General features: G+C 50.8%; 2 protein-coding genes across 4 annotated transcripts; both read right to left on the bottom strand.

Annotated features, from left to right (window-relative positions):
• Positions 1–321: 321 nt before the first annotated feature.
• On the bottom strand, positions 322–11,861 carry RABGGTB (Rab geranylgeranyltransferase subunit beta). The gene is made up of 9 exons (XM_073643922.1): positions 11,642–11,861; positions 6,989–7,096; positions 6,715–6,912; positions 6,508–6,613; positions 5,407–5,459; positions 2,502–2,612; positions 2,244–2,369; positions 1,530–1,679; positions 322–1,225 (listed from the first exon to the last, which is right to left on the bottom strand). Exons 1-9 carry the CDS (start codon positions 11,642–11,644, stop codon positions 1,085–1,087), a joined length of 996 nt encoding a protein of 331 aa, XP_073500023.1. The 5' UTR covers positions 11,645–11,861; the 3' UTR covers positions 322–1,084.
• Positions 11,862–16,434: 4,573 nt separating this feature from the next.
• On the bottom strand, positions 16,435–28,964 carry ACADM (acyl-CoA dehydrogenase medium chain). 3 transcript variants are annotated; one of them, XM_073643921.1, is made up of 12 exons: positions 28,928–28,964; positions 25,366–25,462; positions 23,558–23,655; positions 23,410–23,479; positions 22,943–23,043; positions 21,873–21,953; positions 20,592–20,722; positions 18,625–18,733; positions 18,300–18,440; positions 18,127–18,222; positions 17,603–17,851; positions 16,435–16,723 (listed from the first exon to the last, which is right to left on the bottom strand). In XM_073643921.1, the coding sequence occupies exons 1-12, from the start codon at positions 28,928–28,930 to the stop codon at positions 16,652–16,654; spliced, it is 1,248 nt and encodes a 415-aa protein (XP_073500022.1). In that variant the 5' UTR covers positions 28,931–28,964; the 3' UTR covers positions 16,435–16,651. The 3 variants fall into 3 exon arrangements, with proteins under 3 accessions (XP_073500022.1, XP_073500021.1, XP_073500020.1); XM_073643920.1 differs by lacking the exon at positions 28,928–28,964 and adding an exon at positions 28,504–28,651; XM_073643919.1 differs by lacking the exon at positions 28,928–28,964 and adding an exon at positions 28,495–28,649.
• Between the last annotated feature and the right edge of the window lie 31,984 nt (positions 28,965–60,948).

Here is a 60,948-nt window from a genome sequence, read left to right as displayed (position 1 = left end):
CAGCTGTAAATCATAAAAACCCGATATGAATCTAGTATCGCTGTAATCGCACCGACCCAAAGAATAAAGTCGTCTAATCACTTATATCGCACGAGGAACGGCGTAAAAAAATAAACTCTAGGGTTAGGGTTGGGGTTGTGCTAGGGTTAGGGTTGGGGTTGGGGTTGTGCTAGGGTTAGGGTTGTGCTAGGGATTTTTTCAAAAGTAAAGAAAAAAAAATGCCGATATGGCGACTAATGTCGAAAAAAAAATGATAGACCAGTGGTGATACCATGTTTATTTTTATTTATTTCGAATGGGGTAAAAGAAGGATGATTTTGATTTTCTTTTTTTTTTTCACCTTTTTAACTTAATCTTTGAATTCCCTTTAACTCACAATTGTTTGATCATTTAGTATTGTAGTATACAGTGAAAATCTCAGTCTCCCATGAAGCCCAACCAGTGGCCAAGCTTAACAAGAGGACCAAGATGGCAGCAGCGGCGCCTTCAGTAGACCCCCAGCTGCCACTGGAACCAATCGGTGCCCCAAAATTGCACAATCGCATGTTCTAGTTAAACGCCACGGTTTGTACCAGGATGGCAGCGATGGGGGCTATAGCGAACCATCAGTACCCCTCATTGATCACAACACTTAGCATCTAAGTGGTTAAACAGCAGTTCTGGGAACCAGCTCCGATCTCTGCTGCTAGAGGCAGATGCTGGCTGTATAACACAGCTGGGTTCCCTGCTCCACACACCGGCACCTTTACTCCCTCGATGCAAGGGTCTACATAAGAAAGCGGCATTATGAAAGACTCGGAAGCATGGCGTCTCGGTTTCCAGTCTCACGTTCTTCTGCACGTTCACCTTTATTGCGCTCCCTTTGCACAGTAAGTAATAGGCTTAGATACAGAACGTTCAGCCACTGAAGTCAACAATGTGGCAGCTCGTAAAAACATAAGAAAAAAAAAAAACAATTTAAATTAAAGGCTTTACAATGAGCAGAGACCCTACGTTCCCAACCCCGTCCCCTCGCTCTATCTACAGTGTTGGAGAGTGGAGACAATGGCAGCTGATCCTGGCGACGCTTCTGCTCCTGCAGGTCCTAGCTCAGTAGCTCCGGCTGTACGCCGACCCTGCGGAGGACCTCCTCCGGCATACACAACACTGGGTTCACCGGCTTGATTCCTTCTTCTCCCAGGAGAGATAATCCAGCAATTCCGAAGAGGGTGTGAAATGGATCCACCTGGAAAAAAAAAGGGAAATACTGGAAAAACATGTACCTTGGTAGTATTGAAAACATCTTCTACTCTGAGGAAGCTCAAACAACAGGCATGCTTTAACAAGCAGAGCTGCAGTGTAAAGTATTTGAGCAGGACAGAACAGCAGCCTGAAACTCATGAACATTTCAGATTACTGCGATGTACAATGTACCTAAGCTGGAGTCACTGAGCAAGCAGCGATCTTGAAAATGGTGACTATTTAATACCAAGTGTATATAAAAAAAAAGCTGCAATCCGACATCTCTCTGGTTAAGTGGCGTCACTCACCATATCACCGGGCCGGTCTGCAAATCCCCCCGTCTCTTCATCCTGGCAGGCCAGAATAAACAGCCGCAGCTTCTCGCGGTCTATCCAGTGCAATCGTCCAATTATTTTCAGAGACGCCAAAACCCACCATGAATAGCAGACGTCCGGGAGCTGGAAGACAAGTAACCGCTTATAAATCAGTGTATGACTAGGAGGTTCAGGTTAAAGGGTTCTTTCCAAAATAACACGTTATCCAATCTCCAAAAGGATAGGAGGATAGCTTGCTGACCTCTGACTACTGGGAGACCCAGCGATCCTAAGATCAGAGCTTTGGAGCCCCAGGAACAGGAATCTGCAGCCTCGTCAGGAATAGAGGAGAGGTTCATTCATCATCAATAGGACTGCCTGTAGTAGCTGAGCTCGGCACTCAACAGTCCCATAGACAATGAATATGGCGGAGGCCGAGCACATGCACCTCTTCTCCATTCCCATTCCTGATGAGGGTGCAGAGTCTTGCTCTTGGGTCTCCAAAGCCCTAATCTCAGGATTGTTAGTGGTCCCAGTGGTCGAATCCTCAGCAATCAGGATGTAATTCCTCACACTATGGATAGGACATAACTTAAAATTTTGGTACAAATCCATTAACAGTGGCCACAAGAAATGCTGCCTTTTTCTCCTTTTTGTAATATGCAATAGAAAAAGATAATTCCATCGTCTCCTTTGAGCCATTCGCACCTTTTCTGGGCGTCCGTTGAGTCCTCCTGATGGGAGCTGCCGTTCACAAAGCCACCAGCCCAGTAAATCCGCATTTATTTGGTGCAGTTGGTTCGTGACAGACAGAAATCCTGAGCAACAATAGATCTAAAATTACAAACACAAAGTTTCAATGTAAACATCTGACACATGGAGCATTCATAGACAAGAAAAGTACAAGGAAAGTCATAAAGGAAAGGGAAAGCATCGGTGGCCCCCAGAGATATCGATGCGTCTCACCTGCCCGGCGTGAGACTCAGAGCCCGGCCTGCAGCCGAAACCGCCGTCAAAGTTCATGCAGGATAAAACAAACTCTACAGCCTTCTCTATATTAATGGCATCGAGCTTCCCCTGCAAGAGCAAAAATGAGAATTATGAAAAAAATACTATATATTACAAACAAAGATAGATACAGTACAGACCAAAAGTTTGGACACGCCTTCTCATTTAAAGATTTTTCTGTATTTTCATGACTATGAAAATTGTACATTCACACTGAAGGCATCAAAACTATGAATTAACACATGTGGAATTATATACTTAACAAAAAAGTGTGAAACAACTGAAAATATGTCTTATATTCTAGGTTCTTCACAGTAGCCACTTTTTGCTTTGATGACTGCTTGGCACACTCTTGGCATTCTCTTGATGAGCTTCAAGAGGTAGTCACCGGAAATGGTCTTCCAACAATCTTTAAGGAGTTCCCAGAGATGCTTAGCACTTGTTGGCCCTTTTGCCTTCACTCTGCGGTCCAGCTCACCCCAAACCATCTCGATTGGGTTCAGTTCTGGTGACTGTGGAGGCCAGGTCATCTGGCGTAGCACCCCATCACTCTCCTTCTTGGTCAAATAGCCCTTACACAGCCTGGAGGTGTGTTTGGGGTCATTGTCCTGTTGAAAAATAAATGATGGTCCAACTAAACGCAAACCGGATGGAATAGCATGCCGCTGCGAGATGCTGTGGTAGCCATGCTGGTTCAGTATGCCTTCAATTGTGAATAAATCCCCAACAGTGTCACCAGCAAAGCACCCCCCACACCATCACACCTCCTCCTCCATGCTTCACGGTGGGAACCAGGCATGTAGAGTCCATCCGTTCACCTTTTCTGCGTCGCACAAAGACACGGTGGTTGGAACTAAAGATCTCAAATTTGGACTCATCAGACCAAAGCACAGATTTCCACTGGTCTAATGTCCATTCCTTGTGTTCTTTAGCCCAAACAAGTCTCTTCTGCTTGTTGCCTGTCCTTAGCAGTGGTTTCCTAGCAGCTATTTTACCATGAAGGCTGCTGCACAAAGTCTCCTCTTAACAGTTGTTGAAGAGATGTGTCTGCTGCTAGAACTCTGTGTGGCATTGACCTGGTCTATAATCTGAGCTGCTGTTAACCTGCGATTTCTGAGGCTGGTGACTCGGATAAACTTATCCTCAGAAGCAGAGGTGACTCTTGGTCTTCCTTTCCTGGGGCGGTCCTCATGTGAGCCAGTTTCTTCGTAGCGCTTGATGGTTTTTGCAACTGCACTTGGGGACACTTTCAAAGTTTGCCCAATTTTTCGCACTGACTGACCTTCATTTCCTAAAGTAATGATGGCCACTCGTTTTTCTTTACTTAGCTGCTTTTTTCTTGCCATAATACAAATTCTAACAGTCTATTCAGTAGGACTATCAGCTGTGTATCCACCTGACTTCTGCACAACACAACTGATGGTCCCAACCCCATTTATAAGGCAAGAAACCCCACTTATTAAACCTGACAGGGCACACCTGGGAAGTGAAAACCATTTCCGGTGACTACCTCTTGAAGCTCATCAAGAGAATGCCAAGAGTGTGCAAAGCAGTCATCAAAGCAAAAGGTGGCTACTGTGAAGAACCGAGAATATAAGACATATTTTCAGTTGTTTCACACTTTTTTGTTAAGTATATAATTCCACATGTGTTAATTCATAGTTTTGATGCCTTCAGTGTGAATGTACAATTTTCATAGTCATGAAAATACAGAAAAATCTTTAAATGAGAAGGTGCGTCCAAACTTTTGGTCTGTACTATATATATATATATATATATATATATATATATATATATATATATATATATATATATATATATATATATACATATACATACACACACACTGCTGGTCAAATGTGTGGACTCCCCTGTCTCTGCAGTGGTTTTCCTTGTTCTTATTGGATTGTGCACATTGTAGATTCAGACTAAACGCAGCAAAGCCACAAAAGGCAGACCACATAGAAACGAGTAAAGAAACCCGTGTGACTCAAATCTGCAGCCGGTTGTCAGTCCCAGACCTAAGAATACAGCTTAAGCATCCTAGTTCTGGAAAACCCCTTTAAAGGGAATCTGTCACCAGATTTCACAATGCAGACTGTAAATATTGACAAATCTGTTAGACCTGATGAGGCTGGTGCACTTACATGTCAGAATGGTTGTATAGTCCCAATATGAACACAAGAAATGTATCAGTCCGACTATAGAGTGACAGCGTCCAGGAGCGTTCAGTCTCTGCCTGCCGAGCCTGACTGACCGCTGCAACTTGTCCGGAGCAGTGTGAGATCTCAGGAGCAACAGCAAGGCAGAGGGACACAGAAGAGCTGTCAGTCAGGCTACCCTACGCAGCAGCAGGGAGGAGGGAAACTGAGGAGCCATCAAGAAGGCTTTAAGGGCTACACAGCCATTTTGGTGTGGATTTTTTTTTTTTTTTTTATAACTAAGTACACCAGCATTGTGTGGTCTAAAATATCTAACTATGAATGCACACAGTTTGTATTGAGAAATCTGGTGACATCTTCAAAAATTAGTAAATCTAAAATTTTCTACACACATCATTCTTTGGCAGCATTTTTCTTTTAAATAAATGTGTTTGATCACCTGTGCTTTGTTTGAGGGAACAAATAGGGGGTTTAAAAAAATAAAATAAAAATCAGTGTGTATAAAGGGAGAGTGACACGGCCGTATAACTCAGATGGGAATCGCAACGCAATGCTGGGACAGAGAAACATGCTGTCACGCTTGGGTCTGAAGAGCTGACGGCCAGTCCGAGCATTGAGTTGTGATCCCTGTCCGAGTTATACAGTCATCTGACTCTTCCCAAAGACACAACATCCTCACACTGACAGTTCATCACACCTACCAGAAGAGCAAGCGTCGCAACGGCACAGAAGGAAAAGCGGGTGTCTATCTCTCCTGCAAGAACATAAAGAACAGAGGTCAGCCACATACAGCTCCAGCCCGCGCCCCTTTCCCCTGGTGATGACAGGGGGTATATTCTGCTTTATTTAGTACATGAGACTTTGAAAGTCATTGTGGTATTTTTCGTTTATTTTTTTTTTCTTCCTGTGATACAGGGGGCTTTACTTTATTATTGTATATTTGTTGAAATGGAAATATAGACACATTTGCTTTTTCTCTATTTTTTTTTTTTTTTTTTTTTAAATAAATTATTTTGCTTCCCGGTCATCTTTCTATAAGTGGTCTATAGTTTTAGGTCATTGGTGTTGGGGCTGTCGTTTGTGCCAGCGCTTGTTTTATTATATATATATATATATATATATATATATATATATATATATATATATATATATATACACTGTGCCTCACTACGGAGATTGGTGACTTTTGGGGCAAAATTTAACTTGAAATACTTTTCTCAGGCCAATTATTTTTTTTTTTTTTTTAAAGGCCAACCTCCCAAGTGCAAAAACCCTGTTTTTTTTCCCCTACAGGCATCTGCAGAAAAATAAGTAATAGCAATCTGTTCTGACTATTGCATTTTTGCTGAGTTTTATTTATTTTTTTTTAGGTGTTTTCTACTTTTTTGGATGCCATTTTAGTGCAGATTTGACAGATGGTTGGTTAATGCGTTTCTTTAGTACAGGAATACTGGGATTCTGCACTTAACAATGCAATTGCGTTATTAAGAGGGGGGAAAAAAATTGCACCAGCAGCAAGTATGGGAACGGACATATAGCGCAGATTTCACCCCCCGCTGAATCTCAATTCTATCTATGATTCAATGCACAGCCTGCATTATGCAGCAAACCTGCATGTTAAACATTCAGATTTTGCAAAATGTGGCAAAATTTGCAACAGATTTTTTTTTTTCCCCCAGTATGTGCACACACCTTATATCCATATACAGCCACTGACATTGATTTATCCAGGTCCGGCTACAACAAATCTGCACAAGCCACAAATATCCCCAGAAATGATGACTGGTACTTATAGGAATTACCCCACTTGTCTCCGGAGAAGGAGCCGTCTTCTTTCTGCAGAGACTTCACGTACTCCACTACTTTTTCTGTGTCGACTTCAGAGAGGCTGTCGAAAAGAGTCAAGATCTGCAAGAAAAACCATGAGTGGTCATACGCCTATAACACAGGAATTACTCCAATACAACAGCTATGAGAATTGTGGCCACAACGTCATCACTGCCGGTTACCTGCACGGCGCTCAGCGTGTACAGAACATGGGGGTCGTGTCCGATGCTGGCGCTGAAGCCGCCACATTCGTGCTGACAGGACTTGATAAACGCCAGGATCTCCTCTTTGTTCATACGCTGAAGTTCGCCCATCAGATCCATTACGGTCAGACCCCAGTACACCCCGCTCATCCGCAGGTACTCCGACATACAGTATTCCTGCAGAGACAGCCGTCAGATATGGCCCGGCCCCATGCACGCTGCACAGCTCCAGTGACACATATCCGCTACTCACATAATCGTCCTTCTTGGCTCCATACGACTCGATATAGTCAGAATGCTTTTCCAGCAGGAGGGTCTGGGGGGCATCAGCTTTAATACTAACATCCTTCTGCGGGGTCCCCTGTAACGAAACGGAAGGAAATGACTATAGTATATTCACAGGTTACTCCTGACCATGACGTTATATATCCAATCCTGCAGACAGAAGACATCACTATAGATGCAGAAATTATTCACGTTTTGCAGGAAAACAACAAGATGATCTGACAACATCCTACTTCTTTGTGGAAAATAATGAAATGATTGGATTTTTAGCACAGAAGGTTTGTTACTTTCATCCAAATAACCCATCTGTCACTTTGTCGTGCGCTTTCTGCACGTTATTTTGCTAACGTGGACTTCTATAGTGGCTGAATGTAGTGAGCGCCACCTTGTGGAGTGTACGGAGCAAGTCAATACAGCCCTGAAAGTGGGAGCAATTCCTTCCCATAGGCACCAAGTTAAACCAACTCCTAGCAAACATTATATGAAAGGAGACACCGGAGTTATGATGGCTAAAACATACATATTTTATTTATTAAATACAAAAGATTTCATATAGACAAACAAACACTAGCAACTGAAGGCAACAAAGTGCAGCCAAATCCTCCACGGCGACGGCCCAAAGGGGACGGGACCCTAATAAGAAATATCAAAATAAGCTGCAAAAAGTGTAAATGTAAAGTGCAGAACAGGTAGGGCATAGGAATAATCACCATCGTATAACAAATGGCAGTATAAGTGTATCTGGAGCATCCATCAGCGATTTACCACCGCACCGCACCCCTTGTGCAGCCTCTTCTGTCGACAGCCCACGGCCACTCATTATTGGTAAGATCATCATTGGATTAACTAGCCTGTCTATATGTAAATTGCTGATGGATGCTCCAGATACACTTATACTGGCATTTGTTATACGATGGTGATTATTCCTATGCCCTACCTGTTCTGCACTTTACATTTACACTTTTTGCAGCTTATTTTGATATTTCTTATTAGGGTCCCGTCCCCTTTGGGCCGTGGAGGATTTGGCTGCACTTTGTTGCCTTCAGTTGCTAGTGTTTGTTTGTCTATATGAAATCTTTTGTATTTAATAAATAAAATATGTATGTTTTAGCCATCATAACTCCGGTGTCTCCTTTCATATATTGTTATAACTTTTAAAGTATTTTTTCATTATCTTACTCTAAACTAATGGGTGCAAAGAAGCAACGGACAATATTTGGGAAGAATCTCAGTCATGTAGGTGGAGATGTGGAAAGTCTGAGCCACCTATGGGTGCCGCTCATGTCAGTATCCATGGAGGAAACCAAAGACTTCATGTAGGTAATACAGGGAATCACTTGGTGTTGTGACACTGTGATAGGGGCGCAGGACCCTCTACTTTTCCCCCAGCTTGGAGGAAAGGATGCAGAGTAACAGGCTGGCAACACACTGTAATAAGGAGGGAGCACAAAGACATGAGATTGTGATCGGAGGAGAGCTGTTCGGGAATTTTTTTTTTTATTTTTACCCACACAGCATTGCTCATGTATACTGGGCCGGCACCAGCGCCCGATGCCTTTGTGATCCCTGGGCTTGGAGGTGCCGCTATGGGCAAGCTTCAATTTGCAATATCCTGGGAATAACTACTGTGCTTGGAGCCAGCTCTGATCACAGCAGTTTAAGGCTGTGTTCCCACAATGAGCTTTTGATGTTGGAGAATTTCTGCAACATTTCTCCACCCATTAAGTAAAACAGGTTACTTGCATGTTTTCAAATATATGCAAAAACTCAAGGAAAACTCATAGTGGGAATGTAGACTAAAGGGGTTTTCTGTTTCAGAAATCCCTGTTCATGCAGTTACAAAAAAAAAACCCACACATCAAACTGTGCTTTACTTTCCCTCCCTGGGTCCAGAGCTGAGTGTCTACTGCTGCTCCCAATGTCTGTTATTGTCTGCAGCACTGACATGTCAACAACAGTGCAGCCAATCAGTGAGCTCAGCGGGCTCGGAGCAGGTTGTGCTGTCAACTCGGGCAAAGCGGCTGAACTCACTGATTAGCTGCAGCCAATAACACTGGGAGAAGCGACGGAGACCCAGGGCTGGATCCACGGTCAGTGTGTAAAGCTCAGTGTGTGAGGAGACCCAGGGCTGGATCCACGGTCAATGATTAAAGCTCAGTGTGTGCAGAGATCCAGGGCTGGATCCACGGTCAGTGATTGAAGCTCAGTGTGTGCAGAGACCCAGGGCTGGATCCACAGTCAGTGATTAAAGCTCAGCGTGTGCAGAGATCCAGGGCTGGATCCACGGTCAGTGATTAAAGCTCAGCGTGTGCAGAGAACCAGGGCTGGATCCACGGTCAGTGAATAAAGCTGTGTGTGTGGAGAGATCCAGGGCTGGATCCACAGTCAGTGAGTAAAGCTCAGTGTGTGCAGAGACCCAGGGCTGGATCCACGGTCAGTGATTAAAGCTCAGCGTGTGCAGAGAACCAGGGCTGGATCCATGGTCAGTGAGTAAAGCTCAGTGTGTGCAGAGAACCAGGGCTGGATCCACGGTCAGTGAGTAAAGCTCAGTGTGTGCAGAGAACCAGGGCTGGATCCACGGTCACTGAGTAAAGCTCAGTGTGTGCAGAGATCCAGGGCTGGATCCACGGTCAGTGAGTAAAGCTCAGTGTGTGCAGAGATCCAGGGCTGGATCCACGGTCAGTGAGTAAAGCTCAGTGTGTGCAGAGATCCAAGGCTGGATCCACGGTCAGTGAGTAAAGCTCAGTGTGTGCAGAGATCCAGGGCTGGATCCACAGTCAGTGAATAAAGCTCAGTAGGTGCAGAAACCCAGGGCTGGATCCACGGTCAGTGAGTAAAGCTCAGCGTGTGCAGAGATCCAGGGCTGGATCCACGGTCAGTGAGTAAAGCTCAGTGTGTGCAGAGATCCAGGGCTGGATCCACGATCAGTGAGTAAAGCTCAGTGTGTGCAGAGATCCAGGGCTGGATCCACGGTCACTGAGTAAAGCTCAGTGTGTGCAGAGATCCAGGGCTGGATCCACGGTCACTGAGTAAAGCTCAGTGTGTGCAGAGATCCAAGGCTGGATCCACGGTCACTGAGTAAAGCTCAGTGGGTGCAGAAACCCAGGGCTGGATCCACGGTCAGTGAGTAAAGCGCAGTTTGTTTGTTTTCTAAAACAAACTGCAGTCGGGGAACAGGGGTTATTTGAACCTGTAACAGCCCTACAATCTCTTAGATGATGATGTGATCATTTAAGAGGTTGGAGATGAGTCAAGTTGTTCCTTCTATTTTACATGTTCCTATAACCCCCCTCCCTGTAAGTAAATGAAATATGAAAACAAAACATCTGGCATCGCCATGAGCGGAGCTCCATAAGACCTAATGAAAAAAAAAAGGGAAATGGCAGAATCGCTGCGTTCTGGTAACCAAAAAATGAAATAAAAAGTTAGAAAGTCGTACGGACCCCAAAATGGTGATAACTACTACAGCGCAAAATACAAGTCCTAGAGCAGAAAAATAAAATTGTGATTGGTGCGGCAAGGTGAGGGGGGAAATCAGAAGCAAAGAGGGTCCCGGGACCCCTGTCACCCGAAGGCCCAGATAACCCCGGAGCCGCCTGGAAACGGACACTGGTCTCAGGAAGAGTCTGCCAAAAATCCTGTATGGAGAAGTCCCCAAATAGTGCAAAGGGGTGTGAGCCAGGGAGAGCAGACCACACCGAGGACTACAGGCAGGGCACTACCACTCCCAGCAACCCCAGACAGTGACAGCATGCTGGGAGGTGCAGGATCACACAGAGGACTACAACTCCCAGCATCCCCAGACAGTGACAGCATGCTGGGAGGTGCAGGATCACACTGAGGACTACAACTCCCAGCATCCCCAGACTGTGACAGCATGCTGGGAGGTGCAGGATCACACTGAGGACTACAACTCCCAGCATCCCCAGACTGTGACAGCATACTGGGAGGTGCAGGATCACACCGAGGACTACAACTCCCAGCATCCCCAGGCAGTGACAGCATGCTGGGAGGTGCAGGATCACACCGAGGACTACAACTCCCAGCATCCCCAGGCAGTGACAGCATGCTGGGAGGTGCAGGATCACACCGAGGACTACAACTCCCAGCATCCCCAGACAGTGACAGCATGCTGGGAGGTGCAGGATCACACCGAGGACTACAACTCCCAGCATCCAAAGACAGTGACAGCATGCTGGGAGGTGCAGGATCACACCGAGGACTACAACTCCCAGCATCCCCAGACAGTGACAGCATGCTGGGAGGTGCAGGATCACACCGAGGACTACAACTCCCAGCATCCCCAGACAGTGACAGCATGCTGGGAGGTGCAGGATCACACCGAGGACTACAACTCCCAGCATCCCCAGACTGTGACAGCATGCTGGGAGGTGCAGGATCACACCGAGGACTACAACTCCCAGCATCCCCAGACTGTGACAGCATGCTGGGAGGTGCAGGATCACACCGAGGACTACAACTCCCAGCATCCCCAGACTGTGACAGCATGCTGGGAGGTGCAGGATCACAGATACGGGACGTAATATGGAGGGAGAAAAGGCAGCGCTGCTGACAGCTGCAGCAGACACAACATGACACTCCACCTGCACACAGCACTCACCATCACCGGGCTGGGCGGAGCTGCTGACAGTCACTGCAGGACCCCGCTGCTGGACGTGGATTGGAGGAATGTGACATAGGCGTCCACCCCGCTGCCTGTCCGCACTCTGTGGTGCAGACTGGGGACGGCGCTGCCTGTTCTATGAGGCGCACATAGCGCTGTGTGATACTGATCAGCACCGGCTGAGAGGAGGACAGCTCTCCACAGGGAGGCCCCCGCTGTCATCACGTGACCAGTCCTAGCAGGGACTTATTATTAGGGCTGTCCGGTGTGATGCCTGTCCTGCTGTCATTCTGTCACCACCACACCCCGAAAATGATGATCCGGTCACAGGATGGTCAGCCAGAGTCAGAGTGCCCCTCCAGTAACCGAGCCTGCATAATGACAGCCGGGGTGCCCCCACAGTGACCGAGCCTGCATAATGACAGCTGGGGTGCCCCCACAGTGACCGAGCCTGCATAATGACAGCTGGGGTGCCCCCACAGTGACCGAGCCTGCATAATGACAGCCAGAGTGCCCCCACAGTGACCGAGCCTGCATAATGACAGCCGGGGTGCCCCCACATAGTGACAGCCAGGGTGCCCCCACAGTAACCGAGCCTGCATAATGACAGCCAGAGTGCCCCCACAGTGACCGAGCCTGCATAATGACAGCCGGGGTGCCCCCACATAGTGACAGCCAGGGTGCCCCCACAGTAACCGAGCCTGCGTAATGACAGCCAGAGTGCCCCCACAGTGACCGAGCCTGCATAATGACAGCCAGGGTGCCCCCACAGTGACCGAGCCTGCATAATGACAGCCAGGGTGCCCCCACAGTGACCGAGCCTGCGTAATGACAGCCAGAGTGCCCCCACAGTGACCGAGCCTGCATAATGACAGCCGGGGTGCCCCCACAGTGATCGAGCCTGCATAATGACAGCCAGAGTGCCCCCACAGTGACCGAGCCTGCGTAATGACAGCGGGGGTGCCCCCACAGTAACCGAGCCTGTATAATGACAGCCGGGGTGCCCCCACAGTGACCGAGCCTGCATAATGACAGCCAGAGTGCCCCCACAGTGACCGAGCCTGCGTAATGACAGCGGGGGTGCCCCCACAGTAACCGAGCCTGTATAATGACAGCCAGAGTGCCCCCACAGTGACTGAGCCTGCATAATGACAGCCAGAGTGCCCCCACAGTGACCGAGCCTGCATAATGACAGCCGGGGTGCCCCCACAGTGACCGAGCCTGCATAATGACAGCCAGAGTGCCCCCACAGTGACCGAGCCTGCGTAATGACAGCGGGGGTGCCCCCACAGTAACCGAGCCTGTATAATGACAGCCAGAGTGCCCCCACAGTGACCGAGCCTGCGTAATGACAGCCAAAGTGCCCCCACAGTGACCGAGCCTGCATAATGACAGCCGGGGTGCCCCCACAGTGACCGAGCCTGCATAATGACAGCCAGAGTGCCCCCACAGTGACCGAGCCTGCGTAATGACAGCCAAAGTGCCCCCACAGTGACCGAGCCTGCATAATGACAGCCGGGGTGCCCCCACAGTGACCGAGCCTGCATAATGACAGCCAGAGTGCCCCCACAGTGACCGAGCCTGCATAATGACAGCCGGGGTGCCCCCACAGTGACCGAGCCTGCATAATGACAGCCAGAGTGCCCCCACAGTGACCGAGCCTGCATAATGACAGCCGGGGTGCCCCCACAGTGACCGAGCCTGCATAATGACAGCCAGAGTGCCCCCACAGTGACCGAGCCTGCGTAATGACAGCGGGGGTGCCCCGACAGTAACCGAGCCTGTCTAATGACAGCCAGGGTGCCCCCACATAGTGACAGCCAGGGTGCCCCCACAGTAACCGAGCCTGCATAATGACAGCCAGAGTGCCCCCACAGTAACCGAGCCTGCATAATGACAGCCAGGGTGCCCCCACATAGTGACAGCCAGGGTGCCCCCACAGTAACCGAGCCTGCATAATGACAGCCAGAGTGCCCCCACAGTGACCGAGCCTGCGTAATGACAGCCAGGGTGCCCCCACAGTAACCGAGCCTGCATAATGACAGCCGGGGTGCCCCCACAGTGACCGAGCCTGCATAATGACAGCTGGGGTGCCCCCACAGTGACCGAGCCTGCATAATGACAGCCAGGGTGCCCCCACACTGACAGAGCCTGCATAATGACAGCCAGGGTGCCCCCACAGTGACCGAGCATACGTAATGACAGCCAGGGTGCCCCCACAGTGACCAAGCCTGCACAATGACAGCCGGGGTGCCCCCACATAATGACAGCCAGGGTGCACCCACCGTGACCGAGCCTGCCTAATGACAGCGGGGGTGCCCCCACATAATGACAGCCAGGGTGCCCCCACAGTGACCGAGCCTGCGTAATGACAGCCGGGGTGCCTCCACATAATGACAGCCAGGGTGCCTCCACAGTGACCGAGCCTGTCTAATGACAGCCGGGGTGCCTCCACATAATGACAACCAGGGTGCCCCCACAGTGACCGAGCATGCGTAATGACAGCCAGGGTGCCTCCACATAATGACAGCCAGGGTGCCCCCACAGTGACCGAGCCTGCATAATTACAGCCAGGGTGCCCCCACAGAGACCGAGCCCACATAATGACAGCCAGGGTGCCCCCACATAATGACAGCCAGGGTGCAACCACAGTGACCAAGCCTGCATAATGACAGCCGGGGTGCCTCCACATAATGACAGCCAGGGTGCCCGCACATAATGACAGCCGGGGTGCCTCCACATAATGACAGCGAGGGTGCACCCACAGTGACCGAGCCTGCAGAATGACACCCGGGGTGCCCCCACATAATGACAGCCAGGGTGCACCCACAGTGACCAAGCCTGCATAATGACAGCCGGGGTGCCCCCACAGTGACCAAGCCCACGACAGCCAGGGTGCCCCCACAGTGACCGAGCCCACGACAGCCGGGGTGCCCCCCATAGACATAGCGATTAGCCGGCGTCCTCTTTTTGGGCATGTGAGAAAGTGTCTAAGTTCATGGTGCAGTAATCACTCTCTTCTCACATTGTCACTTTCCCGCACAGACTCCAGGTGAGCTGATTTTTTCCTCCCGTGGCCCCTGTGGACATGATCCACTGGTCCTCCGCAATGTGCCAGAGCCGCGGGCTGTGTCTACACGTCTCACAGTCCTGCTCAGCAATCTGGAGCTTCTCCCGTCAGCTCACTGGAGTTTCCATCTTTTTCAGTAGGAATCCACGCCACAGTGATCCGGCTCCATTTACTCCCGGCGAGGATTTGAAACCACATTGCGGAGAAAATAAAGATCTGAGATAAGATCAGACGCTGCAGTGAGCGGCCACACGGAATGGATTTACTTCATTAGATGGTGCTACATCCGCGGCTGATCCAGGACGTGTCACGCTTTTATCCGTTGCACATAAGGGTTAATCCATCTTTACAAGTTATCACCTCTCCATATCTGATTTGAGGAGTTCCAAATACTAGGACCCCAACAATCCAGATATGAGCAGTCTAAGGCCACGGCCCCTCTATCAGTATCCGGTCAGTATTTTTTCTCAGGAGTGGGAGCCAAAACCAGGAGAGGAACAATCAGAGAAAAAGGTAGAATAGAAACAAGTCACCAATTCTGCATTTATCACCCACTCCTGAGAAAAAAATACTGATAGTGGGGCCATGGCCAGACTTGAGCACCAGCACTTCATTCATGGGATGGTAGGAGACGGAGGAGTACAGCGCTTGTGCTTTTCTAGCAGCCCCAGAGAATAAATAAAAGCGGTTGTGTGCATGTCTGGCTTCTCTCCATTGAGACAGGGCATTTCAGAACCCCAGTCTCAAGGCTGGTAAGGTACGTTCACATGTTGCGTTTCTGCCAGAAAAAAAATAACAGCGTTTTACTGTACCAGCAAAGTGAATGAGGTTTCTGAAGTCTTGTGCACACACTGCTCATTTTTTCCTTGCAGATCTGAAGCCGTTTCATATCTGCAGAATGTGAATATTTTTGCAGTGTTTTTCACCTCATCAAATGAATGGGGGGGGGGGGGGGGAACACACACAAAACCTGTGCCTGATTTATGCTTTGTATTTCTCCAGTATTTGCAACAGATTTTGCTGCAGCAAATGTTGACCCTCTGCACACACCCTTAGGTTTCCCAGTGGTCAGACCCCCACTGATCAACAAGTTATCACCTACTTCTATGGATGGGAATATCCTTTTATACCTTTGCCCATGTCAGCATCGTTTGCGCTTATATCCCACTTCCCCTGTGTTTTTTTTTTGGCCTATTGTACCTTTAGGAAAACCAATCAAAAGAAGATAAGTAAAAAATGCAATCATAAGAGAAGCCTAGTGCCCCCCTTACGTCCTTCTTCAGTGGTCAATACAGGGGAGACCCGCAGACACATGCACTCTGCTTACTACTGGTATTAGGGTGCGGAGGATACTGGTGGCTTTAGTTTACTGCTTCTTCCCATAAGCTGCAGTGTAAAGTAATGACTCTTCATATCTTTGTTAACTGCTCTGAACACAATGTTAAAGGGGAAATTCACCAAAATAAAAGCTCTGATCCATGATAGACACATATGATGAGGCCACATTGGAGGAGTCTGCGATCTCAGACCATCACGATGAACGGGATCTATGGAGATAAAGTCCCTTTCTTAATACAGGAGATCAAATATTTTGGGTTGTGCCGGCAGCCAGTCCAGGCAAATGCAATCTGCATCAGCGAGCGGTTATTACAAGCAGTTCACATGTATTTTTTTTTTTTTTTAACTTTTTTTCCTCCAAATAAAAAAGAAATCTTGAATATCAGTTTTTAGAAACTTTATTTTTACAATTTTTGGATGGATTAATATTAGCATTTTCATGTGCAGTTCTGATACGATGACACTCATTTGTGCAGAACATTATAAAACCTATAGCTACAAATCAAGAGTTCATCTGTCATAAAGTACAAAGTGCAGAAACTAAGCTTGTTATTAAGGCCGGGGGTGAAGAATAGTCCAGAGCGGAGACTGCAGATTCTTTATTCCTTGTATTTGCCAAAATGTTCCCGGGCGATGATGAGCCTCTGGATCTGGGCTGTGCCTTCATAGATCTGGAATACAAAGAGCCAAAATATAACATCCATGTGGAGTACAGCAGGATCGCCATGCTGGCTGGTGCCACTACCTGGACGTGTGCGATACAGCTCCATACAACCTCCGTGACATAAAAATGCCCTTACTGTGCCTCCAACCCTCTTAAAGGGGTTGTCCAATATTAGATTTTTTTTACAAAAAACAGCGCCACAACTCTCTACAGGTTGTGTGTGGTATTACATACCGACCTTATTCACTACAAGGAGCAAAGCTGTGAAATCAATCTGTAGGCAGGTGAGGCACTGGTTCTGGGAAAAGGCAGCCATGTTTTTCCAATCCTGGACAACCCCTATAAACATTTCCTAGGGTGCATTTTATATACATTGCAGATATCTGTCTGATGATCCAGCATTCATCAGGTCCCGCTGATCATCTCTGCCCTGGGTTCGGCATCCCACGATGCAGCAGTGCATGCACCCGGCGCTTCTGTCCGCCTGCAGCCACCAGGCTGAGATGTTACCTGCGTGCTCGCTCGGTCCTGCACTACCGCAGCATATTAAGGGGCTGTGTACAGATTCATTTAACACCAGTTTTCTTTTTTTGCACCTCTTCTCTGAGGAGTCAAAGCTTTCTTTATATTTCCGCTGACCTAGCCGTATGGGGGCTGTTTTTTTTTTTTTTTTTTTCTGCAACAGGCTGCAATTTTTATTGGTACCATTTTGGGATATGTACAATGGGTTGATCGCTTTTTATTGTATTTTTTGAGCCAGATCCTATACACCAGGACGTAATACTAAGTAAGGTGTTAAGCCGGTAACACATTACCAATCATTGTGAGCGACTCCATAGATTTTTAGATGTAACGGCATTCGTCCGTGCAGATCCATTCCTCTTACCTGGTAGATTTTGGCGTCTCTCATCAGCTTTTCCACAGGATATTCGCTGTTGAATCCATTTCCTCCAAATACCTGGACGGCGTCTGAAGCCACCTGATTGGCGATGTCTCCTGCAAACGCCTTGGCGATGGAGGCGTAGTAAGTGTTCCTCCTGCCCGAATCCACCTCCCAAGCTGCCCTCTGATACGCTAAGCGGGCCAGCTCCACCTTCATGGCCATCTCGGCCAGTAAGAAGGACACTGCTTGATGCTGGACAAAAAGAAAGAAAAGATGGATGATATGTGGAGATCCATGGAGTTAACTCTTGATGGTCTGTATCTCTTCCACTCCTACTCGCTTACAGACTAATTGTGCGATTTTCCAACCGGATCACGAGAACAAAAAAAAAAGCATCATGCACTAACGTGGTCCGGATTACAGAAAAAGGCTGGTGCATGCAAGGATGGCAAAACCCGGCCCCCCATCTATATCTCTGCTATTTCTAATCTAAAGGCTAGAATCCGGCCTCCGGTGCCTTCATTTACCTCGGCAAGGATTCTTCCAAAGGTCTTCCTCTCCAGCGAGTACTTCGTGGCTTCATCCAGCGCCCTCTGTGCCAATCCGACGGCACCCGCTGCCACCTGCAACAGAGCACGTTTTAGCCGAGCTGCTCGGATCGCAGAGGATGGGAATGCTCCATACTGAATGAGCATTTTACCGGTGGACGGGTCTTATCAAATGCCCCCATGGCAATTTTAAAACCGGCTCCTTCCCCGATTAGGACGTTCTCAGCGGGAACCCGGACATCTTCGAATACGATTCCCCTGGTGTCTGAGCAGCGCTGCCCCATATTCAGTTCCTGGAATCAGATGCAGCAAAGAGAACCAATAAATCCTCCCATACTTTGTAGTTGCAGTGCACTGAGGTGTAGCATTCAGACCCAAAGGGGACAGGACATAAAAAACAAGCGCCATACAACTACCTGCCCCAGTGAGGATACAAGAAATACAAAGACTTTCACAGTAACCTGTCAGAGTCCTCACCTTTCTCCCAATTTGTACTCCAGGACTATCGGCCTCTACGATAAACCCGGTAAAAGCTTTTCCTGTTGGAGCTTTGGGATCAGGATTAGTGCGAGCCAAAAGAAAGTACCTACAAAATATGCAAAAAAAAAAACCTCAGACAATTACGATGGCAGGAAATTAACCTTGTGATCAGATAATATTTCCAGAGAATGCTGCATTGGAAGTAGAGTACAAGGTGGCACCTGTAAATATAAATGGGCAACTATGTACCACAAGTGATTAGTAGGGGGGACACTTACATGGACAGGCATTGTCCCTGTGGGCTACAGAGGACTCCATATCCCACAGAACCTCTATCCGTAAAAATGTTAATTTTCCCCAATCACATGCTGCGAGCACCCATCATTCACTGGCTGTGCCTCCACTGAATCTGAGCTGCACCGTCAAGCCAAGAGGTTCTGCTTCATGTCCAAATCCCCCAATCACTGGCCCCCATCCCAATCACTCACTGCCGCCCCCCCCCCCATCCCAATCACTCACTGGCCCCCCCCATCCCAATCACTCACTGCCCCCCCCCCCCATCCCAATCACTCACTGCCCCCCCCCCCCATCCCAATCACTGACTGCCCCCCCCCCCATCCCAATCACTCACTGCCCCCCCCCATCCCAATCACTCACTGCCCCCCCCCATCCCAATCACTCACTGCCCCCCCCCCCCATCCCAATCACTCACTGCCCCCCCCCATCCCAATCACTCACTGCCCCCCCCCATCCCAATCACTCACTGCCCCCCCCCCCATCCCAATCACTCACTGCCCCCCCCCATCCCAATCACTCACTGGCCCCCCATCCCAATCACTCACTGCCCCCCCCCCCATCCCAATCACTCACTGCCCCCCCCCCATCCCAATCACTCACTGCCCCCCCCCCATCCCAATCACTCACTGCCCCCCCCCATCCCAATCACTCACGGCCCCCCCCCCATCCCAATCACTCACTGCCCCCCCATCCCAATCACTCACTGCCCCCCCCCATCCCAATCACTCACTGCCCCCCCCATCCCAATCACTCACTGCCCCCCCCCATCCCAATCACTCACTGGCCCCCCATCCCAATCGCTCACTGCCCCCCCCCATCCCAATCACTCACTGCCCCCCCCCCATCCCAATCACTCACTGCCCCCCCCATCCCAATCACTCACTGGCCCCCCCCATCCCAATCACTCACTGCCCCCCCCCATCCCAATCACTCACTGCCCCCCCCCCATCCCAATCACTCACTGGCCCCCCCATCCCAATCACTCACTGGCCCCCCATCCCAATCACTCACTGGCCCCCCATCCCAATCACTCACTGCCCCCCCCATCCCAATCACTCACTGCCCCCCCCATCCCAATCACTCACTGCCCCCCCCCATCCCAATCACTCACTGCCCCCCCCCCATCCCAATCACTCACTGCCCCCCCCCCCATCCCAATCACTCACTGGCCCCCCCCCATCCCAATCACTCACTGGCCCCCCCATCCCAATAGTTATAAAAAGTATGTAAAAATGTGAAACTTTATTATGAGTTTGTTTTTTAAAGTTGGGAAAGCTCCCCCAGCAGGTCCCAAATTACAAGTGAGAGGAAAGACGGGGAGCAGTGTGGGTTACTGCCTATGCAGAGCGCAGCAGTGTAGATGACTGTCACTGGCTGCTGTGCTCTGAATAGGCACTGACCGAGATTTCAGAACACTCAGTATAATGGAGCTTCGTCATCTTGGTTGCTGCCTATGCAGAGAGGTGTCAAACTCCTCCTGACTGCTGCGTTGTGCATAGAAGCCTACGGCACCAACCAAGATGTCACATCCGGCACTGCCTGCTTTACCCATCCACCTTTCCAGCTGTCAAGTGACCCTCCCTTTCCCCGCTCTCCACCAAAATAAAGGGGCGTCTGTTCCCACTTGAGAAGAACAACAATTAATACAGAAAACTCTCGCCTCTGACCAGTCAGCTTTGCCTCCGTTAGTGATCCACATCTTCTGGCCATTAATGATGTACTCGTTGCCCTTCTTCTCCGCTCGGGTCCTCAGACCGGCCACGTCAGAGCCGGCGCCGGGTTCAGTTACACAGTACGCCTACAGGACACGGCATAAAACAGTAAAACAGGTAAAATATAGTTAGAATAAATATGGTGCTGGATTAAAGGAATTTCACTGAACAAGTAGCGCACCGGTCAAAAGTTTGGACACCCCTGTTCATGCAATGGTTTTTCTTGTCCTTATTGGATTGTGCACTTTGTAGATTCAGACTGAAGGCAGCAAAACCACAAAAGAAGGAAAACATATGGAAACAAGGAGCAAAGAAACATGCGTGACACAAAACAGAACATGTTACTCTGTAGATTCCTCAGACTCCTGCCTTTTTGTTGTTCGGTCTATACAGGTCTCGTCTTCTTGTCTGGGGTCTTCAGTAGCGGGTTTTTTTTTACAGCAATTCCACCATAAAGACTGCTGCTCTGCACAGCTGATGTTGAGATGCGTCTGTACATCATTTATTATGGTCGTTCTCTCAGGTGCTGATGCCGTTTCTGAAGCCGGTAACTCTGATGAACTTATCCTCTGCAGCAGAGGTCATTCTTGGCCTGCCTTTCCTGGTGTGGGCCTTGTGAGAGCCAGTTTCATCATACCAATTGATATTTTCATGACTGCACTTGAGGATACCTTCAAGGCTCTAGCAATTTTCTGGCTTGAATGATCTTCATGTCTTACAGTAATGATGGACTGTGCTTTCTCTTTACTTGAATGGTTCTTGCCATAATATAGGCTCAGCCCTGTATGGAGCTGTTCATCAACTCTGCAAAATCCCTGGCACAAGCAAACACTTTTTGAAGATCGGTGATTTCACAAATAACCTCTTGAGAAGGCAGCCTGATGATTGGAAGCCGTACTGCCGATCTGATGAAGCTGCGAAGAGAATGCCACGAGGGTGCAATGCTGTCATCATAGTGGGGGGAGCGGGTAGTGGGAGGATTCTGAGGTGTAATGTATTCTGCTCTGTTTCACACGTGTTTCTTTATGCCTCGTCTCTATACATGTTTCTCCCTTCCTAGTTTTGATGCCTTCAGTCTGAATCTACAATATGCACATTCCAATAAGAACAGAGAAAACCATCCATTACATGATCGGGGCCCAAATTTGTGACCGATGCTGTAAATTCTCACACACAGACATTGAAGTCATCGAATATTCAGCAGAACCAATACACAAGATAAAAGACATCACTTACACACATCAGCGGCTCCTCAGTCATTCTTCCCAGGTACTTCTTTTGCTGGGCCTCATTCCCTGCAATGATCACTGGCATTTGCTGTAAAACAAAAAAAAAAATTGCAACAAACTACATTTGTAGAATTTAGTATTGTACATACATTACATTACTGATCCTGAGTTACATCCTGTATTATACTCCAGACCTGCGCTCACTATTCTGCTGGTGCCGTCACTGTGTATATACATTACATTACTGATCCTGAGTTACATCCAGTATTATACTCCAGAGCTGCACTCACTATTCTGCTGGTGCAGTCACTGTGTATATACATTACATTACTGATCCTGAGTTACATCCTGTATTATACTCCAGACCTGCGCTCACTATTCTGCTGGTGCAGTCACTGTGTGCATACATTACATTACTGATCCTGAGTTACATCCTGTATTATACTCCAGAGCTGCACTCACTATTCTGCTGGTGCAGTCACTGTGTACATACATTACATTACTGATCCTGAGTTACATCCTGTATTATACTCCAGAGCTACGTTCACTATTCTGCTGGTGCAGTCACTGTGTACATACATTACATTACTGATCCTGAGTTACATCCTGTATTACACTCCAGAGCTGCACTCACTATTCTGCTGGTGCAGTCACTGTGTACATACATTACATTACTGATCCTGAGTTACATCCTGTATTATACTCCAGAGCTGCACTCACTATTCTGCTGGTGCAGTCACTGTGTACATACATTACATTACTGATCCTGAGTTACATCCTGTATTATACTCCAGACCTGCACTCACTATTCTGCTGGTGCAGTCACTGTGTACATACATTACATTACTGATCCTGAGTTACATCCTGTATTATACTCCAGAGCTACGTTCACTATTCTGCTGGTGCAGTCACTGTGTACATACATTACATTACTGATCCTGAGTTACATCCTGTATTATACTCCAGAGCTGCACTCACTATTCCCCACATACTATGGTGGGGAGGGCAATGCTTCCTTCCTGTCTGCACCCTTGGCCTCCTTGGCTTCGGAGGTCCCGTACGTCTCTCTATACTCACCCCCAGTGAATTGGCCTCTATGGCGGTCTGGATACCGCTGCAGCCATACGCGATCTCCTCTGTTATCAGACAGGTGTCAAAGATGCTGAGGTTCAGGCCTCCTGTGGATGACAAATGAGTGCTGGTAGCGCCAGATACATGAACAGCAGTACAGAGGAGGCTGAATCCTCGACAGTATCACACACACACAAGCCCGGGGCCCCCTGGTACCAGCAGCGCAGAGAAGACCCCGTCACAGTGTGGAGGTAGGAAATGGTATCACCCAAATGACCATTTATTTCCAGGAGGAATAACAGAGAAATGACACAACCTAGTTCTAAGAAAAGGTGCTCCATAAACTGTATGAGAAATGCACAAATCACTAAGAACAGGTCAGGAGGGCAGAGCGGCTTGTGATCAGCCCCATCCCCAATTACCTCCTTATAGCCCATTACATTGCGGTGCCCGGACGAGAGGTGTGACCTTACCGCAGCTTTCTGGGATGTGCGCGTTCATCAGTCCCAGCTCCCAGGCTCGCTTAATGAGAGGTACCGGGTACTAAGGAGAGAAGAGATTCGTCATTAACTCTTTCACTACAATGCACTTACAGAAGGCGATGGTCGCTGCTCCGCTCACCTCCCCGGTCTTGTCATAATGGCTGGCTACAGGGATGACCTCTTCTCTGGCAAATTTGCGAGCTGTGGCCTGAAACTCTCTCTGCTGCTCGCTGAGCTCTGTACAGATGGAGAATATACAAGACGTAAGACGCTTCCCAGGTAACGCACAGTGTGAACATAGTCATACTATAGCAGTAGTAGACACGCGTTATGTATCATAAAGGGAGCCTCTGTAATATCAAGTGCAGAAAAAGTCCAATTATCCAGAACCCCAGTAGTGCAGGACCTCCACGAATACATAAAAAAAGATAAAAAGAGTCCCCTGCACCCCGGCAGAAAGCTACACCGTATGGAGAAAAGTCACGGGCCCCGTCTGGTAAATCAGTGAACTTTGGGTTCTCGTCCAGCCCCGTGGCTCCCTCCCCGGTGTATAACCTCCCGGCCCCGTAACCCCCTCCCCGGTGTATAACCTCCCGGCCCCGTAACCGCCTCCCCGGTGTATAACCTCCCGGCCCCGTAACCCCCTCCCCGGTGTATAACCTCCCGGCCCCGTAACCCCCTCCCCGGTGTATAACCTCCCGGCCCCGTAACCGCCTCCCCGGTGTATAACCTCCCGGCCCCGTAACCCCCTCCCCGGTGTATAACCTCCCGGCCCCGTAACCCCCTCCCCGGTGTATAACCTCCCGTCCAATCTTCTCCCTGCTTGTATAACCTCCGGCCCCGTCGTTGCATCCCCCCCCCCCCCCACAAACACCTGGTGTATAACCTCCGGCCCCATCATTGCATCGCCCCCCACAAACACCTGGTGTATAGCCTGCGGCCCCGTCGTTGACTCCCCATCACGGGTGTAGTGTATAGCCTGCGGCCCCATCGTTGACTCCCCATTACGGGTGTAGTGTATAGCCTGCGGCCCCGTCGTTGGCTCCCCATCACGGGTGTAGTGTATAGCCTGCGGCGCCGTCGTTGACTCCCCATCACCGGTGTAGTGTATAGCCTGCGGCCCCGTCATTGACTCCCCCATCACCGGTGTAGTGTATAACCTGCGGCCCCGTCGTTGACTCCCCATCACCGGTGTATAACCTGCGGCCCCGTCGTTGACTCCCCATCACCAGTGTAGTGTACAGCCTGCGGCGCCGTCGTTGACTCCCCATCACCGGTGTAGTGTATAACCTGCGGCCCCGTCGTTGACTCCCCATCACCGGTGTAGTGTATAACCTGCGGCCCCGTCGTTGACTCCCCATCACCGGTGTAGTGTATAACCTGCGGCCCCGTCGTTGACTCCCCATCACCGGTGTAGTGTATAACCTGCGGCCCCGTCATTGACTCCCCATCACCGGTGTAGTGTACAGCCTGCGGCGCCGTCGTTGACTCCCCATCACCGGTGTAGTGTATAACCTGCGGCCCCGTCGTTGACTCCCCCATCACCGGTGTAGTGTATAACCTGCGGCCCCGTCGTTAACTCCCCATCACCGGTGTAGTGTATAACCTGCGGCCCCGTCGTTGACTCCCCATCACCGGTGTATAACCTGCGGCGCCGTCATTGACTCCCCATCACCGGTGTAGTGTACAGCCTGCGGCGCCGTCGTTGACTCCCCATCACCGGTGTAGTGTATAACCTGCGGCCCCGTCGTTGACTCCCCATCACCGGTGTATAACCTGCGGCCCCGTCGTTGACTCCCCATCACCGGTGTATAACCTGCGGCCTCGTCGCTGCCAAAGAATTGTAATAACTGTACAGCATTGATTACATGCAGTGCATCCTCATCTTATCCAGCCAGTTCTGAACCAATATCTGTCATGTTACACGAGAGGCCATCTGACACTTACCGAAGTTGAAGCCCGGAGAGGAGGTGGACGAGGCGGCGGCGGCCTTAGGAGCCGTGGACTGGGCCCTCCAGCCGGTCTGAGCAACGCGCTGCAGCACCTGAAATAAAATAACCAATGAGAAGTTCTGATACTTTCTCATGTTTTTATCTTTTAAAGTTTTGTCACTATCAAGATCTCCGTTTGCTGTCAGAGAATAGAAACTTTTACTATCAGCTGAGGTTTGGCTACAATTGTATCTAGACTAGAACAGCAGCCTTGGGCACCGTCCACACAGACAGCATTGGTGCAGATTTCACCCGCGGTTCTCCAGTTATGGTCACAGGGAGGAGAAAGCGAGGAGCTTCTGTCCAGATCTGCAGGTAGAAAACCTACAGCTGTAGCTGCAAAGCGGATAACAGTTTACCAAATCTCATCTGCACACCGCCGAAAAATAGTCTGCAGAGCAAAACGAGCCGCGCAGCCGGATGCAAATCTGCAGCACGGGAAATGTTCTGCATTTTCACCATAAATTAAACCCTCTGCAATGGACGGGGTGAAATCCACTTGGTCCTTTGGGTTTAAATGAAAAGAAGGATTCTGCTGTGTTTCTATAAATCTATATGGAATGTACATTTTCTTTTATACATGTTATTTTTCTGCTTTGTAACGCCCAGTACACACATTCATAAAAAAAAAAACATGTGTGAACATTGCCACTACGCGTCTCTGCGCTCTAAGGCTGAGTCTTTGAAATTGCTGGATAAAGGGGTATTCCTCTTATCAGACATCACAGACACCAAGGATGCTGCGCACTGCGAAGCTAAAAGGGACACCAGTGCATTTACTGGTGCACCGATACCGCGTCTGTGCAGCTGGTGATGGGGACAGATATTCTGCACAATGGGTCACAAGATCTGATTGTTTCAGAGACGCCGGATTATTGGAAGTGGCCCCATCACTGAAAACCTTGGACAGCTACAGTTAAGATTTTCCTAGCAGCTGTGCAATACAAGCTTATACAGGATTCCAGGTGACATGTGACGTCCCTGGCATGTAGTGGGGGCCCAGGATGTGGATCCTGCACCCTTCACTCATCTGTTATAAGACAATATGAACTTAATCACATCCACGGCAGTTTGCAGCCTGGGAATGTGCGGATGTGACCTGCAAATCCCAGCGCGGGTGTGGGGGCTCGTCTGAAGACTTGTCAGGGCATCGGCACATGAATGTGGATTAAGCCTACAACGTCTTCATGCAAGTGTCAGGTGCACTTTACATAACTCCAAGGACCTGAATTTAAAGGGATCTTCACACTACGAAAAACCTCCGACATGTTAATATTAATATCGGTGCAGGAGCAGCTGATGAGGCGCCCACTGGTCAATGCAGTGGTCTCCCTTCAGCTGGGATCATCCGAGCAGAGGCTACGTACCCCGACCCCCTCCTCGGTACACACGGATATCAAGTTATATGAAAAGCTGGATTATGATCATCGTGGCTGCCATAAAATCACTTGGCACCCTGCTTTCCAGACACGTGTGCAGGTGCAGCGCCAGGGGGAGATGGGTTGGGGGGCAAGGGCAGCACCAAACAGGGGGAAGGGCACAGGTGCAGCACAGTGGGTGAGGTGGATTGAGGGCGGGTGAGGGGCGCAGGTGCAGTGCCGGACGGGGGGCGGGGGTGGAGGCAAGGGTGTAGGTGCAGCGCCAGCCAAGGAGGGAGGTGTAGGTGCAGCACCAGGGGAAGAAAGGGGTGCAGGTGCAGCACTGGAAGGTGCAGATGCAGCTGAGGAGGACGCAGGGCGCAAGTGCAGAGCTGAGAGGGGAAGAAGGGCGCAGGTACAGCGGGCAGGCGGCCGTGCACCAGCGCTACAATGTCAGTAGTGAAGTGCACAGCAGTGGTAACGTGATCTCTGATCAGGGCCGGGTGCTGAGGACTTGGCTGAGATGTTATTTAACCTTTGCTCTAGAAACGTGATGTGACGTTGGTCTCTGCACGACAGGTGCACGGGGCGGAAGGTCACAGGCATACACCTCACCGACCTCTGCACCATCACAAGGGGCAGACAGCAGAAACTATTATCGCAGTTTTATAAAAGAAACTGATTTATATTCATAAAACTAAAAGGAAAAATCCAACACACGTGAAAAAACATCCCAAAGTGACAACCTACAGGCTGATGAGTTTCTGGCTGCAGGACGCAAAGGGAATGTAGAATGTGAGCCCCGATGGGGACAGCGCCGATAATGTCTGTAAAGCGCAGTGGAATTAATGGTGCTATATAAGTGAGTAAAATAAATAAATAAAATGAACGCTGTAATAACAAAATCCAAAACACAATAGAGATTTTTTCAGCACATTTGGAATCATGAAGGATGAGCGTGGGGGGGTGGCCCCGGAAGTGATGAACGTGGAGGGTGGGGGGGAAGAAGGATGACCCCGGAAGTGATGAACGCGGAATGGGGGGGTGAGCACAGAGGTGGGGCAATGAGCCCTGAAGTGATGAACGCGGGGGTGGGGGGAGATGACGGCAGAGGGGAGGATGACCCTGGGGGGGGGGGGGGGGTGACCCCAGAAGTGATGAACGCGGAAGGGGGGGGGGGTGAGCACAGAGGTGGGGGAATGAGCCCTGAAGTGATGAACGCGGGGGTGGGGGGGTGAGGGCAGAGGGGAGGATGAGGGCAGAGGGGGAAGGATGACCCCTGGAGGGGGGGGGGGGGGGTAATGCCTCCTGCAGTCTCAGCTTCTTGGAAGAAAACAAGTGTCCATTCAGTGACAGCTGAGATCTGGAGACACCGAGCAGCAGCAGATGGGAGAGCTGGTCACTCTGCTCCGCTGCAGCTTTATGCTCAGCTGCAGGACAAACGGCTGCTGCTCCCGCCCCCTGCGGTATTTTTATGCATGCTGCTACTTGTAGTGCCACATCATATCAGCCTCTGTGTAACCCACTGATCACTGTGAGGGACAACATGAAGGCGCATGCGCACATGCAGCAGAAGCTAGGCATGCTGGGACTTATAGTCCTATACTACCAGCTTGTAAAGGGGCGACCCCACTAACGGTCGCAATGTCCAATCACTCCACACTGAGGCCTCACAGACCCCGGGGGGGGGGGGGGGGGGGGCACAAAGACCACCGCTCCCCGCTTACCCTGGTCACCTTGAGAGCAGACATGACAGCAGCCTCCGAGCTCCACCAACCACCAAAAAAAAAGTTTAATGACGTCGTAACCCCGGGACCGAATCCAGAAATATACCATGTGCCACATGACAACTTTGCGCCAATCAGGACAAAGGGGCGTGGTTTTCAGTCGTCTATACTTGTCATCAATCAAGGGACCAGGATTAGCGGAGCGGGGAGCGGGCGGTGTTACCCGCTGAGGTCGGGGCGGCTCCGCGGCCTCAGGATTCATACACGCCAGCCTGGAGCTGCTGTAGAGGCCGGTGTAGAGGCTGCACTGCTGAGCCCGCTGCAGACAATCACCGCACGTCTACTGCGCATGTCAGAGAGGAGTTTTTAATAATCCCTCTCCCCGGCTGCAGTGTGTTCTAGGGGAAAAAAAAGAAAATTGATATGTACTCACCATCCCCAGGTCCGCTGCGCCCACTATCAGTTATTGTCTGCAGCGCTGACATCACATTGACAGTGCTGCAGCCAATCACTGAGCTCAGTAATTGGCTGCAGCACTGTGGACTTTGGGCCAGCGCTGCAGCCAATAACAGACACCAGGAGCAGCGGCAGAGAATCAGTGCTGGACCTGGGGAGGGTGAGTTTGTTTTTTTGTTTGTTTTTTACTAACCTTGCTGAAACCAGAAAACCTTTATTTTTTTATGTTGCTTTTCAAGTTCTATAAAGACATCATAATTTATTTTATTTTTAAAAGGCGTAGTATACACAATCATACTACCGAAAATAAAACAAAGCCATGGATTCCCAAAGAATCACAAAAGTGGAAAATGCCACAGAAATGACATTATTTGTAGTTTTTTACATTTCATACGTGGCAGCTTTTTTTTTTTCCGTGTAAAGGTTCCCTGTAAGGCTATGTGCCCACGATGCAGAAATGCTGCATATTTTTTCCGCTTCTCCCTGGCAGGAAAAACATGCGTTTTTTACATGCGTTTTTCCCGCCAGGTAGAAGGGTTTGTGAAGCGTCTTTGCATGCATTTCTGTGTGCGGGTTATCAAGCGCTTTTCCAAGCGATTTTAGCATCACTTGGAAAGTGCTTGACAACTTGGTCACACTATATAAATCCATGCAACCGGCAACCGGCATATAGAGTGTGTCCAAGTTAGTTAAAAAAAAAAGAATAAAATGGTAAAAAATAAAGTTTATACTCCCCTTCCGGTGTTCTCTCTGCCGCGTCCGGTGTGTTGGGCGGCTCGCGGTGGTGTGAAGGACCTGCGGTGACATCATTGAGCCATGTGATGGGTCACATGACTCAGTGACGTCATGGCAGGTCCTTCACAACAGCAGGAGCATTGCAATAGACCGGACGGAGCAGACAAAACACTGGGAGGACATCGGAAGGTGAGTATAAACTTTATTTTTTATTTTAAATTCTTTTTTTTACAGTTTCTATGGTACCCGGGTCCGGAGGAGACATTGCAGCTTGTCATTGGGGACCATGGGGGGCGGATTACCAAGCGTTTACGCAGCAGAAATTCCGCAGCATATACACTTGTAAAACGCTACGTGGGCACATACCCTAAGCGGTTTTTAGAAGTAGCTGCATTGGTTCCAGCTTTTATTTGTTTTTTTCCTAATTTTTTTGGTAATTTTATTTATTTATTTATTTATTTTATTTTTTATGTATTTTCCAAATGGAGCAAAAACATTAAGGCTGTGTGCCCACGATGAGTTTTTAAGCGTTTCTGCAGCGGCAAAAATGCTTCAGAAAGAAACGCTTAAAAAACACTTGGTAGAAGTTCTGCCATGTTCCCTAATGATAATCCACATGTGCTGTGCACATGCTGCGGAAATTTCCGCTGCGGATTATCATTGCGGAAAATTTCGCAGCACTACCAATTATTTTGCGGAAGCGCTGCGTTTTCGCCGCCATTGACTTGCATTGGAACGCATGGAATCCGCATCACTGCATCTGTACATGCAGAATCCATGCGTTTCAATGTGCGGATGGTACCCGGGTGTGGACAGGAGACTCTCATCCAGACCTGGGCACCATAGAACCTGTGAAAAAAATAATAAAATAAAAAATAAATATTATATTTACCTTCTGATGGCCCCCGCTGCGCTTGTCTTCACTCGCCGGCAGATCGCGGTGCACTGAAGGACCTGCGCTGACGTCATTTAGTCATGTGACGACAGGTCCTTCAGTGCACCGCGAGCTGCCGGCAGCCAGGACGGATCGAATAAAGACTGCGGGAGCCATCGGAAGGTAAGTATATATATATATATATATATATATATATTTTTTTTGTCATTCTTTCGGTCGCACTATATAAATCCATGCCGGTTGCATGGATTTATATAGTGTGACCAAGTTGTCAAGCACTTTCCAAGTGATGTTAAAATCGCTTGGAAAGCGCTTGTCAACCCGCATGTGGAAATGCAAGTGAAGAACGCTTCACTTCCGCATGTCCCTGGCAGGAAAAACACATGTATGATCCGCATGCACAATCCGCATGCACAATCCGCATGCACAGTCCGCATGCACAGTCCGCATGTACAATCCACATGTACAATCCGCATGCGTTTTTTCTGCCAGGGAGATGCAGAAACACTCAGGAAAAAATTCGGAGTATTTCTGCATCGTGGGCACATAGCCTAAAGGAAACCTGACAGGTGCGAAAACCGTGGGCAGCATGTATCCTCCACTGGCTGTAGTATATCAGCCATGTATTTACATGCTCTTAATAGCCACCGGGGAGCAAGCGAGCCGCACGGGTGACTAGTCGTACAGGCAGGTCCCTGGCGGCTTCTCCCCGCCCGCTGACAGTGACTGCAAGCCCCTGCCTCTGTGCTACTACAGCCAGTGGATGATACACGCTGCCCACAGTCATCACACCATGCATCACCTGTCAGGTTCCCAATAAAATACCAATCCTGTCTGTAAAGCGCTGTGGAATTAATGGCGCTATATAAGTGAGTAAAATAAATACAAAATAATAGGATGTTGTGACATTCAGAAGTAGTAAGAAGTAGATAAGAAAATCTCCAGGACCTTCTCCGTATCCATCACAAGAGATGTAAAGTTAAAACGTCCATTTTATTAGTTCCATTAAAAAAGCGTTTCGACCAAACAGGGCTTCTTAATCATAGGTTACATTGCTATTGTCAAAAGACATGTATATACAGTACAGACCAAAAGTTTAGACACACCTCATTTAAAGATTTTTCTGTATCTTCATGACTATAAAAATTGTACATTCACACTGAAGGCATCAAAAGTATGAATTACCACATGTGGAATTATATACTTAACAAAAAAGTGTGAAACAACTGAAAATATGTCTTATATTCTAGGTTCTTCACAGTAGCCACCTTTGTTTTGATGACTGCTTTGCACACTCTTGGCATTCTCTTGATGAGCTTCAAGAGATAGCCACCGGAAATGATCTTCCAACAATCTTGAAGGAGTTCCCAGAGATGCTTAGCACTTGTTGGCCCTTTTGCCTTCACTCTGCGGTCCAGCTCACCTCAAACCATCTCGATTGGGTTCAGGTCTGGTGACTGTGGAGGCCAGGTCATCTGGCGTAGCACCCCATCACTCTCCTGCTTGGTCAAATAGCCTTACACAGCCTGGAGGTGTGTTTGGGGTCATTGTCCTGTTGAAAAATAAATGATGGTCCAACTAAACGCAAACCGGATGGAATAGTATGCCGCTGCAAGATGCTGTGGTAGCCATGCTGGTTCAGTATGCCTTCAATTTTGAATAAATCCCCAACAGTGTCACCAGTAAAGCACCCTCACACCATCACACCTCCTCCTCCATGCTTCACAGTGGGAAACAGGCATGTAGAGTCCATTCGTTCATCTTTTCTGCGTCGCACAAAGACACGGTGGTTGGAACCAAAGATCTCAAATTTGGACTCATGAGACCAAAGCAGATTTCCACTGGTCTAATGTCCATTCCTTGTGTTCTTTAGCCCAAACAAGTCTCTTCTGCTTGTTGCCTGTCCTTAGCAGTGGTTTCCTAGCAGCTATTTTACCATGAAGGCCTGCTGCACAAAGTCTCCTCTTAACAGTTGTTGAAGAGTTGTGTCTGCTGCTAGAACTCTGTGTGGCGTTGACCTGGTCTCTAATCTGAGCTGCTGTTAGCCTGCGATTTCTGAGGCTGGTGACTTGGATAAACTTATCCTCAGAAGCAGAGGTGACTCTTGGTCTTCCTTTCCTGGGGTGGTCCTCATGTGAGCCAGTTTCTTTGTAGCGCTTGATGGTTTTTGCAACTTCACTTGGGGACACTTTCAAAGTTTTCCCAATTTTTCGCACTGGCTGACCTTCATTTCTTAAAGTAATGATGACCACTCGTTTTTCTTTACTTAGAATTTGTATTATGGCAAGAAAAAAGCAGCTGACAGTCTATTTAGTAGGACTATCAGCTGTGTTTCCACCAGACTTCTGCACAACACAACTGATGGTCCCAACCCTATTTATAAGGCAAGAAATCCCACTTATTAAACCTGACAGGGCACACCTGTGAAGTGAAAACCATTTCTGGTGACTACCTCTTGTAGCTCATCAAGAGAATGCCAAGAGTGTGCAAAGCAGTCATCAAAGCAAAAGGTGGCTAAATTGAAGAACCTAGAATATAAGACATATTTTCAGTTGTTTCACACTTTTTTGTTAAGTATATAATTCCACATGTGTTAATTCATAGTTTTGATGCCTTCAGTGTGAATGTACAATTTTCATAGTCATGAAAATGTAGAAAAATCTTTAAATGAGAAGGTGTGTCCAAACTTTTGGTCTGTACTGTACATATGGACTGAAAACAAAAGAGAAAATAATGAACTTCCTGTTCTTTGTTGTCTCCACCCTATTTTCTCTTTTTTTTTCAGTCCATATGTATATATACAACCCCTGGCAAAAATTATGGAATCACCGGGCTCGGAGGATGTTCATTCAGTTGTTTAATGTTGAAAAAAAGCTGATCACAGATATGGCACAAAACTAAAGTCATTTCAAATGGCAACTTTAGGGCTTTAAGAAACACTAAAAGAAATCAAGATTAAAAATGTGGTACTCAGTAAGGGTAATTTTTTTCAGACCAAGCAGAGGGAAAAAATTATGGAATCACTATTACTCAATTCTGAGGAAAAAAATATGGAATCACCCTGAAAATTTTCATTTCCAAAACTAACACCTGCATCACATTAGATCTGCTCGTTAGTCTGCATCTAAAAAGGAGTGATCACACCTTGGAGAGCTGTTGCACCAAGTGGACTGACATGAATCATGGCTCCAACACGAGAGATGTCAATTGAAACAAAGGAGAGGATTATCAAACTCTTAAAAGAAGGTAAATCATCACGCTATGTTGCAAAAGATGTTGGTTGTTCACAGTCAGCTGTGTCTAAAATGTGGACCAAATACAAACAACATGGGAAGGTTGTTAAAGGCAAACATACTGGTAGACCAAGGAAGACATCAAAGTGTCAAGACTGTAAACTTAAAGCAATAAGTCTCCAAAACAGGAAATGCACAACAAAACAAATGAGGAACGAATGGGAGGAAACTGGAGTCAATGTCTGTGACCGAACTGTAAGAAACCGCCTAAAGGAAATGGGATTTACATACAGAATCAGTCACAACGGATAATCTGACCACCAAAGAACGACAAGCAGCACAGAGGTTCCACCACCCGGATCCGTAACAGTTCTCTTGTAATCCTTGATTAGGCATTATACATCAGAGGAATTAACTCCATACTATCGGATGTAAAAACCTATAGTAAACTAGCAGAAGATCCAACTAATCACGTAAAAGGAAAATTGGATTTTATCCTAAGAGGAGGCTTGCAAAAGGGATTCATTAATCAAAAATTGTATGAATATCTATTAACTGAGTCACCAGTGTGCCCAATACTGCACGCCCTTCCTAAACTGCACAAATACACATTTCCACCCCAATTCCGCCCCATTGTGGCTGGAATTGGTTCACTTACTGAAAGACCTGCAGCATGGATTGATCAGCTACTGCAGCCTATAGTTTTGGCCACTACAGTATATATCAGGGATAGCGAGCATTTATTATCTGCTGTGAAATCTTTTGAGTGGGAATGTAATGATAGATGGGTCACCACAGATATTGTGTCATTATACACTAGCATTCCACACCATCTCTCATTACAATCCGTCTCCTATCACCTTAACAATACCAATCTCTATACAAAAGCATTAAATGAGTTTATACTAAATTTGATACATTTTTTACTTGAAAATATTTTTTTTACTTTGCGATTTTTATTCTGCAAACCTGCTGTTGCCCCATGGGTGCGTCTTTTTCCCCATCATTAGCTAATTTATATGTAGCTTGGTGGGAATTATTTCATATTCACACTCTTGACAATCCTTTTTTGCCTTACATCAGGTGGTACGGCAGATACATAGATGATGTCATCATGATCTGGCGTACCCCTGATGATGAGGGACTTTACATGCTATCCACGTTTCTACAGTTTTTAAATGACAATACATTTAATTTACAATTTACCATTAATATCTGTCACAATGAGACCACCTTTTTGGAATTCATTTTGTTGCTAAAAAATCCCCCAATATAGGAAATGTATTATCTCCAAGTTTTTTGTCCACCAAAAGCCCAAGGTCAGACACATGGCTTCATATTAATGGAGCCTATAAATGTGGAGGCACCAAGTGTAATATTTGCAAATTTATGTTTAAGACCCAGACATTTACTGACAGTGCAGGCAAAACCTATAATATCAAGCACTTTATTAATTGCTCTAGTACATATGTCATTTATCAAGCATTGTGCACATATTTCAAAAAATGTTATGTGGGTTGCAGCAGCCGCATGCTCAAAAGACGCATCGCAGAGCATGTTACTGGAGGACTCCGAGTCCTAATGCAGGGAGTCCTCCATGTCAGGGCTCAGCAAACATTCTGCTGATTTTCACTGTGGTGATCTTTCCACACTTAAGGTTATTGGTGGAGGAGATAGAGGCAAGCTTCTTCTAGCCAGAGAAGCCTCATGGATTCTTAAACTTAACTCTCGCATTCCCAATGGTCTCAATTTTCGCAATGATCTAATGTACATTTTTTGATATTTTTTTCGAATGGTGTACATAATTTGCCAGCATACCATGCACATAAGTTTAATTTACGCATATTACTGAGCAATTATCCTCAGGAGGATTTTCATTCACCAATGAACTTCCTATTATTTGTTGCCTCCACCCTATTTTCTCTTTTGTTTTCAGTCCATATGTATATATATATATATGTCTTTTAACCATAGCAATGTAACCTATGATTAAGAACTCTTGTTTGGTTTGAAACGCGGTTAAGGTCTGCCTTACATATGGCGCTTTTTTAATGGAACTAATAACATGGACGTTTTAACTTTACATCTCATGTGATGGATACGGAGAAGGCGCTGGAGTTTTTCTTATCTACTTCTTACTGCTTCTCATCCCTGGATTTTCTACCAAGGATTGCCTCCATGCACCAGTGGACCCTTATGGCATATGCATGGTAGGCTGAAATTTTCCCTTTTTTTTTTCCTTATATACATGCAGAAGTAGTGCTGTTGCACAGTGTGACATGCAGAAGTAGTGCTGTTGCTTTAAAAGCATCCAGCAACTATTAGAAGTAACACAAGCACAGGAGACAGGAAGTGTTGTGCTCCAGAAGCATCCAGCAACTAGAGGGGTTAACACAGTTACAGGAGAAGGGGAGTGTTTTAGCAGAGCCCCAGGGGGATTGTGGGGAAGTTGCTTACTGTCTGGCTGGAGCCTAAGAGAAAGGTAGTGTGTGTGTCCTGTATCTCACAGAAGCACCCCTGCAAGTGAAAAGGATTCAAGTTAGGAGTGAAGCTAAGCACAGGTCAGGTAGAGTTCCTGAACTAGCAGTGCAGAGTATTGTCAGGCAGAAAGACAAGGACTGGAAGAAATGGTGTCACAGCGATCATCTCTCTCAGCAAACCCCCCCCCCTCCATCTCACTGTGCTGTAAAGAATGCTGTGTTCATTAATGTGCCTTTGCATTAGGACTGTGCTGTCCTGTACTACTGGGAAGACTGTGAACTGCTGTGCTGCTAAGGAAACTGTACTGTTTGTCACTGGAGCCTGTTGCTCATAAGACTTAACTTGCACTAGCTGTGCGACTTCTTATTAAATGCTACTGTTCTACTGTTTATGAGGACTCTTGTCAAGTGTGTCTGGTCAGCAAGTGAAACAACCTACGTGTCTGTGCCTGAGGGTCAATACCCCTGTGTGCCTGAGCAGGGGCGTACATAGGAATCATGCATGGGGCCCCATAGCAGAAGCTCTAATTGGGCCCCCCCCAAAAGAAAATGTAAATAATAGTCGGGGTCACCAAAGATCAGATATCACAACTTTCTATCCTTTACATAGTAATTTTCCTCCTGCTGAAGTCCTAGATCTCTCTTTCATTGCCCCATAAAGTGTGATGCCAATAAAAGGGCCCCCCAAACACAGTATGATACCCCCATGGTGAATTCCTCCACATACGCAGTATAATGACCCTACTATACCCCACCTCAACTCCCAGGGCAAAGTATGCTGACCCCAACACAGTATGATCCCTCAACTGTGAGCCCCTAGAGCTAGAGAGGATGGTACATAATAAGGGAGGGTGTTATACATAATAAAAGAGGAAACTATATAACTAAGGATGGCGCTATACATAATAAGTGAGTACACTATATACTAAGGGACTGTGCCATACATAATAAGGCTACATTCCTGCATCTGTGTGCAGTGTCGGTGTGCTGCCCTGTTTTACCGACGCATTGAGCATGTCCTATTCTAATCCTCAAAATCGGATCAGAACAGGACATTCTCTGACCCTCTTAGATCTCATTCTCAGATCCGTGATTTTCATGGATGTGTGAATGGATCTATAAAACTCTACTAGTCCGTAGACCATCCGATAAAAAGATCTGACATTTCACACAAATGTGAGAATGTGGCCTAAGGGATTTTACAGACAACATCATCACTCCAAGTCACGCAGTGCAGATACAGAATAACATTTACATCCAAGCACTTACCGCTGATGTCTCGTCTGATCAGAGCCGGTTTCTGCTGCTTCTTCTCCATCTGGTCAGACCTTCATGTCAACATCTCCCAGCCACGACTCGTCTTGTCACGATGATCTTCAGCCTAGAAAATAACAAGGTCATATATTGTATGCATACATGTGTCTCCCCCGCTCTGCGTCCTCGAATACAGATATGTACCCCCCCCATTAATATACTATTAGCCACTTAGTAATCAAAATATAAAGTGATAAGCAGCACATAATATAAATTATTCAGTCTCTGTGACTCTCCCCAATTAACTGTAAGGCTATGTGCACACGGAAAACATACAAGGCTTCACAGTACAAGCAAAGTGAAACCCCCATAATTGCTCTCTCCCAGCATCCCCATCATTGCTCTCTCCCAGCACCCCCATCATTGCTCTCTCCCAGCACCCCTATCATTGGTCTCTCCTAGCACCCCAATCATTGCTCTCTCCCAGCACCCCTATCATTGCTCTCTCCCAGCACCCCCATCATTGCTTTCTCCCAGCAACCCCATCATTGCTCTCTCCCAGCACCCCCATCATTGCTCTCTCCCAGCCCCCCATCATTGCTCTCTTCCAGCCCCCCATCATTGCTCTGTCCCTGCAACCCCATCATTGCTCTGTCCCAGCACCGCCATCATTGCTCTGTCCCAGCACCGCCATCATTGCTCTCTCCCAGCTCCCCCATCATTGCTCTGTCCCAGCACCTCCATCATTGCTCTGTCCCAGCACCTCCATCATTGCTCTGTCCCTGCAACCCCATCATCGCTCTGTCCCAGCACCGCCATCATTGCTCTCTCCCAGCACCCCATCATTGCTCTCTCACAGCAACCCCATCATTGCTCTCTCCCAGCACCTCCATCATTGCTCTCTCCCACCACCCCATCATTGCTCTCTCCCAGCACCCCCGTCATTGCTCTCTCCCAGCAACACGTCATTGCTCTCCCCTTCCCCACCATCTCCATCATTGCTCTCCCCAGCCCTATCAGCCCCATCATTGCTCTCCCCAGCCCCATCATTGCCCTCCCCAGCCCCATCATTGCTCTCCCCAGCCCCATCATTGCTCTCCCCAGCCCCATCATCCCATCATTCCTCTCCCCAGCCCCATCAACTCCATTATTCCTCTCCCCAGCCCCATTATTGCTCACCCCAGCCCCATCATCCCATCATTGCTCTCCCCAGCCCCACCATCCTCATCATTGCTCTCCCCAGCCCCCGTCATTCCTCTCCCCAGCCCCATCATTGCTCTCCCCAGCCCCACCATCCCATTATTCCTCTCCCCAGCCCCATCAACCCCATTATTCCTCTCCCCAGCCCCATCATTCCTCTCCCCAGCCCCATCAGCCCCGATATTGCTCTTCCCAGCCCCATCATTCCTCTCCCCAGCCCCATCATTCCTCTCCCCAGCCCCATCAGTCCCAATATTGCTCTCCCCAGCCCAACAACCCCATTATTTCTCTCCCCAGCCCCATCATTCCTCTCCCCAGCCCCATCAGCCCCAGTATTGCTCTTCCCAGCCCCATCACTCCTCTCCTCAGCCCTATCAGCCCCAATATTGCTCTTCCCAGCCCCATCATTCCTCTCCCCAGCCCCATCATTCCTCTCCCCAGCCCCATCAGCCCCAGTATTGCTCTTCCCAGCCCCATCACTCCTCTCCCCAGCCCTATCAGCCCCATTATTGCTCTCCCCAGCCCCATCAACCCCATTATTCCTCTCCCCAGCCCCATCATTCCTCTCCCCAGCCCCATCAGCCCCGATATTGCTCTTCCAAGCCCCATCATTCCTCTCCCCAGCCCCATCATTCCTCTCCCCAGCCCCATCAGTCCCAATATTGCTCTCCCCAGCCCAACAACCCCATTATTTCTCTCCCCAGCCCCATCATTCCTCTCCCCAGCCCCATCAGCCCCAGTATTGCTCTTCCCAGCCCCATCACTCCTCTCCTCAGCCCTATCAGCCCCAATATTGCTCTTCCCAGCCCCATCATTCCTCTCCCCAGCCCCATCATTCCTCTCCCCAGCCCCATCAGCCCCAGTATTGCTCTTCCCAGCCCCATCACTTCTCTCCCCAGCCCTATCAGCCCCATTATTGCTCTCCCCAGCCCCATCAGCCCCATTATTGCTCTCCCCAGCCCCACCATTACTCCCCCCCCACCTCCCCTCCCCAGCGTTTCAGTAAAAAAAAAAAAAAAAACTTACCTCAGCTCGCTCCCCTGAAACATCCTCCTGGTTGCCGGCAGCTTTCTTCCTGACCCAGGCGCTTGCTGCATGATGACGTCATGAAGCTGCGCGCGCCTGGGTCAGAGAGGAAGCAGAGGACGAACTCTCCAGCTCCGCTGCTATTCTCCTCCTGACAGCGGCAGAGCTCCAGGGATCGCTCACTGACCGCCAGGTGCAGGGAACTGCTGCACCTTGCGGGCCCCTTGGTGCAGCTGCATGGTGGGGACTCGGCGTTGCTGCACCGGCGGCGGTATGTCCACCCCTGGACTGCTATGGGGCCCCCCCGGCTCACGGGCCCCATAGTAGTCGCGTGGTCTGCCGCCATTGGCGGTACGCCACTGTGCCTGAGGGTTAATACCCCTGTGTGCCTGAGAGAAGCTGCAGCACATGGTCTATGGTCGCCCTGAGTAATGGTTCCCCCAGGATTCCAAAGAATTCATGTAACCTGTCTACACCTATCTGAACCTAGCGGCGTGCATGTAACAATGTGCAGAGCCACAAGCTCCAGTGGTGTAATGAGGAGGATTCCATGTACTTGATCTGTACTGCCGGATCTGACTAGGCTTATAGGAATACACTGCTGTGTATAATGTATGTATTTTTATTCTACAGGGAGAATCCGGGTATGTGCGCACGATGTGCACCAGACTGCGGCTCCAATGCTGCGGAATAGCCGCCGGCGGCTTCCGCTCAATATGCAAATAAGCGGCGCCATTTTTATTTGTTTTTCACCTGTGGACTTTCCTCATAGAGGTTAGGTCTATGGAGAAAGCCCGTGTGACGCCTCTAGCTCAGAAGCCCTTTTCTTTACCCTGGGAGATGGGGGACTCGGAGTCAGGTCCTATGATGGAGAGATGGGGTGCAGCCGTGGCCCGGACCCGACCCGTGCTCAGGGCCGTCACATTAAAAGGATGGTGTGGGCTTATCCGGGTTGAGTGGCTAATTACGACTACGCCACCTGTGGCACCTGGTGAAGGCCACCAGCGCTGCTGCAGTCCTCTGAGGCCCAGTGTTAGGGCAGCCGGAGTTGTTACTACTCCCCACAGGCGGAGCAAGGCCTCAGGGCAGAGAGACAGGATGGAGGGGGTAGTAGTATAGGAGAACGGGTGCCGCGTCGTGCGGTGTAGCGCAGAATAAACAGTCCGGAGGCCATAGGGGTGAACTTCCAAGGCTTTACTCACATTAGAGATGGCAGTAGGAAGGCGACTCCCTGCTCCCCGCGGAGTCCTGCGGTCACCAGGGACGGGGATCCGACAACCTCCGAGCAAGTCCAGCATTCAATTGGGACCCCGCACCAGAGTGTTCCTGAACTACAGACCGTATCCTTTCCTGTCCATGCGTGTAGACAGGCCAGGTCTCCCTCTGAACTCCTGTCAGAACAAGGGCACGGGTGGCAGCTCCGCTCCTTCCGATACCCGGTGGGATCCTCAGGGCCTACCGGGCTTTCCCGACCAAGACATGGAGTAACAAGGTCGGGTGACGGGGGCCGGTACCCCTCTTGCAGCCGGACTCCCTCTGAATATATCAGGTGGTGAGGACAGGTGGCATACGCCGCTCCGTCTGCATCCTCCCCGGGATCTATTTGCTGTGGAGCTACACTCCTAAGCTCCGGGCCTTCTTGGTCGTGGTCCTTGACCTGGTTGAGACATTCTTTGTCTACAACCTGCCCGTCGTCCCAAGGCCGGGGTACGAGGGCCGTGTCCCCATCTGCTGCAGGTCCACACAGGATCCACTTTCAGGGTAGGAGATCACAGTACATGACAGCCAGGCAAGTTAACTAACCAGGACCGTCAATGAACTAAACTACTTAGGACCAAGAACCAAGATGGCTTTGTGTTAAATATGAAAATTTAAAGTGTCACTAAATTGTGAGTCCTCCACCCTCACCCACTAACTGGTTCCCCTAACTCTTGGTTCCCCAATCTCCCTGTAACCAGGAGGGCAGCACCTGGTGCATACTAGCCCCCTCTGGTGGAGAAATGTGGTGTTGGATGCAAAGGTTGGGTCCCGACCATCACGCTGTTCTTACCTCAGAGGAGGAACACTACACTCCATTAAAGAAGTGCAGCATCCCTGTGGCGGTCGAACCCTCAGGGGTGCCACATTCCCCCCTGGTGAAACACAGCACGTCCGCGGGCTGCAAAAGAGTAACACCCAGGAAATTTTCTTTTTATATAACCATATACTATCTTCTCTTTATGGGAGGCACATTTTCTTAAACGTTGCAAATACAATATATTATAAAAGTACAAAAGTATAAAATTATAAAAGTGCTAGCATTTTCCAGAGACATCATGAGCAGACAGACGGGTTAAGGTGCAAAGACTCAGAGTCAGTTCAGAAATGCGAGGGACCTGTCCCAAACCCTCAACGTGGGCCCTGGGGTGGCTGCAGGGCATGAAGATCCCGAGTTGGACCTCCCAGAGAGCCACCCTGACAGGTTTTCCTTCTGAGGTCTTGAGGTAGAAGTGTCCGCGGTTTTACATAAAACCAATATGGAGCACCTAAAGAGATGCAAACTATGTACAAGAAAGGAGTCTGTCTGCTGCAAGTCCGCAGGGACACATGTCTCTAGAAACCGGGGTAGAAAGAAAATCAAAATTTAAATGTCAACATTTGAACTATAAACAAGTTGCAACCGCCGGGGCTGCTTAAATCTCAGGTTCCCTCCTGGGAAAAGGCTCGTTCCTCCTCTGCGCTTCAGCCCGGGTCTCCCGGGGGAAGCCCATCAGGTCCCCCCCCTGGTTGTCCCAGGCCCACTCCTCAGCCTCCGGCCAGGTGACTGCTGGCGCGGTAGCGGTGTCATTAGGGACTGCTGCGGGTCCTCTGCAAGCGCGGACCAGTCTGGGTTGGAGCCGGTGGACACCTCTGCAGCTTCAGGCACTTCGGGTTTGGGAGTAGGGCGGCATCGCAGGTCCCCACCTATAGCTGCCGCTTGCAGCTCCGGAGCCAAGACCTGCTGCCAGGTGGCCGCGCCGGGTATCAGATATTCGGCCATGAGGTCCAGGATAGGGACGGTAGGCTCTGCAGCCGGGGCAGGGGTAGCACACTCACCCGCCGCTGGGCCGCTCACGACCTCTGTCACCGCGTCTCCCTGGGCTTCAACTCCTTGGTGACGGGCCCGGATACGTAGCAACATCTCTTCCCGCCACGCAGCCGTCGCCGCCTCCTGGGCCTCTCTCTGCCTCATCATGAGACCTGGGGCTTCCTCTCGGAGAAGTTCCATATCTCCCGCTGTTAACACGCTGCCGCCTCGCTCCCTGCTGGGTGAAGGGCCTGAACCGGGTTCAGAAGGTTCGGTGGGTTGCGCTCCAGAACCGTCCATGTCTGCCTCTGAAGATTGCCAACCTCCGACTGCAATGGCCGCATCTTGTTACTTTTCTTCTTCCTCCTCTTTCGGGGCGGTTCCTGGGCGGCATGCTGACAGGCCCGACTTCGTTCAGCCCATCCGGGTTGACGGGCATTACCCCGCGGACAGTCTCTGATGGAAGGGGCAGTCGACATTTTTGGCGCCAAGCAGGAGCCCAGCCCACGATGGGAGGTGATTAAGACAGTCTTTTCACAGCATTATGGCGCCTGTTCTTCTTGGGCGGGCGCCATTTTAAGTGGAAAACGACAGTTCAAGGTGTAAGGCACACAGTACCCGGTAGCAATGGGTAATTCCTTCCTTTGCTGCGGGCATGCTATCCTGCCGACTACGCCAGGTTGTGACGCCTCTAGCTCGGAAGCCCTTTTCTTTACCCTGGGAGATGGGGGACTCGGAGTCGGGTCCTATGATGGAGAGATGGGGTGCAGCTGTGGCCCGGACCCGACCCGTGCTCAGGGCCGTCACATTAAAAGGATGGTGTGGGCTTATCCGGGTTGAGTGGCTAATTACGACTACGCCACCTGTGGCACCTGGTGAAGGCCACCAGCGCTGCTGCAGTCCTCTGAGGCCCAGTGTTAGGGCAGCCGGAGTTGTTACTACTCCCCACAGGCGGAGCAAGGCCTCAGGGCAGAGAGACAGGATGGAGGGGGTAGTAGTATAGGAGAACGGGTGCCGCGTCGTGCGGTGTAGCGCAGAATAAACAGTCCGGAGGCCATAGGGGTGAACTTCCAAGGCTTTACTCACATTAGAGATGGCAGTAGGAAGGCGACTCCCTGCTCCCCGCGGAGTCCTGCGGTCACCAGGGACGGGGATCCGACAACCTCCGAGCAAGTCCAGCATTCAATCGGGACCCCGCACCAGAGTGTTCCTGAACTACAGACCGTATCCTTTCCTGTCCATGCGTGTAGATAGGCCAGGTCTCCCTCTGAACTCCTGTCAGAACAAGGGCACGGGTGGCAGCTCCCCTCCTTCCGATACCCGGTGGGATCCTCAGGGTCTACCGGGCTTTCCCGACCAAGACATGGAGTAGCAAGGTCGGGTGATGGGGGCCGGTACCCCTCTTGCAGCCGGACTCCCTCTGAATATATCAGGTGGTGAGGACAGGTGGCGTACGCCGCTCCGTCTGCATCCTCTCCGGGATCCATTTGCTGTGGAGCTGTAATAGTGGGGAAGGGCTTAGCCTTCCCTTGACACTGAGATAGTTTAAGGAAGTGTTCCTGTTGTCAGACCTCACTAACTTTGGTAGGCCAAGCTAAGGGGGTTGGCTTTAATGGTCCAGTTAGTGGAAAAGAGGGGGAACTTAGTGCCTGATCAAGCCTTGAGTAACATAGAGCTTGTTCCTGGCATAACTCCTTGTGGCCTGCAGTACCGTTAAACAGCCACAAGATGCCACTGTTCTGGGTGCAGATGTCAGGTTGAGTCTGCTAGCAGTGTTACAGACAGGGATGAGTTAATGCTGTGTGATGACAGCTCACTGAGGGTGGGCACATTAGGAAAATCTCTGTTTAGTTTCCAGAATCAGGAAGTGATTCTTCAGTAAGAGTTTGGACAGCAAATTGTTCAGGCAGCCTGGCTATAGTGGCTGCTAGGGTAGACTGGAGCTCCGTACCCTCAGACAGTGGGATCACCAGTGTGCAAGTCTCCCCACACAAGAGCACGAGTCCTGTTAGCTTGCCGGAGAAACTCATCAAACGTACTGAGGACACGGGGCACTTCTAGTCTGCAGGTAGCAGAGGAAGATAAATAGGACTCCAGGCTAAGACGTGGGGGAGAGATATCGGATCCAGAATGCTGTCAGTACAGAAGAGTCTCTTGGGCCAGAGATTAGGGTCACAGAGATGCTTCGCTTAAAGAGGGAGCCAGGGCTAAAGGAGTTACCAGCACCTGTGAGAGAGATGATAACCTGTCGGGCCTTATCCATTATATCTGCCTGTAAATATTGTACATATTCCTCTTCCCCAAGTAAAGTCCAAGTTCTGGTTAAGAACCTCGTGTCCTCTGAATTTATTGCTGCCCTGGTCCCAGAAGAGAAATGCCTGGAGACAGCCGCGATCGGATGGCTTGAAGTAAGTGAAGAGCACCACATACACAGCCACACTTCAGAGGGAGGACACGTAATGTCTGTAGGGTGCCATAGCGAGAGGGGGCTACAGCTCGCCCACGACTACCTCGCTGGGGCACCTTACATTTGGCGTAGTCGGCAGGATGCGAGCTCCTCGCATGAAGAAAGCGGGGAAGAGCCGACACAGAACACTGAGGAGAAAGTGTTGGAAGGCATGCGGCCCAAGATGGCGGCCCGAAGCATGGATTCCAAGATGGTGACAATGGCGGTAAGGTCTGGGAGAAGAACCGCCTATCGTGGGAGTGGACGGCGCCGGAGAGCGCGAAAAGATGTTCAGCCCCTACCAGTTCCGGTCCGAAGAAGGATGGGCCCAGCAGTGAAGATGCGTCCCGAGAGGGGACGTCCAGCGAGGAAGAGGGCGCGACGAAAAGTGAAGTCCAGCCCCGTGAGTACCAGCGCGCACAGAAAGGGGGCGCGGCTGAGGGCGGAGCGGCCGAGAGTGACGAGTGACGCGGCAGTCGCGTCAGAAGGCCGGCCCAGGAAGAGGCGGAGTTGGACGCGCAGGACGCGCGTCACCAGTAAGCGACCGGCGCCATTTTCTGTCCGGCACGTGAGGAGAAGGAGGCGCTGCGGTGAACGCTCCGGAAGAATGGCAGACAGAGGCTCGGACGACCTGTCCGGAGAGCATAGTGAGGAAGAAATATTGGAGCTGAGTACCCCAGGAGCTGCAGGCGAGAGTTGCTCGCTCGCGGATGTCGCCCGCGAGTTTCTACCCCCAGTGGCTGTCCAGTGTTCTACTAGGCCCGAACCGGAGCTGGGCCTGCTCGTCCATGAGCTCCATGTGTGGAGTTGGAGCCGGATGCCGGGAAGCCCGTCCCACTTGGCCGAGGGTGGAGAACATCCCAGTGGGGCCGGAGCAACAGCTGCGACGGAGACTGACGGAGGTGAGCAGCCTATACCTCAGCGGCCGGTTTCGCTTGCCACGGCAGCTTCCACGGCGACAGGGGGTGGCGCGGAGGCGAGGCCTCCCAGGAAGAGGGCCCCGCAGGAGGACTTTTGGTCACTGGCCTTGGAGGCCCTACATTCCCCCTCAGCAGGGCGGTGCACCAAGCCTGGAAGTCCGCAGTGGGCTACCCGCGACCCTCCGATGACCTCGCGCGAGCAGCGGCGGTGGACCGACACCTTCCTAAGAGGCTGGCTGGAGGGGTCCAACGCAGCGCGGAGGGAGTCAGTGGAGAGCTCCCAGACCCGGGGGCGGGTCATAGAGTTCCGTATCCGCGAGGAATACGGGTTCCTCGAGGAAGAGTGGACCGGGCATGAGGCATTTATCAGCCGGGAAGCCACCTTCCTCTGCAGCATGGGCCGCCTTAATGAAGGAAAGGAAGGAGGCCCGAAAGAAGTGAGCTGGCTAAAAGGTCCGTTGACCTTCCACTCTCCTCTTTAGGACCCATCGGTGGTGGTCCTGTCTGCAGTTTGGGACTGTTACCCAGTAGGGGCGGAGTGCCCCATGTTGATTTAAGTTGAAAAGGAAAATGGAGGACTGTTCCCCTACCTCCCAGGCCAGGAAGGCCTTAAGCAGCACCAAAAGTTGTGTGCCAAGAGAGCTGCTCTTTTTGTTTTTACTTTTATTTTTATTTTTGTTGCGCTTGTTGCACCTTTTTCTGCTGGAATTTAAAATGCTGAGGCACACCTTGAGGATGGATATCCTCCAAATCTAAGAGACTTGCGGCCTAGCGGGAAGAACCGGTGACCCCCGCTAGGGCCATGAAGAAAGAGACTCATGGGTGTTACCTGTGACTGTGTGCCTCAGTATGCAGCCCTTGAAGGAGAATGGGGGCTATTGAGGTGTTGACCTGTCTTAAAAAATATGGACATGGACACTGTGTTTCCAGGGTCCTTACCAAGATGGACCGGTACCTCTGAAAAGTTTTGAAAAGTTGATAATGGACTGTCCTGAATTGCTGTTCCGGGGCCCTTAACCGAGAAGGGCCGGTCTCCCATCTAAGAAGATGACCTCAGGACCAGTTGTTTACTAAAATGTTTTAGTAAAATTTAGTAATGTAATATAATGCCCTAGCTGTTGACTGGTGTTTATTGTTTAGTGTGGTCAGGGACGACCAACATTAAAGTGTCGGGGAATGTAATAGTGGGGAAGGGCTTAGTCTTCCTTGGCACTGAGATAGTTTAAGGAAGTGTTCCTGTTGTCAGACCTCACTAACTTTGGTAGGCCAAGCTAAGGGGGTTGGCTTTAGTGGTCCAGTTAGTGGAAAAGAGGGGGAACTTAGTGCCTGATTAAGCCTTGAGTAACATAGAGCTTGTTCCTGGCATAACTCCTTGTGGCCTGCAGTACCGTTAAACAGCCACAAGATGCCACTCTTCTGGGTGCAGATGTTAGGTTGAGTCTGCTAGCAGTGTTACAGACAGGGATGAGTTAATGCTGTGTGATGACAGCTCACTGAGGGTGGGCACATTAGGAAAATCTCTGTTTAGTTTCCAGAATCAGGAAGTGATTCTTCAGTAAGAGTTTGGACAGCAAATTGTTCAGGCAGCCTGGCTATAGTGGCTGCTAGGGTAGACGGGAGCTCCGTACCCTCAGACAGTGGGATCACCAATGTGCAAGTCTCCCCACACAAGAGCACGAGTCCTGTTAGCTTGCCGGAGAAACTCATCAAACGTAGTGAGGACACGGGGCACTTCTAGTCTGCAGGAAGCAGAGGAAGATAAATAGGACTCCAGGCTAAGACGTGGGGGAGAGATATCGGATCCAGAACGCTGTCAGTACAGAAGAGTCTCTTGGGCCAGAGATTAGGGTCACAGAGATGCTTCGCTTAAAGAGGGAGCCAGGGCTGAAGGAGTTACCAGCACCTGTGAGAGAGATGATAACCTGTCGGGCCTTATCCATTATATCTGCCTGTAAATATTGTACATATTCCTCTTCCCCAAGTAAAGTCCAAGTTCTGGTTAAGAACCTCGTGTCCTCTGAATTTATTGCTGCCCTGGTCCCAGAAGAGAAATGCCTGGAGACAGCCGCGATCGGATGGCTTGAAGTAAGTGAAGAGCACTACATACACAGCCACACTTCAGAGGGAGGACACGTAATGTCTGTAGGGTGCCATAGCGAGAGGGGGCTACAGCTCTCCCACGACTACCTCGCTGGGGCACCTTACAGAGCTACACTCCTAAGCTCCGGGCCTTCTTGGTCGTGGTCCTTGACCGGGTTGAGACATTCTTTGTCTACAACCTGCCCGTCGTCCCAAGGCCGGGGTACGAGGGCCGTGTCCCCATCCGCTGCAGGTCCACACAGGATCCACTTTCAGGGTAGGAGATCACAGTACATGACAGCCAGGCAAGTTAACTAACCAGGACCGTCAACGAACTAAACTACAAGGACCAAGAACCAAGATGGCTTTGTGTTAAATATGAAAATTTAAAGTGTCACTAAATTGTGAGTCCTCCACCCTCACCCACTAACTGGTTCCCCTAACTTTTGGTTCTCCAGTCTCCCTGTAACCAGGAGGGCAGCACCTGGTGCATACTAGCCCCCTCTGGTGGAGAAATGTGGTGTTGGATGCAAAGGTTGGGTCACGACCATCACGCTGTTCTTACTCTCCATTAAAGAAGTGCAGCATCCCTGTGGCGGTCGAACCCTCAGGGGCGCCACACCCACATGCTGACCCACAAGAGAAATTGACATGCTGCGGGCTGGAAAGACGCGCAGCATGTCAGTTTCCACGGGTGATCTGCAGGAGTACAGAGACGCATAGTGGACATGGGATTTCTACAAATCCATCCACTATGCTGTAACATCTGCCCGCTGCGGATTTGATGCTGTATAACCCACAGCGGCACATACCCTAAGAGATTTTTTCATCTTTTAAAATCACTAAAAAAGTAATAATGAAAGACACTTGATAATGAAAAAAATTTTATTTTTAATGCGTTTATTTTTAAATAATAAACATGACAAATCAGCAAATAACATGGACATATGTGGTGTCCCTGTAATCGTAACGACCCGCACAACAGAGCGATCAGATTATTTACAGGGATCGGTAAAGGACGTAAAAAAATGGCGTAATTTATATTTTTCTCTATTAAATCTATAAAAATGTAATAAAACGGTAACGCTGAGGCCGTGTTCACACCACACCACACGGAGCAGTAACAATCTTCTCTGATTATGGCGTCTTTGCTGCGTTTCTTTTATACGTTTTCCCGCTTATTTGATGCGATTTTGGGGCAGATATGAAGCAGAGTTTTTAATGCTTTTTAACAGTACAGAAAAGCTTTGATTCTTATTGTGCAGTTTGGTGCGGACATCTGCAGAAAACAAAAAACACAGTATTTCTGCACTGTGTGAACACGGCCTTACAGACACAAAAAAAGCCGGATGTCGTATAGTGACGCTACATAAAGATGAGAAAGTTCTGGCGGCTCCGACTGTGAATGAAGGAGCAAGAAATAATCCATAACTAGAGATGAGCAGGAGGCACAGATGACGTTGCGCTGCCCGGGGTGATCAGAAGCCGCCGGGGACACCGGAAGGTAAGAGATTCATGGCCTTCTGTCCAGCCGCCAGGTACACGGCCCGGGCTCGGACTCTGCGCACGGCCCGGGCTCGGACTCTGCGCACGGCCCGCGCTCGGACTCTGCGAACAGCACGGGCTCGGACTCTGCGCACGGCCCGGGCTCGGACTCTGCGCACGGCCCGGGCTCGGACTCTGCGCACGGCCCGGGCTCGGACTCTGCGCACGGCCCGGGCTCGGACTTTGCTCCTTGTCTTTCATACAGTTCACTTACATCCGCTTCTAAGAAGTAATTTTAGTTCGGATATTCGCTAATCTTCCGAGAACAAATTCACATTTATTTACAAAGTCCCCCCCCCCTCCTTTCTCACGTTAACAAGAAAAAAAATCAATTTTCTGTAAAATCTGAGCAGAGAAAGTCCATTTTCCCGAACGTTTATATCATTTTGTAGTTGCTACGGCAACTGGAATATTCTGTCTAGAAGTAGCAGTTTTCTTATAAGACAGCCATCAGAAATATCCTTTGTCAGATAGAAGAAAGACTTATCAAAGACCGAAGAAAAGTCAGGCACAATAAAAGGAATCAATGTCTGATCTGTGGGGTTGGGGCGGGGCCGGCTCCAGGTTTTTCTGGGCCCGGGCGAAAGAGTCTCAGTGGCCCCTTCAACACATACCACGATTCATGATGCACAGATACCGCAGATATCTATCTATCTATCTATCTATCTATCTATATATATATATATATATATACATATGTAGCACCCTGAGGATTCGGCTGCTACAGGGGTATTGCACCTCAACCCAGAGGTGTGATATTCCACTCCCGGGTAAGGATGGAGTGTGGATCTGAGCTCGGTAGGCTGCATGCACTACATACATCCCATTTCCGAGGAGCAGACCGACGGTACTCCCACTTAGAAATGTGCAGGTACGACCGAGTCTGTTCCTGGCTGGAGTGGGAGGGGGGTGGAACATCCCAAGTAGTGTAGGGGCAGATAGGGGGAGCAGCCTGGGTAAAGATAGGAGCTCATTGGGTGCTGGTCACCTGAACTCACACATAGAGGGTGTATATAAGGTGGGCACCAACTAAGAACAGGGTCAGTTGCAGAGAGAAAGTCAGCGAGCGGAGGAGAAGAGAGACCCAGAGTGAGAGAGGAGAAAGAGAGACCCAGAGGGGGAAACAGAAGAAAGGACTCTAAGACCCCAAATTAAGTCCTCGGGTGAAGAGTCGGCGCAGGGTACCGGAACCCAAGCTGGTGGGGGCAAAAACACACCCCAGCCAGAGACCGGAGGCCGTGGGCAGCGTTTGCCACGGCCACCCACCACATCCACCACGAAGGCACACCACGTGGAGGGTCAGGGAACCCAAGGCCAAGGGTCTCCCAACAGAAGGCCCAAGGGAGCTGGACCTGGGTGGATCAATAGTGGGGACGGCCAGAGAAAGGACAGAAGGAGAGCTCAGGGTCACGCTCCGGACTTGCTTGGGGGTTGGCTGGATCCAGGACCTGGTGGATGCAGCACGGCTCGGGAGGTCACTCGAAGCTGGAGTGACCGGAACATCAGCAGTGAGTAAACATCCTAAACTGCATAACCCGACTCTGTCTCTGATTGCCGTCTACACTGCATCACCACAACCCCCATCCTCTGCACCTGATCCCCCTGAGGCTATACCCCACCCGTTGGGGGTTATACCATCACAAGCTGCACCTACACCATCAGCCTCAGCGGACCCTGCTGCAGCGGCGGCCATAGTGACCGCAACACAACGGGTGGCGTAGTCGACAATAAAGAACTTATAACATCTGTAGGACTGCCACATACAACTGAGTTTGACACCCTGGGCACGGACCGGGTCACAGCCACTCGGAAGACTACAACCCCCATCTGATCCGGCTCCGGATATTCCCACTAAAGAATATGGCCCAGGGGGCGCGTCACATACAGTACAGACCAAAAGTTTGGACACACCTTCTCATCTAAGGATTTTTCTGTATTTTCATGACTATGAAAATTGTACATTCACACTGAAGGCATCAAAACTATGAATTATCACATGTGGAATTATATACTTAACAAAAAAGTGTGAAACAACTGAAAATATGTCTTATATTCTAGGTTCTTCACAGTAGCCACCTTTTGCTTTGATGACTGCTTTGCACACTCTTGGCATTCTCTTGATGAGCTTCAAGAGGTAGTCACCGGAAATGGTCTTCCAACAATCTTGAAGGAGTTCCCAGAGATGCTTAGCACTTGTTGGCCCTTTTGCCTTCACTCTGCGGTCCAGCTCACCCCAAACCATCTCGATTGGGTTCAGGTCTGGTGACTGTGGAGGCCAGGTCATCTGGCGTAGCCCCCCATCACTCTCCTTCTTGGTCAAATAGCCCTTACACAGCCTGGAGGGGTGTTTGGGGTCATTGTCCTGTTGAAAAATAAATGATGGTCCAACTAAACACAAACCGGATGGAATAGCATGCTGCTGCAAGATGCTGTGGTAGCCATGCTGGTTCAGTATGCCTTCAATTTTGAATAAATCCCCAACAGTGTCACCAGCAAAGCACCCCCACACCATCACACCTCCTCCTCCATGCTTCACGGTGGGAACCAGGCATGTAGAGTCCATCCGTTCACCTTTTCTGCATCGCACAAAGACACGGTGGTCGGAACCAAAGATCTCAAATTTGGACTCATCAGACCAAAGCACAGATTACCACTGGTCTAATGTCCATAACTTGTGTTCTTTAGCACAAACAAGTCTCTTCTGCTTGTTGGCTGTCCTTAGCAGTGGTTTCCTAGCAGCTATTTTACCATGAAGGCCTGCTGTACAAAGTCTCCTCTTAACAGTTGTTGTAGAGATGTGTCTGCTGCTAGAACTCTGTGTGGCATTGACCTGGTCTCTAATCTGAGCTGCTGTTAACCTGCAATTTCTGAGGCTGGTGACTCGGATAAACTTATCCTCAGAAGCAGAGGTGACTCTTGGTCTTCCTTTCCTGGGGCGGTCCTCATGTGAGCCAGTTTCTTTGTAGCGCTTTGTAACATCCCTGGTGGCGTGCTTGTGTAGCACCCCGAGGGCTCGGCTACTACAGGGGTATTGCACCTCAAACCAGAGGTGTAATATTCCACTCCCGGGTAAGGATGGAGTGTGGACCAGGACTCGTTTAGCTGCATGCACCACACACACCCCATTTCCGAGGGACAGGTCAACGGTGCTCCCACTAGACAGAAGTGCAGGCATGACAGCATCTGTCCCTGGCTGGAGTGGGGCGGGGGGTGGAATACCCAGTGGTGTAGGAGCAGGTAGGGGTGGGTTTCTGGGCATAGGTAGGAGCCCATTGGTTGCTAGTCACCTGGGTTTGGGTGTTAGAAGGAGGTATATAAGGTGGGCACCATCTTAGGACAGTAGTCAGTTGAGCCAGTTAAGAGTGAGAGGAGAAGACAGGAAGCAGAGCCTCTGCATGGGCTCTGCACCGCAGGCTGGCCTTGTCAGAAGTCTGGAGCCTGAGAGAGAGAAGAAAGAACAGAAAGGAAAGTAAGAAAGCAACTGGAACAGAGGAGAAAGGAAGCAAGGAACACAGAGAAAGGCCCAGAGACACGAGGACAGAAGGAACCCCATATGCCCAGGAGATACAGGGTGAAGGGTTGGCAGAACAGGGTACTGGAACCCAAATTGGTGGAGGCAACAGATTCCTCAGCCAAAGACCGGAGGTTGTTACCACATCTTGGTGCGACCCCTCACTACATCCACCAGGAAAGCATACTGACGCGCCCCCTGGGCCAGTGTTGTTGGGGATACCCGGAGCCGGATCAGATGGGGGTTGTAGTCTCCGAGTGGCTGTGACCCGGTCCGTGCCCAGGGTGTCAAACTCAGTGTGTGGCAGTCCTTATGATGTTACTAGATGTTCTTTTGTGTCGACTACGCCACCCGTTGATTTGCGGTCAATACGGCCGCAGCTGCAGCAGGGTCCGCTGAGGCTGATGATGTATGTGCAGCTCAGGTAGTATAACCCCCAACGGGAGGGGTATAGCCTCAGGGGGTCAGTTGCAGAGGATGGGGGTTGTGGTGGTGCAGCGGGGATGGAAATGAGACTCAGAGTCGGGCTGTGCAGTTCAGGGTTTGTTTACTTACTGCAGATGTTCTGGTCACTCCGGCCTTAAGTGACCACCCGAGCCGTGCTGCGTCCACCAGGTCCTGGACTCGGCCAACCCCCAGGTGATTCTGGAGCGTGGTCCTGAGCTCCCTTTCTGTCCTGTCCTCTTCTCTGGCCTTCCCCACCAGGGATCCACCTATGTCCGGCTCCCTCGGGCCTCTTGGTGGTAAACCCTTATCTTTGGGTTCCCTGACCCTATTCCTGGTCTGCCTTCCGGGTGGATTTAGTGGGTGATCGTGGCAGATCGGTCCTGCCCACGACCTCCGGTTCCTGGCTAAGGTGTGCTGTAGCCTCTGCCAGCTTGGGATCCGGTACCCTGTTGCCAACTCTTCACCCTCTGGTCTAATTTGGGCTCTTGGAGTTCCTTCTTTCTCCCCCTCTGGGTCCTTCTTTCTCCTCTCTCTCTCTGGGCCTTGGAGCTGCTCTTCTCCTCTGCTCTGCTTCTCTGACTCAGCTCTGACAGACTGACCTCACTCTGCAAAAGACCCTGTCCTAAGATGGTGCCCACCTTATATACTCCCTCTATGTGTGAGCTCAGGTGACCAGCACCCAATGAGCTCCTAGCACTACCCAGACTGCTCCCCCTATCTGCCCCTACACTACTGGGATGTTCCACCCCCCTCCCACTCCAGCCAGGAACAGACACTGTCGTACCTGCACATTTCTCTAGTGGGAGTACCATCGGTCTGTTCCCCGGAAATGGGATGTGTGTAGTGCATGCAGCTAACTGAGCTCAGTTCCACACTCCATCCTTACCCGGGAGTGGAATATCACACCTCTGGGTTGAGGTGCAATACCCCTGTAGCAGCCGAATCCTCAGGGTGCTACATTCCCCCCTGGTAAATCACAGCACGTCCTCGGGCTGTAAGATATAAACATCCACAAACATACAATTTTTTTCATAAACATAAACATAGAAAACATCATATATTATCAGCATAAACTTTTCATATAAAACTTATCATAAATAACACTCTTGTTCCTCCGGCCACGGTGCAACTTGTGACCGGGTAAAGTGCGACAGTCTCTTGAAGAAACACGGTTTCCTATAAAACCGGGGTAGGGGGCGCTTTAGGAAGCGCAACTATATACAAGGGGATTATGGCCGCTCTCAGTCCTCGTCCAGGTATTAGGAACTAGGGACACACGGGGTTAACAGTTCACTCTTGGCTGGTCCCAACGGGGACTATATTTTAACTAGAACAGTTCTTATACCCTGACGGGCAACTTTATACAGTCTCTCTCTACCGTACTTCAACGACGGCGTCCTCCTGCTCCTTCTTTAGATTCTTCAGACCCGTCCGGGTCCTCTTGCTCCTCCTCACACCGCAGCTCCTCCTCCGTCAGGCGATGCACATGGAGGGCGTAGGGTCCTTTGGCACACTTGTGCCGGGTGAAGGTGACCTCGTCCCCTAAATACAGGTCACGACCTCTGTGTCCCTCCGGTAGGTGGGACTCAACGTCTCTCCTGGTCACGAAGACGTCGCCTGGGGTGCGGTGATCCCTGATGAAACCCCACCCATGCTGCAGATTGAACTTTATCACAGTCCCGATGGTACGGGGACCATGCGCTGCACGGGGGTTTCTCCTGGTCCGGCTCTTCTGCTCCGCGCTCCTTATTTGGGCTTGTTGTTCCCGGACCCGCCTCTCTCTCCGCTCCCTCTCAAAGACCTCGAGCTGCTGGCGGCAGCACTCTGCACGCTCCGCTGCGGCTGCCCGAGTCTCCTGAGTGAACCCCATGAGGTCTTCTCCAGTGGGATCCCACTCAAACTGGGTCTCTTCTAGCGGGGGCGAGATCCTCTTCATGGGCTTTGGAGCCGGGATCAGGGGTTCGCACATGGCCCTTGCTTTTTGCAGCTCCAGCTGGATGTATTCCTGGGGCCATACGAAGGGCTGCCCATCCGGGCACGTATGCTGGGCGAACAGGTCCTCACCCAGGTGCGGTACTTTAGGTGTTATGGGCGCCGTGGTGGTAGCGGCGCCCGGGTTAACCAGGCCTTGCGACCAGGCCTGGGGCACCTTGAAAGTAAAGGGCACCGTAAGAACGCCGGCGCCCTGTGTTACTTGGCCCTGCGACCAGGCCGGGGGCTCCGCGGAGGTAGGGGGCGCTGTTGGTATTGCGGCGCCCGGGGGTACTAGGCCTTGCGACCAGGCCGATGGTACTTCCTGCTTGGCCACGCTCGGGGTCGAGGCGTGTGACGTCACAGGGGTCGCGGCTTCCGTTTGAGGCCTAGTCTGCGGCGGTGACGTTGCAGCGACGGGCACGGCAGGGGATACTTCGGGCTCTGCGACGGGGAGCTGGGGCAGGCACGCGGTTTCCCGGCTCGGGGTAGTGACGTCCCCTTTACCTGCCTCCATTCGTTCGGCTCCCTTCTCGGCGCCGTCTCCGGCCTTCAGTCCTCCTGCGCCATCCTCAGAGGCGGTCTGTCTCCTCGTCTCGGGTGGCGTGCTCCGCTGACGGATTTCGGTCTGCTGGGCCATCTCTCGGCTCCACTCCGCCAACGTCTCTCGCTGTACCCGGGCCATCCTCCGTGCGAGGCCCTCCAGCGCGGTCTGTGCACACTCCCGGTCTCGGGGGAGCTGTGCTAGGATCTCCAGCAGGCCTTCTGGAGTGGCGACCTGCAACAGGCTCCTGACCACTGGGTCGGTGCTGCCTGGAGTGGCGGCCCGCATCAGGCTCCTGACCGCTGGGTCGGTGCTGCCTGGCTCTCCCTCCATCTCCGGGTAGGCTCTCTCTGGACTCTCCTCCAGACGTCTTGTCTCCGGGTGCGCTCTCTCCAGACTGCTCCAGGCGACACCCATCTTTGTTCTCTCCTTCTGTCTCCGCCCACATCGAGGGTGGTCCCGGGGCAACTTAGTGATTGTCAGTTCCAGGGGCAGTTCTCTTACGCTGATGGACACTTCCAGCATCACAGTCTCTGTTGGTGGGCGCGGTTTCCGCTTTTGGCGCCATTCTTCGACCTGGCCCACGATGGGAGGTGGCCTCTTGCCACCCTCTGGCACGCCCATAATGGCGTCCGCTCTTCCAAGGCGGGAAATCTTCGGAAATGGCGGGAAAAAGCTGCAAATGGCGGACAACCGGCGGGAAACGACCTGTGATGGGGCCCGATGGCGGGGACCCTCCGGAACCGGCAGAAGACTTCTTTTTGAGGTAACGGTGTACTTTTCGTCAGGCACGCAGTACCCGGTTGTTGCGGGCACGTTATCCTGCCGACTACGCCAAAGTTTACACGCCCCCTGGGCCAGTGTTGTTGGGGATACCCGGAGCCGGATCAGATGGGGGTTGTAGTCTCCGAGTGGCTGTGACCCGGTCCGTGCCCAGGGTGTCAAACTCAGTGTGTGGCAGTCCTTATGATGTTACTAGATGTTCTTTTGTGTCGACTACGCCACCCGTTGATTTGCGGTCAATACGGCCGCTGCTGCAGCAGGGTCCGCTGAGGCTGATGATGTATGTGCAGCTCAGGTAGTATAACCCCCAACGGGAGGGGTATAGCCTCAGGGGGTCAGTTGCAGAGGATGGGGGTTGTGGTGGTGCAGCGGGGATGGAAATGAGACTCAGAGTCGGGCTGTGCAGTTCAGGGTTTGTTTACTTACTGCAGATGTTCTGGTCACTCCGGCCTTAAGTGACCACCCGAGCCGTGCTGCGTCCACCAGGTCCTGGACTCGGCCAACCCCCAGGTGATTCTGGAGCGTGGTCCTGAGCTCCCTTTCTGTCCTGTCCTCTTCTCTGGCCTTCCCCACCAGGGATCCACCTATGTCCGGCTCCCTCGGGCCTCTTGGTGGTAAACCCTTATCTTTGGGTTCCCTGACCCTATTCCTGGTCTGCCTTCCGGGTGGATTTAGTGGGTGATCGTGGCAGATCGGTCCTGCCCACGACCTCCGGTTCCTGGCTAAGGTGTGCTGTAGCCTCTGCCAGCTTGGGATCCGGTACCCTGTTGCCAACTCTTCACCCTCTGGTCTAATTTGGGCTCTTGGAGTTCCTTCTTTCTCCCCCTCTGGGTCCTTCTTTCTCCTCTCTCTCTCTGGGCCTTGGAGCTGCTCTTCTCCTCTGCTCTGCTTCTCTGACTCAGCTCTGACAGACTGACCTCACTCTGCAAAAGACCCCGTCCTAAGATGGTGCCCACCTTATATACGCCCTCTATGTGTGAGCTCAGGTGACCAGCACCCAATGAGCTCCTAGCACTACCCAGACTGCTCCCCCTATCTGCCCCTACACTACTGGGATGTTCCACCCCACTCCCACTCCAGCCAGGAACAGACACTGTCGTACCTGCACATTTCTCTAGTGGGAGTACCATCGGTCTGTTCCCCGGAAATGGGATGTGTGTAGTGCATGCAGCTAACTGAGCTCAGTTCCACACTCCATCCTTACCCGGGAGTGGAATATCACACCTCTGGGTTGAGGTGCAATACCCCTGTAGCAGCCGAATCCTCAGGGTGCTACATTACCGCATAGGGTCAGGGAAACCAGAGACAGGTTCCGCCAAGAGAAGGCCCGAGGGAGCTGGACAAAGGTGGGTCACTGGTGGGGACGGCCAGAGAAAGGAAAGGAAGGGAGCACTGTGCCACGCTCTGGAATTGCCTGGGAGTTGGTCGAGTCCCTTGCCTGGTGAACGCAGCACGGATCAGGCGGTCCCTCATGTGCACAAGTGACCAGAATAACAACCGTGAGTAAAGCATTAGAAACTGCAATTACAAGTCTCTGTGTTTCATCGCCGCACCAGCACCATCAGTACTGGGACGCTCACACCATCATTCCCAGCATCCACACTAGCTGCCCTGAGGCAATACTTCTCCCGTGGGGAGTTATTCCATACTCGGCTGCGCAAACTACATCAGCCTCAGCGGTCTGCAGCGCAGCGGCGGTCCCCACTGACCGCAATCCACGGGTGGCGTAGTCGGACACTTAGTATAACACCAATAGACTGCCACTGGTTTGATCACCCTGGGCACGGACCGGGTCGCTGCCACACGGAGACTACAACCCCCAGCATCTTACAGAAGGCCCGGCTCCGGGTATCCCCCTGCACAGCACAGGCCCAGGGGGTGCGTCAACTTTGGCGTAGTCGGCAGGATCTTTACCAACCCGCCACAAGCAGGTATTGCGTGCCTGAAGAAGATCGTACATGTACCTTGAAAAGAAGTCTCCCGCCATTTCCAGAAGTTTCCCGCCGTCCGGAGTCGTTTCCCGCCATCCGGAGCCGATTCCCGCCATCAGACGCCATTTTGGACCGTTTCCCGCCATCTTCATCAGTTTTTCCCGCCCTGGCAGAGCGAACGCCATTATGTGCGCACCAAAGGACAGCAGGAAGCCTCCTCCCATCGTGGGCCAGGTCTCAGAGTGGCGCCAAAGGAGGTGCCCGCCCCCAGCAACAATGAGTGCAGCAATGGAGATGTCCATCAACGTGGGGGGGCTGCCCCTAAAGGTAATTGTCAGCAAATGCCCCCAAGACAACCCCCCATGGGGGCGGATAGGAAAGAAAACTGTGGGGCCGGGCGCGGCCTGGATCAGTCTGGACCTGCTGTACCCGGAGATGGAGGGAGCAGAGAACTCCACCAGCACCCTGGCCCGCAGCCTGCTGCAAGCTGAGCCACCCTGCAGCTTGACAGAGTTGCTAGCCCAGCTGCCCAGGGACCCGGACAGTGCCCGCACAGCGCTGGAAGACCTGAACAGGAGGATGGTCCGGGCGCAGAGGGATGTGTTTGCCGGGTGGAGAGAGGAGATGGCCCGGCAGCACGAAGGCAGCCAGCGGAGGACCCCGCCGGGACTGGGCAGCGTGCTTACCGCTGGGCGCGGAGAAGAGGGACCGGCAGCTGCAGACGACGCCGCGTAGGAGGCCACGGAGACCAAGGCAGGTAATGGGGACGCCACCACCCCAAGTCCTGGGAACACCAGCCTGCCCTCACCCTCCACTGCGGGACCCGAAGCCCCGGGGACCGTACCTGACATCATGCCTCCACCGCCGCCAGCTAGGCCTCAGGCTGCAAACGTCACCGTCACGCCCCGCCCCGCGCTGTGCCCTCTGAACCCAGGCGCCGTAAAGCGGGAGACGTCACAGGCCGGGACCCAAGGCCCATCACACCCGGGCGCCGCTGCCTCACCAGCGCCCCCTACCTTGGCGGTGCCACCCCCGGGCGCGACCAACAAGCGACCACCTGCCTGGTCGCAAGGCCGAGTGCCCCCGGGCGCTGCCACACGTCTGAAGCCCGCGGTGCCACCCCTGGGTGCGGACTTGTACGCCCACCATACCAGCCCGGACGGGCTGCCCTTTGAGTGGCCACCGGAGTTTGCCAACCCCCGTCTCCGGAGAGAACAACCCCTGAGCGAGCCTCTGATCCCGGCCCCGGAGCCTGCCAACATCGCTCCACCCCCGCCGGAGGATGCCCAGTTTGCATGGGACCCCACCGGCGAGAATCTCATGGGGTTCACCCAGGAGACCCGGGCGGAAGCAGCGCAGCGCCTGGATTGCTGCCGTCAGCAGCTGGCCACCTATGAAAGGGAGCGGCGGCAGAGGCGCATCAGGGAGCAGCGACTCCAAGCCCGTAGCGCGGAACAAAAGAGGAGGGCCCGTCAGGACTCCCAAGCCATCTGCGGTCCCCGAGCCACCGGGACCGTAGTCAAGTTCCAGCTGGAGCATGGCTGGGGCTTCATCAGAGACCCGGAGGCTGACACCGACGTCTTCGTCACTAGAAGGGACGTCGAAAGCCACTTGCCAGAAGGACATCACGGCCGTGACCTGTACCCCGGCGACGTGGTCACCTACACCCGGCACAAGGGCGCAAAGGGACTGTATGCCCTCCATGTCCACTGTCTAACAGAGGAGGAGCTGCGGTACCGCCCAGACATGGACTACCCTGAGGATCCGGACGGACCTGAAGACTATGAAGAAGGAGCATATGGAGGACACCGTTACCAGTAAACGGTAAAATGGAACTGTTCCCATTTGTGAAAGTGTGGTCCCCGTTGGGACAAATAGTGAACTGTTGACTGTTTAAAAATTGCCCCTAATCCCTTACCAGGCTGAGGACTGTGAGCAGCCATTCCCCTATC

The sequence above is a fragment of the Phyllobates terribilis genome, unplaced genomic scaffold, assembly GCF_046119375.1.
Source record: "Phyllobates terribilis strain yellow unplaced genomic scaffold, ASM4611937v1 Scaffold_8__6_contigs__length_399053987, whole genome shotgun sequence".
NCBI classification, from domain to species: Eukaryota; Metazoa; Chordata; class Amphibia; order Anura; family Dendrobatidae; genus Phyllobates; species Phyllobates terribilis.
Note: the sequence above shows the minus strand (reverse complement) of the source record. Positions and strands in the feature narration are given on the sequence as shown.

What these genes read in the sequence shown, in the direction of transcription:
- ACADM (XM_073643919.1), bottom strand. Translation starts at nt 28,518, where the DNA reads ATGTCTGCTCTCAAGGTGACCAGG. An exon ending in CTGCTCTCAAGGTGACCAGG is followed by an intron (nt 25,463 to 28,494) that starts GTAAGCGGGGAG and finishes ATTTTATTTCAG; the next exon opens with GTGCTGCAGCGCGTTGCTCA. An exon ending in CTGAGGAGCCGCTGATGTGT is followed by an intron (nt 20,723 to 21,872) that starts GTAAGTGATGTC and finishes CGTGTCCTGTAG; the next exon opens with GCGTACTGTGTAACTGAACC.
- RABGGTB (XM_073643922.1), bottom strand. An exon ending in CTTCTCCGGAGACAAGTGGG is followed by an intron (nt 5,460 to 6,507) that starts GTAATTCCTATA and finishes ATGTTCTTGCAG; the next exon opens with GAGAGATAGACACCCGCTTT. An exon ending in CAGACCGGCCCGGTGATATG is followed by an intron (nt 1,226 to 1,529) that starts GTGAGTGACGCC and finishes TTTTTTTTCCAG; the next exon opens with GTGGATCCATTTCACACCCT.